This window comes from Castanea sativa, chromosome 3 (genome assembly GCF_040712315.1).
Source record: "Castanea sativa cultivar Marrone di Chiusa Pesio chromosome 3, ASM4071231v1".
NCBI classification, from domain to species: Eukaryota; Viridiplantae; Streptophyta; class Magnoliopsida; order Fagales; family Fagaceae; genus Castanea; species Castanea sativa.
In genome coordinates this window covers 1116256-1188344 of record NC_134015.1, presented here as the reverse complement: position 1 = coordinate 1188344, position 72089 = coordinate 1116256, and the positions used below count along the sequence as shown (strand labels likewise).

Sequence of the window (72089 nt, the reverse complement as noted above, 5' to 3'; positions counted from 1 at the left end):
GACACTCCTCAATCCAGATTTGCGGATCCCCTATTCCAACAAAAGCAGCTGCTAGCAACCTAGCAACTTTATTACAAGATTTGTTAATTAGTAATTACATAAAAAGAAATACAGTAAATATCATTGTAGCAGTCACGAATATTCTTCAGAATATCGCCATAAATGGTCAAGCTTGGTCTTGCATCACTAGCATTGGAATTTGAAGTGTTTACATTTTTCTTTTTTAAAAAGTCAAATATTATAGTTAACTTTCGCATAATCTTAAAATATAGTTACTATTTCATTATATATCCAATATTGTGTTTAACCGAAAAAAAAAGAAAAGTTAGCAACCTGATGGTAGGGAGGATTCATGGAGAATTGAAGTACTGTTTAGATACACATTAGGTTGGCATCTCTCTCTCAGAATATATAGTTTAACTGGTTTCAAGAGAATCACTTTTTAGCAACTTGGTCTTTTGAGAACGAGTTAGCTGGTTCTTTTGTATTAGGCTCTACCCCTCAACCATAGTTGGATAAATATTTAGTGTAGTTTGTTTAATTTTTGTTGTTTCAACAAATTCTTCTTATTCTCAACTAAAAAAAAAAAAAAAGTTTTGTAAATAAAAAATAAACATAAACTTTGACTAATTTTAATTTTTGTAGGGCTAGTTTTAATTAGGATTGAGAAGCAAATAATATTTTCTTCAACCCATTTTTTTTTATAAAAAAAAATTAAAAATACAATTATTCAAAAAAACTGGGGGCCTAGTCTCTTACATGGTGGGGCTTAATTGAAAGCCTTCTCCTCGCCACTTTGCTTCCATGTACATAAAATATGCACATTTTACCACAAAAAAAAAAAAAAAAAAAATTGCCCTTATTTAGTCCTACTCCAAATTAATAGATCAGTAGGTCTACGAGCACTGAAAGGAATTCGTTTAATCAAAACCTGCATCAAGTCAAGTGTGAGGAAAATCTCATCAATTAGTGATCTTATTACATTAGATGATTGCCTATCTATATTGAAGTATGTAAATCTCTAAACTCTTTCATTCTTGGGCTCAGGCCATAAGTCTTTTATCTTTGGGCCAAGGCTCTGAAGTCTTTGATTCTAGGGGTGAGGGCCTAAGTCTTTCATTTTTGGGCCGGTGCCTTTGACTTTCGTTAGATCTTTATTTTGGATTCTATTTTAGATAGATATCAAAAATTGCCTTCTTAAATAATGGTGATTCTTTTGAAGTACACATACAACCTCCTTTAGCTCATGTGCATTCCTCAGGTAGAGTTTGCCATGACTCAAGTAGGCTATTTGGTTTGTCCAATTCAGCTTTGTAATTGCTCATCTTAATTTAATTTTATCCCTAACTCTTATGTTGATGCTATAATCATTATTGGTGATGATGACATTGTAGGGATATAAGCTCTTCAGAAATTTCTCAATAAGAACTTTGAGATAATTGATTTGGAGACCTTGAACTATTTCCTTGAACTTGAGGCCACTTCCACTAATGATGGGTATCATCTCTCTTAGGCTAAATATGCATATGATCGATCCTCTTTCCAAAGCCATCTTGACTAATTGCAAGACAGTTTCTAGCACTCTAGAGGTTAATGTGAAGCACCTAAATGCTGTTTGATGGAGAACCACGCATATATGCCAGTTGGTTTGGCAATTTTATCCATCTCACCGTTGTTCTCTCTTACTATCACCAAACCAGAGATCAAGAAAAATAAATCTAAAGAAGGTTCCATTGAAGATTGGAGATCAATTGTTGAAGTCATAGAACCATCAAATTTAGTTGCTATGAAGAGAATCTTCGAGGTGGTCCTCGAAATAACATACGAAGTTCATGAGAAAAATCCATTTTGTCACTATCTTACTATGTGCTTTTCTTTATTGCTTTATTACTTTATTTGGTGACTTGTTAAATCTGTGGTAGTAACCTAAAATCTATTGATATTTGATAATCATAATTGTTAAATTGGGTTAATTTTTTTTATTTGATGGAAAAAAATAAGACTCGTGTGGTCATTGTCTTTGTCCACTTAAACTCTGTCATACATGGTGTGGGACCACTTACCCAATATTGGTGATTGTCACTATTGTCCTTGATTGAAGGCTAATAAAAAGACCCATACAAAGATTACAATATTTAAACGTTCAAGAATTTTATTTAGAATAAAAAATTATTTTCTCATTTATGGAAGAATTCTATAAAAATATATAAACATAATAAATTTGTTAAGAATACACGAGTTAGTGAAGTCTCATTGTGGATAAGAATGACAAAAGAAAGTGATTAATATAATATGGTTGGATCTAAATTCACAAACTTAAGTTTTTTGAGTCAAGGTATATCCCTTTATGTTATTTTCCCAAAAAAGTTAGTTGACATTTGGCCATCTAATCTCAAGTGAGAGTATGTTGAAGTTAGAAACAGATCCTACTTGCTAATAGAGAAAATTAGGGCCCGTTTGTTATTATTGTTCAAACAACAGTTTTCAGTATTTAAACAATATTATATGTATTTTTACATACTTTTTCACCCACCTCTATTTCCAGAAAATACAAACAACGTTATTAGAATAACATTACCAAACCGGCCAACCAAAATGCACTGTACTATTGACCAAAATTTTGAACTTACATTTTAGAGCAAGTTGCATGGGGATTCTTGCCTTTTATCCCTATTTTTCAAAATATTTGGCAATATGCCCCTATTTCCAAACTATTTAGGTTCGTGCTCCTGTTTTGAAACTCGATTGGTTTAAAATCGAATTGTGCACGATCAAACTTAAAAAAAAAAAATGCATGGAACTCGAGTTCGTTAAGCTCGAGTTCCATAGAAAACGCCGCTATAGGTCTTATAAAACACAATTATAGGTTTGGGTTGATCAAACTTAAAAATTTTTTTTTACATGGAACTCAAGTTCATAGAACTCGAGTTCTATATAAAATGCCGCTATAGGTCTTATAAAATGCAGCTATAGGTATGAAACTCGAGCTTCATGAACTCGAGTTCCATGCAAATTTTTTTTTTTTTTTTTATCACCCCATACTCGAATTTCTACCAATCGAGTTTTTTGATTGAAATTCGATTTTAATAAAATCGAGTTTCAAAACAGGGATACAAATCTAAATAGTTTCAAAAGAAGGACATATTGCCAAATATTTTTAAAAATAGGGATAAAAGGCTAGAATCCCCCAAGTTGCGCATGTAAGAAAACAAGAAGTTAGTTTGTCAAAAGTTGACTGACATTTTTGGTGACAGGTGTATACAATAGCTGCCTTACATTTTGCTTGAAAAATCAATTGAAGAAAGAGAACGTTGCCCAAAGGAGGCCCTTGTATATATATATTCGACTAGACTTAGACCTGATTAATTCTTCCAATAACAAAGTCTCCAAGATGCCGTACTCGCAGGAACAAAATTACTACATTTGGCATATTAATTATTAAGCACTATCCTCAAGTTATTCTAAACTAAACAATATAAGCATGTACTAAAAGAGTTTAAAATATCAATATTGTGCGTGGACTAATTATTTCAATTAGGCATCAATTCGGCAAATATATTACAATAGAGAGCTTGTTATTCTTTATCGAGCTTATACTCTGTTGGTCACTGGTCAGTCAACGCAGCGTGAAACACAAGGGTGCATGGGTCTTGCCGCACTCTAACAAACTTGAGTTTTTTCAACATATTTTTATTTATCATTAAAAAAATGTTGTTAAAAGCTTTAAGTTTCTACGACTGTACTAAATTGTTGAGTAAAAGTAAGAAAATTCACATACTTATTTTCACAGTTGGCATAACAGTTGAAATTAGTGTTTAAAAAAATATATTTAATTTTTTCTTTGGTCATGAAATACTTAGAATCCACTGGAGATACAAAGAATATTATTTTTAACACAAGATATAAAGAATATTATTTTTAACATGAGATTAAATAGAAGATTGTATATCATCATATAACTACTTGATAATGAAAGGAGGAGATTCATTCAAACAACATTGTATTCATCCTAAATTGTGCCCCTAAAAGCCAGAGCATGTTTTGTAGGGAATTAACACGAAATTTCCAAATTTGTGAGAAACAAAAAAAATAGAGAAAACATACGACAACGAAAAATAATCACATGCATAAGACAGTATTTACGTGGTTCGGCAATTTTCCTACGTCCACAGAGTTGCAGAGATTTCACTATTATCAGAGAAAAAAAATACAAAATGCGCAGCCGTATAGTTTTTCACTTTCACAAAAATAACAACAAGAAACCCTAATCACCAAAACAGTGATTTCTATATCCTGCGCATAGGATTCACAATGGACTACAAAATGGGCAAAAAATCTCTCATTAAAAACCACGCAACATTATTTCAGGTCGGGTCGGGTCAGGTCGTCAACTGGATCAAACACAATTAGGCTCCACAAAGCCTAACATGTTTATATTCACCATTTCGAAACAATGACTCCTTTCCATCTAGGAGAAAATGAACCTCATGAAAATAGTTCACAATAGATGAAGACCAAGCCAAAAAAATATTCTGTGAGGAGTAAGTAATGCTCCACACACAATATTTTTTTTTATCATAGTTGAGTTAACAAACTTTAATAAGTTTCCAAAAGGTCCACCATGATATAACAATTTGTCCCCATGAAAATTGCGAAAATTGTATTTTAAGACTTATTGTTCCTAAATTCACCGGCCCTCTCTAATGATAGTGTGCATCTTTTATTATTATTTATTTTAAGATTATTAGAAATTTTTTGATTAAAACGGAAATCCATTCCCCAAAAAACTAAGATTCAAAATATAGAATGGATTGGATAATAGGTGGACACTCCTCAATCCAGATTTGAGGATCCCCTATTCCAACAAAAGCAGCTGCTAGCAACCTAGCAACTTTATCCCAAGATTTGCTAATTAGTACTTACATAAAAAGAAATACAGTAAAAATCATTGCAGCAGTCACGAATATTCTTCAGAATATCGCCATAAATTGTCAAGTTGGTCTTGCATCACTAGCATTGGCATTTGAAATGTTTACATTTTTCTTTTTTAAAAAGTCAGATATTATAGTTAATTTTCTCATAATCTTAAAATATAGTTACTAATTACTATTTCATTATATCCAATACTGTTTTTAACCGAAAAATTAATTAGCAACCTGATGGTAGAAAGGATCCATGGAGAATTGAAGTACTGTTTACTGATACACATTAGGTTGGCATATCTCTCTCTCTTAGAATATATATTAGGTCCAAGAGAATCACTGTTTAGCAACCTGGTCTTTATCCAATGAGTTAGCAGGTTCTTTTGTTTTAGGCTCTGCCCCCCAACCTTAGTTGAATAATATTCAGTGAAGTTTGTTCAATTTCTGCTGTTTCAATTAAATCTTCTTATTCTCAACTACTAAAAAAAAAAAGTTTTGTAAATAAAAAATACACAAAAACTTTGACTAATTATAGTTTTTGAGGGGCTAGTTTTAATTAAGAGTGAGGAGCAAATATAATTTTCTTTGACCCTTTTTTTTTATATAAAAAAATTAAAACTAAAATTATTGAAAAAAATTGGGGGCCTAGTCTCTTACATGGTTCTGTTCCTGCCTTCCTGGCTGGTGGGGCTTAATTGAAAGCTTTCTCTTCGCCACTTTGCTTCCATGTACATAAGATATGCACTTTTTACAAAAATATCTGCCCCCTACTCCAAATTAATAGATCAGTAGGTCTACGAGCACTGAAAGGAATTCGGTTAATCAAAACCTGCATCAAGTCAAGTGTAGGAATTCGTTTTATCTATAATTCTATATTGAAGTATATAAATCTCTAAACCCTATCATTCTTGGGCTGAGGCCGTAAGTCTTTTATCTTAAGACTCTAAAGTCTTTTAGGCCCCGTTTGGTATGAGTTTAAATCTTCTGTCCTACTTTTTCTGTTCCACTCTATACTCCATCAATAAAAATTTGTCACGTATTCACCTAATTAATTAAATACTATCATTATTGACTTATTAATGCTACCGTTATTAATTAATAGTAGTATTTAATTAATTAGGTGAACATGTGGCAAGTTTTTATTGGTAGAGTATAGAGTGGAGCAGGAAAAGTGGGACAGAAAATTTGGACTCGTTTGGTATAGTAGTTTAACAACATATTTTCAGTTTTTAAATAACATTACATACATTTTTACACACTTTTTCATCCACACATATTTCCAAAAAATACAAACAACGTTATTAGAACAACGTTACCAAACGACTCCTCATTCTCGGGAGTAAGGCCCTAGGTCTTTCATTTTTGGGCCGGTGCCTTTGACATTTGTTAGATCTTTATTTTGGTTTCTATTTTAGATGGATGTCAAAAAGTGCCATCTTGAATGGTGATTCTTTTGAAGAAATCTATATGCAACCTCCTTTAGGTCATGTGCATTCCTCAGATAAGGTTGGTCTGTAGAGTTTGCCATGACTCAAGTAGGCTATTTGGGTTGTCATATTCAGATTTGTAATTGCTCAACGTGGTTTTTGTCCCTAGCTCTTATGATTCTACACTCTTCATCCTCAAAATGACTATCAATACACTCTTATATATTCTTCTTTTATGTTGATGATATAATTATGAGCTCTTCAGAAACTTCTCAATAAGAACTTTTTGATGAATGATTTGGGGACGTTGAACTATTTCCGTGGCCTTGAGGTCACTTCCACTCATGATGGGTATCATCTCTCTCTAGCTAAATATGCATATGATCTTCTTTCCAAAGCCATCTTATATAATTGCAAGACTGTTTCTACCACTCTAGAGGTTAATGTGAAGCGCCCAGATGCGCTCTCTATTGCCAGTTGGTTTGGCAATTTTATCCATCTCACTATTACCAGGACCAACATTTCCTATTTGTTCACTTAATTAGTCAACCAATTTTATCCACATCTCACCGTTGTTCTCTCTTATTATCACCAAACCAGAGATCAAGAAAAATCAATCTAAAGAAGGTTCCATTGAAGATTGGAGATCAATTGTTGGAGTCATAGAACCAACGAATTTAGTTGCTATGAAGGGAATCTTCGAGGCGGTCCTCGAAATAACATACGAAGTTCATGAGAAAAATCCATTTTGTCACTATCTTACTGTGTGCTTTTCTTTATTGCGTTATTACTTTATTTGGTGACTTGTTAAATCTGTGGTAGTAACCTAAAATCGATTGATAATCATAATTGGTTAAATTAGGTTAATTTTTTTATTTGATGGAAAAAAAATAAGACTTGTGTGGTCATTGTCTTTGTTCACTTAAACCTTGTTATACACGGTGTAAGACCACTTATTCAATATTGGTGACGGTCACTATTGTCCTTGATTGAAGGCTAATAAAAAGACCCATACAAAGATTACAATATTCAAACGTTCAAGAATTTTGTTCAAAATTTTGTTCTGTCTATTCCCTTCAAATCTACAAATAAAAAATTGTTTTCTCATTCATGGAAGAATTCTATAAAAATATAAAAATATAATAAATTTGTTAAGAATACACGTATTAGTGAAGTCTCATTGTAGATATATAAGAATAATAAAAGGAAGTGGTTAATATAATATAGTTGGACCCAAACTCACAAACTTAAGTCTTTTAAGTCAAGTAATATCCCTATATGTTATTTTCCCAACAAAGTTGGTTGGCATTTGGTCCTCTAATCTCAAGTGAGAGTATTTTGAAGTTGGAAGCAGATCCCATTGCTTGAATTCCAGCTGCTAATAGAGAAAAATAGGGCCCATTTGTTACCATTGTAAACAATAGTTTTCAGTATTTAAACAATATTATACGTATTTTCACATACTTTTTCATCTACACGTATTTACAAAAAATATAAACATTACTAGAACAACATTACTAAAGCTGCTCTTAATTAGCAAACCACAATGCACTGTACTATTGACCAAAATTTTGAACTTACATTTTAGAGCAAGTTGCGTACGTAAGAGAACAAGAAGTTAGTTTGTCAAAAGTTGACTGACATTTTTGGTCGCAGGTTGATATAATAGCTGTCTTACATTTTGCTTGAAAATCAACTGAAGAAAGAGAACGTTGCCCAAAAGAGGCCATTGTTTATATATATTCGACTAGACTTGGACCTGATTAATTCTTCCAATAACAAAGTCTCCAAGATGCCGTACTCGCAGGAACAAAATTACTATATTTGGCATATTAATTGTTAAACACTATCCTCAGCTCAAGTTCTTCTAAACTAGACTATATAAGCTTGTGATTAAAGATAGAGTTTAAAATATCAATATTGTGCGTGGACTCATTATTTCAATTAGGCATCAATTCGGCAAATATATTACAATAGAGAGCTTGTTATTCTTTATTGGGCTTATACTCTGTTGGTCACTGGTCAGTCTACCCAGCGTGAAACACAAGGATGCATTGGTCTTGCTGTACTATAACAAACTTGAGTTTTTTTAACATATTTTTATCTACTGTTATTAAAAAAAAATGTTATTAAAAACTTTAAGTTTCTACAATTGTACTAAACTAGTAAGTTGTCTGTGCGATGCACGGATAATTTTGTGATATTTTATGTAAAATAGTTTTAAATAATGTTGTACACAAATTATATATATATATATATATATATATATATATATATATATATATATATATATATAAAGTAAACTAAATTAGAATAAAGAAATATATACATTTTGAGATATTAAAAATCGGTTTGGTAGCTTCACTGTATATTTGTAGCCATCTTAAGGTAAGATTATTATTTTTTTAAATCATGAAACCAAAAATAAATGCAAAAGAGTAACGGGACCATGAAATAAACTAATTTGTGTTCTGTTCACATATTTCATATTATGAAATAAAAGTATACCTAATGTGGGGAGTAAAAGGACCTGAGCAGGCATTTGGGTCTTTGGGCTCTAATAAGGAGGGCCAATCTGTTCATAATTAAAAGCCTGCAAATCGGCCCATACGCTGAGGGTCCGAAGATACATCCGAGGATGGGATTTTCCTCGGATAGACCCAGGAAGACTCGGAGATTCGCTAGAAAGATCAAGAAAGAGTTCCAGAAAGACTGTTGGTTAAAAGGGGGATCCCTGTACCCTTTAGAGGCACCAGAGTTAGAGAAATATCTTAGGAAAAGGCTGCTACCTCCACATTAAAGATCTTGCACCTTCCACCCTGGCCGCATTAATAGGGAAGTGACCCTTGAACAGTAGATAGGAGCCTTCTGGTTACTATTTAAAACACTTGAAGAAGGTGGTGTCAGAGGGGAAAAAGAAGATTTGGGCAACATGTGGATAAAGGACCAAGAGAATAAGTATTTAAGGGGAGTAGAGGCCAAAGAAGAGGGGGGATCGATCAGTTACCAAGAAAGAAACTAAGAATTGTAACCTTCAAGAAAGAAAGAAAGAGAAATAATACAGAAACCGTCCTCGGCTAATGTCCGAGGAAGCTTCTTCGCAATAATATTTTACTATTTGCAAGTGCTTTTACATCTTAGCCTGTTTATTAAGTTTCCAGTGTCCCTAACTAGATTTCAGATCCACACTCTATAAATTTCATTGTTTAAGGCTCATTGGGCCTGAGCCCATAGTTGTCTTTGGGTCCAGGTACAATTGTGCACTTACACCTAACTCTTTAACTATCTTCCACTCATCGATAGTGCAACATTAAGACATGGTATAGGCAAGTATGTATGCATGTTTCTTATAGATGATTTAAAATTAAACCATGGTAGAATATGACTTTACATTGCGCACCAAATATTCTCTCTACTTATATACCCAAAACAAAAAATAACTAACCAAATTACCTAACCTAAATCATATTTAAGCACCTAATTTAAAAAGAAAAAAAGAATACCCATAGGGGTTTTGGTGTCTTAATGGTGTTGGGAGGTCAGTATAACGGAGGTGGTGACCCCTCAGATTCCCCTTTCTCTCTCTTTCAAATGTTTTGTTAGTCTTAGGTCTTTTATTTTGATAATATATAGTGAAATAGTGCATTTTATTTAACAATTTACAACATTTTTGTGTCTCTCTATCTCTCTCTAGAGTCTTATCCCGTTAGTTATTATTATTAGCCCTTACTTATTTATTTTTTGTTTTTTTTTTAAAAATACTAAAATAGTGGGTATGCTAAAAGACATGAAAAACAGTGAAAGGTGTGGTGTAAGCTTAGGCAATTAGTGAGATATTAATGAGATAACAGTAAAATAAGATAATGTGAACTTTTGGGTAACAATAAAAATAAACTTCATGAAAGAGGTAAAAAAACGCTAAATGCAAAATTAGAGTGCTACTTGATAGGATTTCACGCACTCTCGTATGAGATCTCTGAAGGATAGACATTTTGTAACAAATTTTATTCTACAACATTCCTCCAATTTTTTTTTTTACTCATACCTTGAACTTAATAATTATAATGGTTATGTGTGTGCAATTTATAATTGTTGTTTCACTGCATATTTATAGCCTTCTCAAAGTAAGATTAATTTTTCACCCTAAAAACAAAGGTAAGATTAATTTTTTTTTTAAGTCATGAAACAAAAAAAAAAAAAAAAAAATGCAAAAGAGTAACAGGACCGTGAAAATCAAATAATTTGTGTTGTGTTCACATATTTAATACTATGAAATAAAAGTATGTCCAACTCTCTCACTGTCTTCCACTCATTGATAGTGCGACATTAAAACATGGTGTGGGCAAGTGTGTATGCGCGTATCTTATAAATGATTTAAAACCATGGTAGAATATGGCTTTACATTGCGTACCAAATATTCTCACTACTTATATACCCAAAACAAAAACTATTCAACCAAATTACCCAAACCTAAATCATATTTAATCCCCTAATTTAAAAAGAAAAAAAAAATACCCGTAGCGGTTTCGGCGTCTTGATGGTGGTGGGGGGCCAATATGATGGAGACGACGTCCCCTTAGATTTCTCTTTCTCTCTCTTTCAAATGTTTTGTCAGTTTCAGGTCTTTTATAGTGAAACAATATGTTTTGATTTTGTAGTGAAACCATGCGTTTTATTTAACAATCCACAACATTTTTATGTCTCTCTATCTCTCTCCAATGCCTTATTTGGTTAGTTATTACTATTAGTCCTTAATTATTATTATTTTTTTCTTTTTTAAAAATATTAAAATGGTGGGTATGTTAAAAGACATGAAAAATAGAGAAATGTGTGATGTAAGCTTAGGCAATTAATGAGAGACTAATGAGATAACAGTAAAATAAGTTAATGTAAACTTTTGGGTAACAGTAAAAAAAATTAATGAAAGAGGTAAAAAAAAAATGCTATATGCAAAATTAAAGCGTTACTTGACAAGACCTCACGCACTCCCGCATGAGATCTTTGCTTATATATATATATATATATATTGATGATTATTCCTTTATAATTTCTAATCACTAATCAACATGAGTCTCAAAAAACTTTGTGATATGACTTTATCATACGTACAAAATAACTATAGATTTTTTTATCTTTATTTTTTTAAAAAAAGGATATTGCTATTGTGTTCATCCTTATAAGAATTTAAGCATAGATTAAATTTTCATTATTTTTGACAATTTTTCTTTAATTCCTTTATAATTTATATATTGTGTTGGTTTAAATGGATTTTTTCTCAAGCTTTCAAAGAATGGACTTTAGATAAGATGTTCAACTTTTATACACCAAGCATTGACTATAAGTTTTGTACATGGAACAAATAGAGATAAGAAATTAAGAATATTGTCCATTTTGGTCGGCCATGATTGATTTGTCTAGACATCAATTTTCTCTCTTGCCAAAAGACTAACTTATTTTAGGTGGAAGTTTCCTTGATTATTACTTGTATACAAAATTCCAGGATCATTAAATTAGAATAGGTCCCTTTCTAACCTAACCAATTGGAATAGGATGAAATTTCTTCCCATCCACACTAAACGTTGTGTACACTTCAAATTTTTTTTGCATCTCATAATGATACGTTGTTGATAGGTGTCCTCCAAGTCCAACATGATTGAGAGTTGTAATTGAGACTATGGCCCAGAAGTTTTACTATTCAATACTTTGCGAGAAAAATTAAACACTCATTTGATGTAATAGGAGACTATGTAATTTGACATTGTATACACTGAGGTTTGTTCTTGATGTTGTGAAATTTCTGTAGGTACTGAAAACTTTAGTTTGATTAGTTGGCAAGTCATGTTCTTTAATCGGGAAAAGTCTACAATGGAAAACTTTTGATTTCCTACAATAAATGTTTTGGAGAGAAAATTGTTAGTCCCCTCATCCCATTGGGACCATCCTATTTATACAGAGAAAAAATGGTCCAATAATATTCTTAAATGTGACTTCGTTACATGGAATTTTTGTGCAAATGTGCCTAGATTTTTTTTTAAAAAATTTAATTATAATTTTAAACTCTAATTTGGTGATTTTTATATGATTTTTGTGGTTTGATTTTGATTCAATAAAGACATATTAGCCAAAAGAAACGAAGGTAGAGCTATTAAAAAAATTTGTACTTTCAGATTAGCAATTACATATGGCTAATGCTTGCCTTGTCATTTGTGGTTGTGGTATGAATAAGCAGCATATTGTTTGGGTGACTAATTGAGGCAAAACAATTAACCATATTAAAAACGATTAGCAACTTTTTCTTTCTCCTTTACCATTTGTGGTATGTATATGCCTTTTTCACATATGCTCAACTAAAGTTCCCATTAGGATTTCTCTTGATTATGATAAACATATTAATTTTTTTTAAAGAAGTTTTTTATTTATTAAATGATATATATATATATATATATATATATATATATATATATATATATATATTTGTTGAGGGCCATGTAGCTGAATTGGAACCTCCCCATACATAAATTGTTTGGGGTTTAAGAGAGAAAATGTTCAAATTGCAGGAGTTTGGAAAAAAAAGGTTCAAATTGCGGGTTAACAGCATATTGTAATTATTTCTAAAAAAAAAAATATAGAGATATATATTGTTTTCCTTGAGCTAAAGCAATTTCGATGGAAGTGTGAAGTGGATGGTTTTTTTTTTTTTTTTTTTTAGTCCTTGAGTATTTTGGATTGTTTCAAATGAGTAATATCTCCTCTCAGGCTCCTAAATTTTTTGGTTTATTGATTTTGCTATCTATAACTTTGATTCTTCTTTACCTAATAAAGTTTGGAATTTTCTGTAAGTAAATTTTTTTCTTCAAGAAAATGAATAGAAATCTCCCTTTATGTTCATGCTTATGTTGATGTTCATATTTGTATCTTTTGCAATACTCAATAAGTTGTTTACTCATTTTGTGAATTATCAATTGTAGTTAAGAACGAAAGTATAAACACAATACTATTCAATTAAACTAAAGTAAAAAATTAAATCTATTAGATTAAAAAAATGGACATGAAAATGAAAATTTCACAAAAAAAATCTTAAATAGAATTAAAATAATTTTTACTCAATATTGTTTGTCAAGCAATCATGTACTAACTAACAACATTCCAATCACTACGTGTATAATGGGGTAATGAAATGGTTGTTTAGTTTATTTAAGAAATGTAATCTAGCTAATAAAAAAAAAAAAACAATAATTTTCATGTGTAGTCAAGAATTATACATTTACGTATATCTTATGCATTTTATGAGTTTTATTTTTATATAAATATATTTCATAAAATTAACAAAATTTATCATAAAACTCTTCATTGTATTTTTTAAAATCACTACATAAAAATAAAAGAAGTTTTTTTCCTAAAAAAAAGTTCTCCAGTCATAATATTTACCAAAAAAGATCATACAAAAACAAAAAAAAAATCATGCAATGCACATGCCAATAACCAGTGTATATATATAATTAAAGCCAAAACTGAGAGAAAATCCAATTAGATTCTAAATTAGATTCCAATTGTTGTCTAATTTTGTGTCATGTGTCCAATTTAAGGTTTAAAAAAAAAACATTTATTCCAAATACCGATGCACTCACCATTCCAAATACATTGCGATATACTAACTTTTTTATTTTATGAGATAGTTTTTTTTATGAGATAGTAGCTCCTAAAAAAGGGTCATATATGGGACTGTGATTTCATGAACAACATGTAATTTTAAATAGACTGATGGTTGGTTGCTACACACACACACACACACACACACACACACACACACACACACGTATAGCCAAAACTAAGAGAAAATTTAATTAAATTCTAAATTAGAGTCTAATTTTGCACCACGTGTCTCATCTAATTTTTAAATTTGTGTATCAAGTGAATTATTAGATGTAAAAATCAAAGAGTCTAAATTCAATTAGATTCTAAATTGAATTTTAATTGGAGTTCAATTTTATGCCATGTATCCTATCTAATATTTTAATTTTTGTAGCAAGTGAATTATTTCGTACAAAAACCGAAGAGTCTAGATCCAATTGGATTCTAAATCATATATATATATATATATATATATATATATATATATATATATATATATATATATTATAATTGTGATTGTTTTCAAATATACATGTGCATATGCATATGGTTACACACTACTTTTATTAAAATTATGTATCAATTTTTAAACACAAAATAGAATAATAATTAGGAAATTGATTTCTTATCTTGTTGACATGACACTAATTATATTCATTACCATGTTAGTTTACAAGATTTTTATAATATAATTGGTAATAACTTTAACTTCTTAAAAAAATGATAATGTAAAAAATTGACATTTGTTTTTTTTTTTTTTTTTTAATTTTCATTGTAAAATTAGGTAAATAGTATGTTTTTTAGATGATGTTCATGAGCACTTTAACTAAAAAGTCAAGACTTAGACCCCATTTGGTTGCAAAGAAAGCAAAGGAAAAGAAAAGAAAAGAAATTTTCAATTTCTATTAATAAAATGACATCTCATTTACTTATGGAGATGCAATTAATATATTTTCAAATATTTTATTTTATTTTCTAATTAAGGACATGTGATACTTCAAAGGATAGTTTAGATGTCATAAAAATATTATTTTGATATTAATGTTGGATGCATCAATTCTTTTCATGTGTACCGCTTAATAATAAAATTATTTTGACACAATACCAAAAGTTTAGAAACAAAATCGACACATTTAAGATGTTAAAAACCATTTTGATACACAGAACAAGTGTTAAAGACTAAAACGGTAATTAAAGATGTTTTTGACATATTTTTATTAAAGATTAAATTTTATAAGGATGTGGTTTAAAACCCAAGTTTTACACCCTCCAATTCCAACATGCATGTCACATCATCTTATCACATATTAAAGAATAAGAACAACCACACTCAATCAATTATAATGCTCATCTGAAAATTCAACCAAATTGGGAGTTTATTAAGATGTTATTAATTGTGGTATGATGTACTGAGTTTTAAGTAAAAAACTGATATAATATCTCTTATTAGATGGTTTAAAACATGAATTTTACGCCCCATTCTTACCAAATTCAAACTCTTGTTATTAATATCTTCAAAATACTTTTTTTTATTAGCTGAATTTGGAAACTAATATCCTGTTTGGTTGTAAGGGAGATGAAAAGGAAAGGAGGGAGGAAAAAGTAAGGGAAGGGGAAGGGAAGAAGAGAGGGTTGTACATAGAAGGATTACATTAAGCAATTTCTTCAAAAGAAATGTCTTTTTTGAAAAAATAATGGGACCGTCTGAAGGATTGTACTAAGAAAATTTCTAAAACACAGACGTTTTTCAAAATTATGAGTTGTGAGAAAAGTATGAAACTTCATCAAAAAAGAAAAAAAGTATGAAATATTGGTGAATCGATCAAATTGTGTATTCTCACTTTTTAATTGAAAAATGAAAAGTGAAGATGCTTGGGACTATCACAGCACCTATTAATACGGAAAAACTTAATGAAAGAGGTAAAAAAAAAAAAGGCTAAATGCAAAGTTAGAGAACCACTTGGCAAAACTTCATACACTCCCGCATGAGGTCTCTGCTTATATATATATATATTGATTGTTGAGTAAAAGTAAGAAAATTCACATATTTATTTCCATAGTTGGCATAACAGTTGAAATTAGTGTTTTAAAAAAATATATTTAATTTTTTCTTTGGTCATGAAATACTTAGAATGCACTGGAGATATTAAGAATATTATTTTTAACACAAGATATAAAGAATATTATTGAAACCTTTTATTTATTTATTTATTTATTATTCCTTATTGAGACTTCTGAATTATTGTTTACAGCTGATGGACCACTTTTTATTTTATTTTATTTAAATTACAGACACCAATTTAAAAACTTTTAAAAAAACTTATATTTGAGATGTGATCGATAGGTCAAGAGATCCAAATATTGATGGCGCAGACATTTATAAAACTAATAAACTAATCTTAGAGTTAGTCTAAAATTTGTTTAGATTTCTCAAGTATATGAACTCTATATTGAGTTTATTATAATAAACACTTGAATATTAAAAGATGTTGCCTATTCAAGTGCTCAATGTAATAGCTAAACACTGGAATATAAAACAAGTAAACTTATTTTATTTTATTTTTCTATTTTTACTTTCTTTTTATAACTTCTCAACCCTAAAAAAAGATTGATAAATAGGAACACTTTATTGCTCTTTATTCAATGAACTTTCTGTTATGAGTATACATATAAAAGATGCATAAAAAATACCTATAAATGTAAAAAAAAATAAAGGATGAGAAGATGACCACGGGCCATCATGATCATGTGTGCTCATATGCACAAGCATCTCACATAACCCCATATTTATATTTATATTGTGTTTATGTTTATATAAATATGAATAACAAAGATATAGTTGTCAAGAGCTTTTCAATGTAGATGTAAACCATATTATATTGTTGTTTCCGTTTTTCTCTTTTCAATTAGTCTTTCACTCAATAGCCTTAACAATATAAATTCCTAGGAAAAACAAGTAAATATGTCATAAAAATTCAGAAATTAAAAAAAAAAAGTCAAAGTATTCCAATGACCAGGGACGGAGCTAAGACTTAGAGCTAGGGGAGGCAAAAGTATAAAATTTTTTTTTTTGAAACACCAAGTAAGCATTCATTTAGAAGAGAAATACTATGTCCACAATATTTTCACTACATTTTCACAATAAATCGTAAGTGATAGGTTATTATTGGTTGTTATGAGTGAGCAAAAAAGTAATTTAAGTTGTGGATTCAAATTAGAACTAATAATAATTTACCGCATGTGATTTGTTGTGAAAATGTTGTAGACGTAGCACTTCTCAATTTAGAAAGTTAAGGTTTTTTTTTTTTTTTTTTACATTTTTTTTTGGTGTCTTGTGTGTTGTCAAATGTGTGTGGGTGTTCACTTGGACTAGTTAGAATTGGCTTAGGAATTTTTTATTTGATTTTATTTTTTGTTTGTGACTTGCATGGGTTTGTTTTGGGGTGTTGTTTGGGGTTAAGTTTGTTATTGGTAAATTTTGTTGTTAAGCTTTTAAATTTATTTCAAATTTTAGATCAATAAAATTTGTTATAGCCTTTAAAAAGATCAATAATATTGTTGAGAGGGCAAAGTGCAAATTTATTGAAATAAATTGCTAAAATTAATACACACACACTATAAAAAATTTGAAAAAATTTAGAGGGGGCCCATTGCCTCCCTTAGTCCAATTATAGTTCCGTCACTACCAATGACAAGTATGATATCCTATGCTATCAATATAATATTTTCTAGTTTCATGTGAGACTCGTGTGGTCATTGTCTTTGTCAAACATGGCGTGGGATAACCTGCCCAATAATGATGCTTGTTACTATTATCCTTGATTCAACGCTAATAAAAAACCCCATATATAAACCTATTATACAAAGATTACAATATTCAAACGTTTAAGAATTTTATTAAGAATTTTGTTACGTCTGTACCCTTTAAATCTACAAATAAAAAACTGTTTTCTTATTCATGAAAATTTCTATAAAAATATAATAAATTTGTTAAGAATATACGAGTAAGTGAGGTCTTTCATTGAATAAATAATGATAAGAGTAAGTGATTAATATAATATATTTGAACCAAAACTCATAAGTTTAAGTCTTTTAGATCAAACAGTGTCTTTATATATTATATTAACTATTTAATTAGAAGCCACCCAAGATGTTATGTCCCATCAAAATCTGTTTACGTTTTGCCCCCAATCCCAAGTGAGAGCATTTTGAAGTTAGAAGTAGATCCCACCTGCCCGAATCCCAGCTGCTAATAGGAAAAATTAATTAGCAAACCACAATGGGCTATACTATTGACCAATATATTGAAAATTATTTTAGAGCAAGTTGCTTATTTAACAAAAGTTGACTGACATTTTTGGTAACAGGTGTTTGTAATGGCTGTCATATGTGAAATTGACGAATGTAAAATGCATGTGTTAGACCATGAGATGTACCATTTGATTTTAAAATCAATTAATTGGTGATAAGTAATGGAGGCATACTCAGGTCATTTATGACATTCAATATCGTGATTTGCGGGCCTGTTATTAGAATAGTCGAAGGGAACGGAATTGTGATCCACCAATAACATATATCCACGTTAGAGGATAGTCAGAAGTTCAAATGAAACTTTACAATGTATTGTGTTTACTTTGAAATTTATCCCAAAAGAAAGAGAATTTGGATAAAAAAACTTAACCATTATTCAACAACTGACCGAGAAGATCATTCAGGGAAGGGCTTAAAATGATTATTATATTATTAGTGGTCAAATAATGTCACTAGCACCTTGAAAATAATGTTACTAACAACTCCCATTTTCTGTGTCTTGAGCAATTAATATAATGGTCCTAAAATTGAAAAAAAAAAAAAAAACAAAAAACCCCCCCAAGACCTAGACTTTATCTTGATTAACTCTTCCAATAGCAAAATTCTCTAGATGCCGTACTCGCAGGAACAAATTACAATATTTGGTAATATTAAACAAAGTCTTCCAATAGCAGGTAGGATATCCTATGCTATCAATATCTATATAGTGTTTCATTAATTTTTCTCACTTGTCTAGCATGACGTGCCAAGTCTTGGTCTGCAAACTGAAAGGTTTCGTTATTTGCCATTTGCCTAGCAAGGAAAACAACGACTTCTGGTTTTGACTTGTGAGCATTTGCTATCTTCAATTATAAATATATATATATATATATATATATACGGTATGAATGAATAACATTTAACAAGTAGATTGATCTCGATCGTGCAATACCTCTTGCATTTCTCATGGACACCTCATTTTTCTTCCTTTTTCTATGTCTGTCACAAACTCTTCCTCTATCTTCCTCTAATACTTTTGACACACTCAGAGGCACTTCTCTATCTGTTGAGAACCCAAATGACATATTGGTTTCAGCAAATGGTGAATACTCAGCAGGTTTTCTCTCAGTTGGTGACAACGCTTTCTGCTTTGCTATATGGTTCAACAAATCCACAGTTTCCACCGTTGTTTGGATGGCAAACCGAGATGGTCCTGTTGATGGAAGAGGTTCACAACTCTCAGTTTTGAACGAAGGAAAACTTATCCTGACCAACTCAGTTGGTATCACCGTTTGGACCACTATAGCACCAGCCCTGACCTCATCCGAGGCCACCAATTTTCAACTACAGCTCCTGAACACAGGCAATCTCGTTCTTCATAATTCCAAAAGAGTTGTCATCTGGCAAAGCTTTAATTCACCAACAGATACTCTTCTTCCCCACCAAAAACTCACCATGGTTTCAAGCCTTATCTCAAGAAGAAGCCAAGATGACTATTCCTCTGGCTACTACAAGCTCTTTTTTGACAATGATAATGTGCTCCGCCTGCTCTTTCAAAGTCCAACAATGACAAGTCTGTACTGGCCGGACCCTTGGGTTGAAGACCCCGGACAAGTTGGAAGGTCTAAGTACAATACAAGTAGACAAGCACTACTAGATGACTCAGGCTATTTCTGGTCATCTGATGAATTCAAATTCTTTGCAGCAGATTTTGGTGCAGTAACTCACAGACGATTAACGCTTGATCCTGATGGCAATCTTCGATTATACAGTTTGCAAAAGATGAATGGGAGTTGGGATTGGGTTGTCACATGGCAAGCCTTCTCTCAACCTTGCCACATTCATGGAATCTGTGGACCCAATAGTCTGTGTACTTATGATCATGTTTCTGGCAGGAGATGCTCTTGCTTGCAGGGCTTCAAGATGAAAGATCACACTGATTGGTCTTACGGGTGTGAACCGGAATTCAGTCTCTCTTGCAACCGTACAGATGAGGCAAGCTTTGTCCAATTTGAACATCTTGAATACTATGGCTCAGATCTATACTACTATCCTAATGTTACCTTGCAGCAATGTCAAGATATATGCATGAATCGGTGTAAATGCAAAGGTTTTCAATTTAAATTTAGCAGCAACGGTACTGTGGGTGCATATAATTGTTACCCCAAGTTTCTGCTACTAAATGGTCACCAATCACCAAATTTTGAAGGAGATTTTTATTTAATAGTACCCAGAATTGGTCTTTCCTATAACAAGACTCCTGGTGAAGAATTGAGGTTAGAATGTTCTGACAAAAATTCCAAGCAACAAAGAATAACATACGAAAATAAGACGGTAAAGCTTTTGCTTTGGTTTGCCACTGCTGTGGGAGGTATTGAGGTGACCTGTCTTGTCCTGGTTTGGCTTTTCTTGTCAAGAAGTAGAAAAGATTCAAACTCAGCAGCACAAGGTTACCTCCTGACTAATAGAATTCAACGATTCACCTTTGATGAGCTAAGGAAGGCAACGCGAGGATTTAAAGAAGTGATTGGACAAGGAGCAGGAGGGATAGTATACAAAGGTGTACTGCCTGATCAGCGGGTTGCAGCAATCAAGCGACTCAATGAAGCCAACCAAGGAGAAGCTGAATTTCTAGCAGAAGTGAACACCATTGGGATGTTGAACCACATGTACTTAATTGAGATGTGGGGATATTGTGTAGAGAGAAATCATAAGCTTCTGGTGTATGAGTACATGGAGCATGGATCTTTAGCTGAAAATCTTAGTTCTAGTACACTTGATTGGAACAAGAGGTTTGAAATTGCTGTGGGAACTGCAAAAGGCCTAGCTTATCTGCATGAAGAGTGCTTGGAGTGGGTTTTGCATTGTGATGTAAAACCTCAAAACATACTTTTAGATGCTAACTATCAACCAAAGGTAGCAGATTTTGGCCTGTCTAAACTACTTAGTAGAAGTGCAGTTGATCATTTAAGCTTCTCCAAGATGAGGGGGACTAGAGGTTATATGGCTCCTGAATGGGTCTACAATCTTCCCATTACTTCTAAAGTGGATGTGTACAGTTATGGGGTTGTGCTATTAGAAATGGTAACTGGAAAGAGCCCAAAGGGCTTGCATAACTCTGACAGTGGAGAGACAAGAGACCATAAGAGGTGGGTCACATTAGTAAGAGAGACTATTGACATTGAGAATGCTACAATGTCATGGATTGAGGAAATTATAGATCCCATGATGGCTGGTAAATATGATAAGGCTAAGATGGAACTTCTGATCAAAGTTGCTTTGCAATGTGTGGCAGAAGACAAGGATGATAGACCCACCATGAATCGGGTTGTAGAAATGCTTTTAAGCCTTGAGGAATGATGTTGTTGGAAGAGTAATTTGAAAGATCTTATGTGTTTTTACTTTTATGAATAACAAATGTTTCTGAGCCGTAATAAAGGGATTTAATATTTATTCATCCTTCTACTTGCAAATCTTGAAAGGTTACACGATAGCCTTACACCATGGGTGAGATACATTATTAACAGCAATATTGTTATATTTGTTTTGAAATCTGTAGAAGTATACCAGGAAGTAATGCAACGTTAGATGCATTAAAAAAATATATTTGTATTTTATATTTACTGCATGTTGTAAGCATTAAAAGGTTTTCTTCAAAATCTAAATTTAAAATATACCAGAGGAGTCTATAAAATCATTTGTGATAAACAAGTTGCAATATTTACTATTAAAAATGGTGAGCTCGGTATAAGAGGTCAACATATTAGTCGTCAATATTACTATTATTTGATATGGTACTAAAAATAAAATTTTCATTGCTTACGTGTCATCAAAGGAGATGGTAGCTGGTTTGTTGACAAGAGAAATTTTAAAAAGACGTTTCCTTGGGCCATGTCAAGCTATCAACGTTCTTAAATGCACTTGTTCCTGTTGTATGTAAAATAATAATAAAATTAAATTACTGAGAAAGTAACTTGTGACATATTTTATGTAAATTGGTTAATCTTTTGACAAAATGCACTTTACTTGTAATTAGGTAGATTTAGGATATGTTTAGTACTTCAAGAAACAAGAGTTCAAGTCAAGTGTTAAAATCATGAAGGTCTGACTACAAAACAAGTGAAGAAAAAGTTGTTCATTAAAGCACGACATCAATCTCGATAGAAAGGACTTCTATCAAGATTTAAAGTGGAAGCTCGATACATACCGAATCTGTCAAGACTATGGGATTCAGAATATAGTTAGAAACGTTTTATTCTACAAAGACTATTTGTTTATGAGTTTGTATAATCCTTATTGGACTAGAAAAGCCCAAGGTTTATGTAAACTTATATAGAATAAGAGAGCCCTTTAAGCTCTTATTTAAAGGAGGTAGTGGAAAAAGAAAAACCTAACCCTAGAGAGCTTCATAAGGTTTTTTTTTTTTTTTTTTTTTTTAAAACTCTAGCCTCCTTCTACAGAAGAAATAATTCTTGCTGCGTTTCTTGTACGCCTTTGGGTTCTGTAATCAAGCAAAATCTCTCACACCATCATTGAAGATCTTATTGGTGTTTCTATATGAAGTTGTTGCAAATCAATTACATCAATCAAAGGGTTGTTGTGAAGTTAGTCACATACTGAGATTCGTGCAAAGGAATTAGTCACGTACTGGGATCTGTGCATTATTGGTTAGTCACGTATTAGGATTTGTTCATTGAACGGAATGATTGCTGCTACAATACAAGTCCAATTGTGTATTGGGGTAAAGATTCAATTGTAGATTGGTATTTCGGGATAAGATAGAGGGTTTGGTAAGATTCCTTATACTTGTAACCGTTTGTGATTGATAATAGTGAATTCTTGAAAGTGGTGACCTTAAATTCACCCTGTGCAGTTTTGCTTGAGAGGTTTTTCTCATTCGTAAACAAATCACTTGTGTCAAATTTATTTTTCGCTGCACTTGGTATAATTGGTGATTTGTTTGTGCTACCATGCTATTGCATGTAATTGAAATTAATTAATTAACTTGGGTAATTAATTATTTTGCAAGGGGTCAACACATTTTTGCCCTATCATAACTAAAAAAAAACTTTAAGAATTGATGAAGCAAAATATCGTCAGTTGAGGAGGGTTCGTCCAGATGAACGTCAGCTGGTGGTAGTTCGTCCAGGTGATGACTGGATCGCTCCTGCGTTTTTGGATGAGATAGAAGTTTCTTTAGTCGGTCACCAATGCGGTGCCTGCCACAACACCTCCGATGCCAAAGTTAGCACAAAAGAAAAAGAGTTTTATAAAGGAATCACTTCGCCTCTCATACAATTGTGTTGATGTCTCTTACCTTATGTTGGTGGTGCAAAGGCTTTATATACCTTTTTTTGTGAGTCTAGCCGTTGTGGCATTAATTCTTGGCTTAATGGCGCTCCTAGCCGAGTAACGGGTCTTTAATACGCTTCCAACGGTCTACCCAGCTGGTGTCGTAACCGCTCGAGGTATTACTGCCGGCATTGAATGATTTTGGTATCATCGTCAGTGACGTGGCAATGTTTTGTTCGTCATGGGGGAGTAGAGGTCGTTTGCAACATTATATCCGTCCGTGAACCCTTCTCGTCGTCCCCATCAGATGCCCCCGAATTCTGTGGTCGACGTGACATGTCACGTCGTCCACAGAATGCGAATCGTTTGAGTTGCAGGCGACTTTTGGGATTTCGTGCCGTAATAAAGGCGTAGTGGCGGCGCTATACTGGTTGTGGCCACGTGGCGCTTACTGGTGGGTGCAATTACTGTTTCTTTTGTGCGACCCTTGGGTTTCCCGCCAATTTACGATTTTTCTGGGCTTCGTTTAAAAACTCCCTTTTTTCTTTTTCTTTTTTGTTTTTCACCTCCTCAAATTCCCTGTTTGTGCTCTGACCCTTCCTATCTCTTTGATTTTTTCTGTAAACCGGTGCGCATCTCCATTTTTCCAACTTCTTCTGTAAGCTGGTGCAAGGCAGGGTTCTCTACCTTCTCCATCCGAGGTATGTCCTTCTCTTCCCCTTTCGATCTTTCCTTTCTTTCCCCCTTTTTTTTTTGTAATGAATTTCTGATTACCCCCTTTTTCTCCCTCTTTTTTTTTTTTTTATTTTTTTCTTTCTTTCTTTTTTAAGCTTCTTTGGTCTTTCTATGATTGATAGTTCTGAGGTTTGGACCATTTGTCCTTCAATTTCTTCCCTTTTTGCGCGCTTAGGAGGGTTTGTAGGCATTTTTCCGAGCCTTGAGGGTTTTGTTTCTAAGGGTAACGGTTTGGGAGTAGTGGTGGCCGATTTGTTGCCATTGCTTTGTCTATCCGTCAATTGGTTGGGGAATTTGTTAAGGGAGTGGGTAGAGATGTCCGAGGTGAGGACTAGTGAGCTCGAGACTGGGTTGTCGTCTAGTGACGACCCAGTGGGGGGAGACACAGCCGTCTCTTCCTTTCGGGAGTTCAGGGCTTTCCATGCCCTTAGAGAGGTATGTGGGCTGGATTCCGAGACTCTGGGTCGATTTAGGGATAGATTTCAGTTCCCGGAGCGAGTTAGGGTTCGTTTGCCCACCAAGGAGGATCGAGCCTGTCATTCCTTTCCTGGGGAGGTTTGTTTTTATGAGTCTTCCTTCATCTTCGGGTTGAGGCTCCCGGTCCATCCTTTTTTCATGGAGTTGTTAGACCGTTACGGTATTGCTCCGGGGCAGCTCATGCCCAACTCCTGGAGAATACTGGTTAGTTGTATGGGAATATGGCTGGCCGTTACGGATGGTGGAGAGCTTAGGGTGGACGAGCTCACCTATTTGTACCGTCTAAAGGAGTCCAAAGAGTTCGGGTACTATGAGCTAGTCCCATGGGAAAAGAGGACCAGGATCGTCCAAAATCTACCCTCGTCTTTCAGGTACTGGAAGTCCCGGTTCTTCTTTGTGTCGGGGGACGATTTTGAAACCCCCTCTGGAGGGGTTTGGGGTGAACTCCCGAGGCTATCTCGTTAGTGGAGGACCCCTACCTTAGGTGCGTCATTACTTATTCCCGTCAACCGAGTTTCGTTGAGTTTGCTTTTTCTAGTTTTTAACTTCTCTGTCCATTGTTTTGCGCAATTAAAAGGCGCCCTAAGCTCAAGAGTAGGTATAAGGAACATGTAGAGAAGGCGATTGAGTACGCGCAGACGATTGAGGATTGGGACGACCTGGTGGATCCGCGAACTCTCGCGTTCTATTGCCTCGGCCCAGAACCTTCTGCTTTTGTCTTGCGCAACCTCAGGATTGAGGGCAAAAAAAGTAATGTCCGCACCGTATATTTCTTTCACATGTATATTTCTTTCACATGTATGTTTCTTTCTTGCAGAGATGACTAGGAAAAATTGCAATATTAATGTTGGGTTGGGGGAGATAATAGGAAACACAATTAATGTTAGGGCGATCATAATTAATGTTGAGTTGGGGAGATGATAGGAAAGACCGATTAATACTTGTGGCATAAGTTGTGGCACTAGACTTATTCCTAGGTAGATAATAGAAATACCAATTAATGTTGGGGAAATAATAGGAAAGACAAATTTTCTATGCAAGAGACACCTTCTGTCACTTCTTAATAGAAATTTTATCAGTTGAGTTAACTAGAATCTACAAATATTATAAAGTTTTATTCTTCATATATAACAAAATCAATGGCTGGTCATTCATTAACCTGACCATATCTTTTTAAAATATTTGAAATATCTTTTTAAAATATTTGAAATAGCTAAGATTTTATGTGATGCTTGGATCTTCTTTATTCAGCTGTATCTTTTGATTGGTAATGGTAAGTCTTGAGGAAAGTTTGGATTATATTATCTTATACAATAATAGATAACTGTACTGTTGTTTTCCATGAATCCCGTGCATCTCCACTAGTGAATAATTATTTTTTAAGGAAAAAAAGTTTCATTCACGGAAAAGCAAGAAAAGGACAATAGTATATGTTAACGTATAGCATGCGGCACGGGTTATGAAGGCATCCTAGTATTCCCAGTACGTTAGGGCAAAAAGAAAGAAACAATACAATGACTACATGATTAGAAATTAGAAACAAAAACGCTACGCTATCATGAGCATGGTCCATACTCAGATTTTGGCTGCTTCTTCATTTCGATGAGGTGGTTATTTTGTTTTCCGATCGAGTTTAATTTGAGTTTGATCACTTGCTGCGTCTTGATGATGGGGCCTGAGATTTTGAGGGGAAGGATCATCCGCTAGATTCTAGATGCCAAAATTCAGTAATAAGCATATATACGGAATCAATTTGACATATAGTACAAAGAGAAAAACTTATGCATCCTTTTTCTTACAAAATGATATGATGAACTATTCCATCGAATTAACGGATGATATATAGGACTTTCTGTTTCATGTGTCATAATGAAAAAACTAAAAACACTATTTTGAATTGAATTTTTTTTTTTTTAAGCAATAGTATTATTCTATAGAGAAAAAGAAATACAATGTTCAAATCCCACATAGAGAAAAAGGAAAAAAAAAAAAAAAACCTTTCAAAGATATTATAAGCTTATAATATCTTTGAAATTAAACTTAATTTCTTATAGCTTCAAGCTAAGTTGAAACACCAAAATAGAAAAATTAAATGGCCAATAAATTATTTTTATGAGTCAAATAATCTGATTAAGTATTAGAATGAAATCGTTGATTTAAGAAAAATAAAATTGCACAAAATATGGATCTAAAAAAGACAAATACAATTGCAGCTAAGGATGCAAATTTTCCAGCCCTTGTTGATTTACACATAGATGTGACAAACATCAAAATTTCATTCTTAATTATTTGAATAGAAAACAAATGTGATAGATTAGCAACAATAACAAACAACCAAAACATCGAATTCCATTTTCTACACAAAAAGTTCACTTATTAATTGGAGAATTTTATGTACTACACTTAAAGAATTGTATCTAAGTTTTACACTAAGAGTTCATAAAAGTTTTTTTTTTCTCCTTCAACACTAGTAAAAAAAAACACAAACTAAACCAAAATTTATCACTAGCCCCCTTGAAAATTTAGATTTTAGAATTGGCTGAACAAATTTTTTAACTAATCCAATAAAAGTCAAACCCAATCAAGTGAAATTGATATAAATACCCAAAAATGATAAATTTGGTATGATAAAAAAACCTCATCTGGTCCATTTCCTCTGCCCATGGCTTTCCCAAATGCTAACAAAATCCTAATTCTTCCTTTAATTGATAAGCCAAGAATGTATTGACCCCTTGTGATGAATTAACCAATTAATTCAGCCAAGTTAATTAATTAATCCAATTAATATGCAATATGCGTGGTAGCACAAACAAATCACTAACTAAATTAATATGCAGCGAAAAATAAAGTTGACACGGTAATTTGTTTATGAATGGAGAAAACGTCTAAGGCAAAAACCCCACTGGGTGATTTTATGGTCATCACTCACGAGAATTCATTATTATCACAACAAGCGGTTAAAAGTAAAAGAATCCCAGTACCTTATACCAACCTACAGTTGAACCCTTACTCCAATACATAATTGAATTTGTTCTGTAGTGACAATCTTTCATTTTCAATGCAAGGCTCCCAGTACGTGACTAACCTATTGATGCATGAATCCATATACGTGACTAACCACCAACTTGAGAAGGATGTTGGCTGCAAAGTTCTTCAGTTCATTATATGATGAAGATCACGAAACTTATTGGTTACAAAACCCTACGACGTACAAACGCAACAGCTTCAAAAGGACGATGAACTAGGGCATGTGTCTCCGGTCACAATATGCTTGTGAAAAACTTTTTCATTAAGTTGTATCAGCTTGACGGTCCTTAAAATAATCCTTATGTATGTTTAGGGTTGTAAGAAAATAAAGCCTAAACAAATATACATGGATTGGTGTGAAATCAGATATGAAAAACTGATTTTCATAAATCTTGATAGATAGGTTATCTATCGAGCAACTGTCAAGCATCGGGCTAAACTGCCTTTTAAACCTTGATAGATGCTATTTGTCGAGCTAGCTATCAAACTTTAAAATCCAGCACTTCTTCACTTAATTCTTGGACAGATTTGCATGGCTTTAATACTTGGACTTGAACTCTTGTTCCTTGAAGTATTAAACACATCCTAGATCTACCCAATTACAAATAAAGTGTGTTTTGTCAAAGGATTAGTTAATTCTAAATGACATATGCTCCTAACATGATTCACATATGTCCTAACAATCTCCCCCTTTGGTAATTTATGACAAAACCACAACAAACAAATGAACATATGAGAGAAGTCATAAATCACTTAACTCATACTCACTTGTTGAATACAATAAAATCTATCATAACACAAACTCTTGAAAAACTTTGCAAGAAGAGAGTTCATGGCAAGAAAGATTTAAACAACTTGTATTTCTGAAACACTTTAAACAAAACTCATTACGGCATCTTAGTGTGAAACAAAAATAAAAGATTGCATACAATAAATAAGAAGCATGTGAATAAAGAGAGAAAAGAAACAACACATGAAGAGAAAGGTGAAAGAATGTAATAACAACCTCAATATATATATATATATATATATATATATATATATATATATATATATATATATCAAAATGAATACAAGATTTGCTTTCACAAAGTAAGAACAATGTATCTAAAAAAGATAGAAAAGAAAAGATACAATAAGTCCTTACTACATCCCTCGTAATAATAAATAAATAAAATTCCCCCTAACAAAAATATTTCCTATAACTAAGTCTCTCTCTAAATACATGACTACTCTCATACCCAAAACTACTTCCCTTTTTTGTCACGAATGACAAAGGGTAAGTCACTGAGAAGCAGTCATCCCATCATGACTAAAAGAGCTAGAAGCCTCATCTCCATCAATAGCACCACTAGGGTCACCACCATCGTCCTCATTCTCAGAAGCCTCTAGAGAAGGAAAGGGAGACACGATGAAGTCACCAAGGCGAGCCTGTTGTCTAGCAATACGACCGACATGGGTGTTCACCTGATACATCTGAGTAGTGAGAGTATCAAGGCGAGCATCCATGTGCTGATGCTACGCCATGACAGCCTCGAGGGTTACACCACCCGCAAAAGAAGAAGGAGCAGATGTAGATGGAGCGGAAGAAGCTGGAGGAGTCATCGTCCCAGTCCATGGCCACTTTGGTCAAAGTTGGGCCTCGCTCCATCTAACGGTAGCAATGTCTATGGCACACATCACGGAGAACTAAGGAAACTTGGGATAGGAGACAGACACATGACGAAGAATTTGCATGATAGCAGAAGGAAAAATGAGCGCATCATGGGTTGTTGTATCCTTATAGACATCTATAAGGGATAGTATGAAATGAGAGGGAAAATCAATAGTGAGTCCCTCAAGTAGGGATAACAAAAATCGAGCACGAGGCTCAGTAATAGAATTATAGTGAGACAAGGGATGTAAGGTAAATGTCATCACCATATTCAGAAACCTCAAACTTTTAGTAAAGGCCGAGTAAGGGGTGTTTTGATGCTCACCCCAAGATGATGATGTCCTATAGAATCGGGACATGAGTTTGTCTTTAGACATAGTCTTAAGACGATCACAAACGGGATAGTCAGGATGCGCTACCTTCGGAATGTGTAGCACCTCAAATATAAGACCCGGAGTGACTACAATGCGTGTACCTCGAACACGAGTGATAAAATGAGGTACAAAATAGTCGAATCCGTGCATATGGAGTAAAACTCATATATGATCATGAAGGGACAAGTGACTGGGATGTCACACAGTGACTCCCAACTCCTACTGTAGATGACAGTGGGAAGGTCAGTATCGAAAAATTCCAAATAAAACGACTTGGCATTCCGAATGAATGCCGCATTGGGAAAAATTCTCCAAAAAGTATGTACGGGCCTTCTCATCACGGAATCGAACGTGAGAGGGTGTAGGATCAGTAGAGGGAGAAGAAGAAGCTACCTCAGAACGAAGAGGATTCCGTCTACGCTTAGGTGCCATAGAGCAAGCTATTCAAATAAAGAGAAAGAGAGACAAATAGAAAAGTACCAAGCACTGATTAATATCAACAGATAGAGAATAGAAGGTACGTATGCATGAAAAATGCATGAGCATGTGACATGTAACAGTAAAAACACCATGGCTCAGCCCAATCCAATCCTACCAGCATACATGATTTCAACATATTAAACACACATCTATAATACATGAACCATTGTGAAAATGCAAATGTGATGCAATGCATGAACATTTAAGATCATTGAAACAAAACCCAACCCAAAATTTTTGCAAAAACCTCATTGATTTTGAGAAACCCCAAAATCTTTCAAAAACCCCAAAAGTTAGGTCACAAAAGATGAAATGAATGATAAATGAGAGAAAGAAGATCATACCAGAGGAAGAATTCACCCTTGAGGCCGAAGATTGAGTGAGGAAGAGGTTTAGAGTGAGAGAAGGGTGTTTGGGGAGGTGAGGAGTCAGAAAGAATCAAGAGAGATCGAGAAAATGAATGAAATTTGCATAGAAGCTATATATAGAAAACCACAATTCTCAATGGATTGAAAGGTATTAAGAGGTGTCAAGATTTAATTTTCGACAGATGGAGCTATCGAGAAGCTATCGAGAGGTGTCTACAGCAAAGTGACCTTGATGGATCGAGAAACTATCTAGCAACTATCGACGAGATAGAAACTTTCTCGATAGATCGAGAGGCTGCCGAGAAGCTATCGAGACAAATTCTCAAAACCCTCGTTGGATCAAAATTGCAATAACAACTATCGAGAAAGGAAGATCAAGAGGCTTGATAGATAGCCTAGCTGTCGAGAGGTATCCAGCAGCTGTCGAAATGCTCAAAAACAATTTTTCAAAGAAGAGAAAAAGACAGATATAAATGCAATCAAGCATGCTACTCAACTAAAGATCCAAAAAAAATTTTAAGCTTTCAAAATCATCTCTCAACATGAAAAATGTTAAGCATATAGATCCAAAACACACACACACACACACACACACACACAAAACAAGTCTAACCAATTTTATATTTAAAAAACAAGTCAAGATAGTTTAGTGAGCATACATTAACACATGTATTCCTTGTACTTGCACATGTATCAAAAATAGCAAAAAATATTGTGCGTTATGTGTGAAAAACATCGCAAGATTGCATAAGTGTCTTCATGTTATGACGATTAGAAATATGAGAGAATCACTTTAACTCACACACAATCATAACTGCTTGATGGGACTATCACCTTCGAGGTACATCCTATAACTCTCACATCTCCTAGAAGACACGCTTGTAATCATATATAAAGCATTTTGATTCTTTTTGCTTTTATTTTTCTTTGCATATTTTTCTTTTAAGTAAACCATGCATGGGCAAATAAGAGAGAGAAAAGAAATACCCAATGATGTTAAGCTTTTGACATTGCACTTTTGCTATGCGGAAGCATACAGATGTCTTTGACATTGCACTTTTGCTATGCGGAAGCATATAGATGTCATTGACATTGCACTTTTGTTATGCCGAAGCATACAGATGTCATTTCATGATTGGCGGGTAATAGTGGTGAGATGGTTATTTATGCCTTTCTCTTACGATTTTCTAGTCCTTCTCATCAAAAAGAGTGATACGAGTGTTAAGTATAAGAGATTACTTAATCTTACTCATCACAAATACGAGCCATAAAGCTCACTTGCTTAGTTGTGCATAGAGATGCTCATTTAAGCAACAGGAGATACAAAGTTTAGAAAACTTTGTTTTAATGACCATCCAAGGTACACAAGTACCAATGTACACAAAACACATATTGTTTTTGTATTTTTTTGATTTTTCAAATTTTTTTTTTAATTTTTATGAAAAAAAAGCAAAACTGAAAACAAACAACCAAAAACATGTTATACAAAGTAAAGCATAAAACTAGATGCAAATGCATGAGGAAGGAGGAGGAGAAAAAAAGATCAATCCATGGAGATAACACCAATGTTTTTGCGAAAGAATTCAAACCGTTTGCTATCAAGAGGTTTGGTGAACAAATCAACCCTTCTAATCATCAGTATGAATGAACTCAAGAGTGAGAGTACCATCTTCGACAAGCTTCTGATTGAAGTGATGTCGAATCTCTACGTGTTTAGTTTTAGAATGTTGAATCGGGTTCTTAGAGATGTTGATGGCGCTAGTATTGTCATAGTAGATGGTAAGATGCTCTTGACGAATACCATAATCAAGGAGGAGTTTTTGCACCCATAGAAGTTGCGTGGAACAGCTACCGGCAGCGATGTATTCAGCCTCTACAGTGGATAATGAGATGAAATTCTGCTTTTTTTCTCATCTAGGAGACAAGATTATTTCCCACATAAAAAAAAACCCCCAAAGTACTCTTTCTATTATCGGCATTCCCAGCCCAGTCTGCATCAGAATACCTACCTAAGAAATCATTTGTGTCCTTGCTATACCACACACCAAAGTTGGTAGCGGTTTTGACATACTTTTTGATTCTTTTCAAAGCAATCATATGAGACTCTTTGGGATTAGCCTGATATCTAGCACACACTTTCACACTGTATCTAATGTCAGGTCTACTAGTAGTAAGGTAAAGAAGACTGCCTATCATGCTTCTATAGAGAGATAAATCAACACTCTTACCCAACAAATCAACAATGAGTTTAACATTTGGGCTCATAGGGGTTCTAACAGAACTAGCATATTCCAAACCAAACTTTTCCACAAGATTTTTAGCATATTTAGATTGAGATATGAATATACTTGACTCTTGCTGACGGCTATGCAACCCAAGGAAGTGATTCAACTCTCCAATCATGCTCATCTCAAACTCGGCTTGCATGAGTTTGGAGAAACTATGAGCAAGTTCATCCTTTGTCAACCCGAAGATGATATCATCAACATATACTTGAGCAACTATCAACTTGCCATCTTCCTTTTTATGAAGAGATTTTGATCAGCTTTCCCTCTTGTGAACCCATATGACATCAAGTATTGTGTGAGCCAATCATACCAAGCTCTAGGGGCTTGCTTTAAACCATAGAGTGCCTTCTTTCGGTACAACACATGATCCGAAAAGTGTGGATCAATGAATCCTCTTGGTTGAGCCACATAGACATCTTCTTTAAGGAACCCATTCAAGAAAGCGGTCTTGACATCCATTTGGTAAAACTTGAACTTCAAGTGACATGCCAGGGCTAGGAGAATCCTGATGGACTCCATACGGGCTACTGGATCAAATGTCTCATCATAGTCCACTCCTTTCATTTGAGAGTATCCTTGAGCCACAAGATGAGCCTTGTTGCGGATCAAATTACCCTCCTCATCAGTCTTATTGCAGAATATCTACTTTGTGCCAATGATGTGCTCACCTTTTAGTCTAGGTACTAGAGTCCAGACATCATTCCTTTGAAATGGAAGCAATTCATCATGCATAGCTTCAACCCAGCTTTCATCCTGAAGAGCTTCCTCAACCTTGGTGGGTTTAACTTGCGACAAATAACAAGAATAAGACACAAAGTTTACAAAACATTTATCAACTGTACGCTTCCTTAGTGTAAGTTCATTCATGTTTCCCACAATAACTTCAGGAGGATGATTCAACTTAATCCTAAAGGAAGGTCCTTTCTCTTCATGAGATTCAGAATCAGGTGAGGTAGGCATGTTTGTTGAACCTTCTACAACACTTGGAGTGCCAAGAGTACTTGGAGATGCGAGCTCTTGATCAACAAGTTCTTGAACATCCTTGGGCTCGGGAGGAAGAATTTCTTTGGAGATCTCCTCACTAATTTTCTTAGAACTGGACTCTAAAACTTCATCGATAGCAACATTTTCAGTTTCCATCACCTTCTTGGTTCTTTTGTTGTATACCTGATAAGCCTGGCTTGTAGAGGAGTATCCCATAAATATTCCTTTATCGCTTCGAGAGTCAAATTTTCCCACATTCTTTCTATCCTTGAGAATGAAATATGTACTTCTAAAGATTCTTAAATACTTAACATTTGGCTTCCTTCCCTTCCATAACTCATAGGGAGTCTTCTTGGTACTGGGTATGAAATACACCCTGTTAACTGTATGACACGCAGTGTTGACGGCTTCTCCCCTCATCTTTGTTGTGCAGCATGGCACTAGCCATCTCTTGAATGACCCTGTTCTTTCTTTCTACTACATCATTTTGCTGAGGAGTGTTAGGACATATGTGATTTGATGTTAGGAACAAATGTCAATATTTTATGTAATTAGCTAATCCTTTGACAAAACGCACTTTACTTGTATTTGAGTAGATCTAGGATGTGTTTAATACTTCAAGAAACAAGGTTTTAAGTTTAAGTGTTAAAGCCATGCAAGTCTGTCCAAGAAACAAGTGAAGAAGTGCTGATTCATTAAATCTCGATAGCTCCTCGATAGCTCTCAACAGCTAGGCTGTCTATTGAGACTTTTCAGCTTTTCTTTATCACAATCTCGATAGCTCTCGATAGCTACTTCGATTTATCAAGAAACCTTCTGGATGCTCGATAGCTTCTCGATAGCTCTCAATAGCTCGCAACAGATCTGATTTTCAGCCCATGTTTATGTATTTTTGTAGGGTTTCTTTTCTCACAACCCTAGACATATATAAGGCTTATTTGAAAGGTCGTCACATAAGAGAATATAAGAAGAATACATGCAAAAGGTGACCGAGACCTTATTCTCTCTGAAAGAAGCTACTGCGTCTTTACGCCTTAGGGTTTTGTAACCAAGTGCTTTTTAATCTTCATTGTTGATGAAATAAAGAACTTTGCAGCCAACATTCTTCTTCCTCAAGTTGGTGAGTGAGTCACGTATTGGGATTCGTGCAAAGAAGTTAGTCACGTAAGGTTCTGTGATGAGAGGGCCAAATCAGACTTCTTTGAGAACTTTTCACAACGAGACATTCATTCGGAACGCTAAATCATTTTGTCTGATTTTTCTGACACTGATTTACCCACTGTCATTCACAGTAGGGGTTGGGAGTCACTTTATGGAATTTCAGTCACGTGTCCTTCCGTGATCATTCAAGAGTTCTACTCCAACATGCACGAATTTGATACTTCTATACCCCAATTTGTCACCCGTGTTCGGGGTATACGCATGGTAGTTACTCCGGGTATTGTATCTGAGGTACTACATGTTCCTAGGGTACCGCATCCTGACTATCTTGGTTATGAGTGTCTAAGGATAGTGTCCAAAGACGACCTCTCGTCTCGTTTCGGTGAGACACCTTCTTTTTGGGGTGATCGTCAGTTCACCCGTTGCTCGACCGTTGCTAAAAGTCTGAGGTTCCTTAACATGGTTATGACTTTTGTTCTACACCCTTTATCCCATTATAACACTATCACAGAGCCTTGTGCTTGTTTTTTGCTTTCCCTCATTGAGGATTTTACCATAGATTTCCCCTCTCACTTCATTCTCTCCCTCATAGATGACTATAGGGATACGGTGACTCGGGATAAGCTCATCTTCCCTTAGGCTATCACGTGACTCCTTTGCCATTTTTTTGTCTCCTATCCTAAGTCTCCCCACTTCACTTTCATGTGTGCCATTAATGCCGCTACCGTTAAGCGGAGTTTTGCACAACTTTGCTTGAGGCAGACTCAGATTGAGACGGCTGCTCCTTTAGCTTCTACCGCTCTATCCACCTTCCCTTCTTCGTCTTCAGCGGGTGGAGTGACTCTTGAGGCTATCATGGCACAGCTTGTGCACATGAATACTCGCCTTGACACACTTAGTGATGAGTTGTGTCAGGTGAACATTCGTGTTGGTTGTATCGCACGACGACAGGCTGTCATGGGTGGTTTCATGGTTGCCTCTTCTCCATCTCCACCGGCATCCGAGGATGAGAGTGACGATGGATTCGGTAGTGATGATGTTGATGAGGATGATGATGATGATGGCTCACCTAGTGATGATGAGATGTTTACTTGATGTACTTACCCCTTTGTCACTCGTGATAAAAAGGGGGAGTGGTTTTGAGATGAGAGTAGTCATACTCATAGGGGGAGGGTTAATTAGGAGATAGGGGGAGTGTGTTATTGAGTGTTCATATTTTGAGGGATGTAGTAAGGGTTTTGATGTATCTTTTTCTTTTCTTTCTACTTTAGATACATTGTTCTTATACATGGGTCTTGTGACCATTTGACATACATTGTAATTATATTTGGTTTATATATATTTTGATTTATGTTCTTTTACCTATCTTTATATGTGTTATTTCTTTTCTCTCTTTATACACATGTTTCTTATTTATTGTATACAATCTTTTAATTCTGTTTCACACAAAGATGCCTTGATGAGTTTTGTTTAAGTGTTTCAGAAATACAAGTTGTCAAAGTCTTTCTTGCCATGAACTCTCTTCTTGCAAAGTTTTTAAGAGTTTGTGTTAGGATAGATTTTATTGTACTTAACAAGTGAATATGAATTGAGTGATTTATGACTTCTCTCATATGTTCATTTGTTTGTTGTGGTTTTGTTACCGATTTTCAAAGGGGGAGATTGTTAGGACATATGTGATTTGATGTTAGGAATATATGTTAATATTTTATTTAATTGGCTAATCCTTTGACAAAATGCACTTTACTTGCATTTGGATAGATCTAGGATGTGTTTAATACTTCAAGAAACAAGGTCTAAAGTTCAAGTGTTAAAGCCATGAAAGTCTGTTAAAAGAACAAGTGAAGAAGTGCTGATTCATTAAATCTTGATAGCTCCTCGATAGCTCTTGACAGCTAGGCTATCTATCGAGGCTTTTCAGTTTTTCTTTATCGCAATCTCGATAGCTACTTTGATCGATCGAGAAATCTTCTAGATGCTCGATAGCTTCTCGATAGCTCGCAATAGATCTGATTTTCGGCCCATGCTTATGTATTTGTGTAGGGTTTCTTTTCTCACAACTCTAGACATATATAGGGCTTATTTTAAAGGCCGTCACATAAGAGAAAACAAGGAGAATACATGCAAAAGGTGACCGATGCCTTATTCTCTCTGAAAGAAGCTACTGCGTCTTTTCGCCTTAAGGTTTTGTAACCAAGTGCTGATTGATCTTTATTGTTGATAAAGAGAAGAACTTTGCAGCCAACATTCTTCTTCCTCAAGTTGGTGAGTGAGTCACGTACTAGGATTTGTGCAAAGAAGTTAGTCACGTATTGGGATCCGTACATTAAAGGGTGGCGTTCATATATTGAAGAGTTTAGAGGTTCTGAAGTGGTAGAAGGTTTCTACTGTAATTTCATCTACATGGATTGTAGAGTCTAGGGACAAATGTTTTGTACTAGATTTGAAACTTCTCTTTACTATAGTGAATTGTTTTTTGTGAAAGTTTCCCCCTAGGTTTTTTACTGTGAAACTAGTTTGTTTCATTCGTTTTCGTAGGTCATCATATCTTGTCTTATTCACTTTTCCGCTACACTTATTTTTGACATGATATTGATATTTGTTTTTTTAATGAGTTTTATTTATAATAAATCTAATTAACAGCTTGGGTTTAAAACTTGTTAATTTTATCAACCGGGGTCTAAATTTCCCAACAAGGAGTAATAGTAGTAGACAATTCTTGAGATATATCTGATCTAGTGCAAAAGGACTCCATGTAAGAGTTCTCGAATTCTTTACCCTGATCACTTCGAATTCGATCAATTTTTAAGCTCTTCTCATTTTGCAATCTTGTGCACAAGGTTTCAATGTGGTCAAGAGCATCTGACTTGGATCTTAGAAGAATAACCTAAGTGTATCTAGTGAAGTCATCTACCATAACCATGATGTATCTCTTTCCACCAAGGGACTCGGTTCTAGCTGGACCCATGAGATCTAGATGTAGTAGCTCCAATGGTCTAGATATAGCGGATGTCTGAGTGCTCGAATGTTTGGCTTTTGTTTGTTTCCCAAGGTGACACGGTCCACACACCACATTGTTCACTATGTTGAGCTTTGGTATCCCCAAAACTGATTCATGCTTAGATACAATTGAAAGACGTTTGTAGCTAGCATGTCCCATCCTTTGGTGCCATAGATCTTCATTTGGCAGACGAGTGCTATTGCATACAATATCAGCATTAGGGACCAAACCATAACAATTGTTTAGAGTGTGAACACTACTTATGAGTTCCTTTCCAGACTCATTCACCACAAGGCATTTCCTTTTTGAGGACAGCACTATAAAGTCTTGATCATGTATCTGACTTATGCTCAACGGGTACACTTTCAGATCTTCTACATATAGCACATTTGCAATGCCTGGCAGTCCAGGTAGAGAGATGGTTCCCTTTCCTTTAATCTATGATTTTCTCCCATTATTGAAAGTGACATTACTACCTTTCTTAGACTCGAAAACCTTAAAGAGAGATTGGTTTCCAGTCATGTGTCTTGAGCAGCCACTATCAAGGTACCATAAACATATGTTCATAACCTTAAATGCAGACTTCATCATTAAGCACACCTCATGCTTAGATGACAAATCAGTAGGAATGGTGTTTTCCCTCATCTGCCATTTATGAACAAGACTTTTAACTTTCACTCTTCTCAGACGAACTCCTCTGCACATTTTCATTCTAAGCCAGTCTAGTTTGTTCTTTGTTATGCAAAGATTTTTTCCAATAATCATCATGATGGATTTCAAATAACTTTTAGACTTGCATTTTCTGATACACTTAATCAAGTAAAGATTAGAAAAACAAGATGTATTTAAAACAAAGATCTTTTTATGCAGGTTGCAGCCATGACAACAGGAGTCAATGGATCACACAACAAAGATTTATCATAATCAGAGTGTGTCTGCTTTGATACCACTTGATAAGCCAAGAATGTATTGACCCTTTATGATGAATTAACCAATTAATTTAGCTAAGTTAATTAATTAATCCAATTAATATGCAATACACGTGGTAGCACAAACAAATCACCAACTAAGTTAATATGCTGTGGAAAATAAAGTTGACATGGTGATTTGTTTACGAATAAGGAGAACCTCCAAGGCAAAAACCCCACCGGGTGATTTTAAGGTCACCACTCCCGAGAATCCGCTATTATCACAACAAGCGGTTAAAAGTAAAAGAATCTCAGTACCTTATACCAACCTACAGTTGAACCCTTACTCCAATACATAATTGGACTTGTTCTGTAGTGATAATCTCTCCTTTTCAATGCATGAACCAATCGATGCACGGATCCAAGTATGTGGCTAACCACTAACTTGAGAAAGATGTTGGCTGCAAAGTTCTTCAGTTCATCACACAATAAAGATCACAAAACTCCTTGATTACAAAACCCTACGACATACAAACGCAGCAGCTTCAAGAGGAAGATGAACTAGAGCATATGTCTCCGGTCACAATATGCTTGTGAAAAACTTTTTCATTAAGTTGCATTAGATGTGACGGTCCTTAAAATAATCCTTATATATGTTTAGGGTTGCGAGAAAAGAAAGCCTAAACAAATTACACGGATTGGTGTGAAAACAGATTTGAAAAACTGATTTTCGTAAATCTCGATAGATAAGTTATCTATTGAGTAGCTGCCGAGCATCGGGCTAAATTGCCTTTCAAACCTCGATAGATGCTATCTGTCGAGTTTTAAAATCTAGTAATTCTTCACTTGATTCTTGGATAGATTTGCATCGCTTTAACACTTAGACTTGAACTCTTGTTCCTTGAAGTATTAAACACATCCTAGATCTATCTAATTACAAGTAAATTGCATTTTGTCAAAGGATTAGTCAATTCTAAATGACATATATTCTTAACATGATTCACATATATCTTAACGTTAATAATTTTGTTACATTTAACTTGGTCCCCTTGAGAAACTTCATGGCTCCGCCACTAACAATGACATTTTTAAAAATTATGCATAAGCATATAAAAAAGTTATATCATAAAACTCATACATTTTGAATAATGTGGGACACTGGGAGAGATGATCAGAGACTTTCTATTTTATTATATTTTTTTAATAAAATAAAAGTGTCCTTATAATACCAATATCTAACATCTTCCTTTGACGTGGGACAAAACCCGCAAGAGGCCCTTAAATCTTTTATTTTTATTTATAACTAGTAAGTTGCCCGTGCGATGCACGGATAATTTTATGATATTTTATGTAAAACACTTTTGAATAATGTTGTACATAATTATAAAGAAAAAGTAAACTAAATTAGAGTAAAGAAACATATACATTTTGAGATATTAAAAATTGGTTTAGTAGCTTCATTGCATATTTGTAGCCTTCTTAAGGTAAGATTATTATTATTTTTAAATCATGAATCAAAAAAAAAAAAATGCAAAAGAGTAATGGGACCATGAAATAAACTCATTTGTGTTGTATTTACATATTTCATACTATGAAATAAAAGTATACCCAACTCTCTGACTATCTTTCACTTATCGATAGTGTGACATTAAGACATGGTGTGAGCAAGTGTGTATGCATATGTCTTATAGATGATTTAAAATTAAATTATGGTAGAATATGACTTTACATTACGCACCTAATATTCTCTCTACTTATATACCCAAAACAAAAACTAACTAACCAAATTACCTAACCTAAATCATATTTAAGCCCCTAATTTAAAAAGAAAAAAGACTACTCGTAGGGGTTTCGGTGTCTTGATGGTGGTGGGAGGTCAGTATAACGGAGGTAGTGACCCCTCAGATTTCTCTTTCTCTCTCTTTCAAATGTTTTGCTAGGCTTAGGTCTTTTAATTTGGTAATATATAGTGAAATAGTGCATTTTATTTAACAATTCACAATATTTTTGTGTCTCTTTGTCTCTCTTTAAAGTCTTATCTCGTTAGCTATTACTATTAGCCTGCCCTTATTTATTTATTCATTATTTTTAAAACACTAAAATAGTGGATATGCTAAAAGACATGAAGAATAGTGAAAGGTGTGATATAAGCTTAGGTAATTAATGAGATATTAATGATATAACAGTAAAATTAGATAATGTGAACTCTTGGGTAACAATAAAAAAAAATTAATGAAAGAGGTAAAAAAAGGATAAATGCAAAATTAGAGTGCCACTTGGCAGAACCTCATGCATTCTTGCATGAGGTCTCTGAGTGCATGAGGTCTCTGAGAGAAAGACATTTTGTAACAACTTTTATTCTACAATATTTCTCCAAAATTTTTTTTTACTCATTCCATGAATCGAATAATTATAATGGTTATGTGTGCGCAATTTATAACTGTTGTTTCACTACATATTTATAGCCTTCTCAAGGTGAGATTAATTTTTCACCCTAAAAAAAAAAGGTAAGATTAAGTTTTTTTAAAATCATGAACCAAAAAATAAATGCAAAAGACTAACAGGACCATGAAAATTAAATAATTTGTGTTGTGTTCACATATTTAATACTATGAAATAAAAATATGTCCAACTCTCTCACTATCTTCCACTCATTGATAGTAAAACATTAAAACATGGTGTGGGTAAGTGTTTATGCACGTGTCTTATAGATAATTTCAAACCGTGGTAGAATATGGCTTTACATTGCGTACCAAATATTCTCTCTACTTATATACCCAAAACAAAACTATCCAACCAAATTACCCAAACCTAAATCATATTTAATCTCCTAATTTAAAAAGAAATAAAAATACCCGTACAGGTTTAAGGTCTTGATGGTGGTGGGGGGCCAATATTAAGAAGGCGACGGTCCCCTCAGATTTTTCTCTCTCTCTTTCAAATGTTTTGTCAATCTCAAGTCTTTTATAGTGAAACAATGTGTTTTGATTTTATAGTGAAACAATACATTTTATTTAACAATCGACAACATTTTTATGTCTCTCTATCTCTCTCCAAGGCCTTATCTGGTAAGTTATTACTATTAGTCCTTAACTATTATTTTTTTATTTTTTTAAAAAATATTAAAACGGTGGGGATGCTAAAAGACATGAGAAAGAGAGAAATGCATGATGTAAGTTTAGGCAATTAATGAGGGACTAATGAGATAACAGTAAAATAAGTTAATGTAAACTTTTGGGTAATAGTAAAAAACACTTAATGAAAGAGGTAAAAAATAATGCTAAATGTAAAATTAGAGCGTTACTTGGCAAGACCTCACGCACTCCCACATAAGATCTCTACTTATATATATATATATATATATATATATTCATGATTATTCCTTTATAATTTCTAATCACTAATCAACATGAGTCTCAAAAAACTTTGTGATAGGACTTTATCATACGTACAAAATAAGTATAGATTTTTTTTTTATCTTTATTTAAAAAAAAAAAAAGATATTACTATTGTGTTCATCCTTATAAGAATTTAAGCATAGATTAAATTTTCATTATTTTTGACAATTTTTCTTTGATTCCTTTATAATTTATATATTGTGTTAGTTTAAATAAGTTTAAATGAATTTTTTCTCAAGCTTTCAGAGGATGGACTTTAGATAAGATGTTCAACTTTTATACGTCAAGCATTGACTATAAGTCTTGTACATGAAACAAATAGAGATAAGAAATTAAGAATATGATCCATTTTGGTCGGCCTTAGCTTGATTTGTCTAGACATCAATTTTCTCTCTTGTTAAAAGTCCGACTTATTTTAGGTGGAAGTTTCCTTGATTATTACTTGTATACAAAATTCCAGAAACATTAAATTGGAATAGGTCCCTTACTAACCTAACCAGTTGGAATTGGATGAAATTTCTTCCCATTCACATTAAACGTTGTGTACACTCCAAATTTTTTCTGCATCTCATAATGATACGTTGTTGATAGGTATCATCCAAGTCCAACATGATTGAGAGTTGTAATTGAGACTAAGGCCTAGAAGCTTTACTATTCAATACTTTGAGAGAAAAATTAAACACTCATTTGATGTAACAAGAGACTATGAAATTTGACATTGTATACATTGGTATTTGTTCTCGATGTTGTGAAATTGCTGTAGGTACTAAAAACTCTAGTTTGATTAGTTGGCAATTCATGTTCTTTAATCGTGAAAAGTCTACAATGGAAAACTTTTGTATTCCTACAACAAATGTTTTGAAGAGAAAATTGTTAGCCCCCTCATCCCATTGGGACCCTTTTATTTATACAAAGGAAAAATGGTCCAATATTCCTAAGTGTAACTTAGTTACATGGAATTTTTGTGTAAATGTGCCTAAATTTCTTTTTAAAATTTAGTTATAATTTTAAACTCCAATTTGGTGATTTTTATATGATTTCATGTGTTTTTAAATAATCTAAATGCTATTTTAGTTTGTGCAAATTATAGAACATAGAATCGGTAATTTAGCAACATAGGCATAGGAGAAGGCATGTAGTGGTTTAGGAAGAGTAGACATTTAGTTATAAGGGAAGATGAGTAGGCATAAACGTAAGAAAACCTTAGGATGGAGGAATAAGGAAAACAAAGAGTTTTTGATGATTAACACCCCTCAATCTTATCCATTAATCTTATTTATTACTAATTAAAATCTGTTGAGTTATTAAATAACTGATGTGGCATCTAATAAGTGTAATAAATTAAAAATGATGTATTTTATTTCAAAAAAAAATTAATTATCTTTTCATATAGAGTGCCACTTGGCAAAATTTCGTGCTCTCTCATGTGAGGTTTATGCTTTTATATATATATATATATATATATATATATATATATATATATATATTGATTAGAATTTTCCGGGGAATTGTTTAATATATAACAAAAGTTTAAAAATAAAAATAAAAAGTTACTTATGCGAGGGCGGAATATGGATGGATATCGGGTTGGGTAAATCGGCACTAGCAAAGTCTAGTCAAAGTAGTAAATATTAAGGTCAATTTTGGCCTTGTTTAGTGGGATATCGGGGACACGTCCTCTTTATGAATTGTTTATTAGCTAGCCTTATATTTTAAATCGAACTATTTTTTAAGAAATAAACACACCCACACAACGGTAAGGATTTTAAATCAAACACATATTCTATGCACATTGGCTTGTCCTGGAGATTTGAAATAGAACTTGAGGGATTTTTTATTTTGTTTTTCATTTTTGAGACCATTGATTAATATTTTTGATGCAGTGCATTTATTAAAATGTTGAGACTAGTATTCGATCGTTGTGGGAGGATGTTTCCAATAAAAGTGTCCACAATAATAACAAAAGAATAGAATGGGACATAAAAAGAAATGACTTGTTTGGATTGAGAGAGAGTGGAGGAGAATAGAGTAGAGTTAACTGAAAATAGGTTAATTTTGAGCCAATTTTCATATACTCTACTCTATTCCTCTCAATTCAAAGGAACATGAAATTAAGAAACAAGCCACTTGTGTTAACCAAAAACAAAAATAGTGACAGAGAAATAATAAAATTTTGAAAGTGCACACAAACCCAAGATTATGAATTAATTCGAAGTATAATATTGCATGTTTGCGCAAAATGCATAAAGATTCGAAATGCTTAGAATGTATAGACTTGTTGTAATACATGGGAATTTAGAGTGACCTGAATATATATATATATATATATATATATATATATATATATATATATATATATATATATATATAATATGACAAGTGTTTGCATGCATCCTTTCATAAGAGTCACAACCTTTGGAGTTTGGACAATTGTATATTTCTTTATAAAGGATTCTAACCCTTCATCAATTAATACAATCATGATGTGAAAAACCATCATATTGAGGGTATATGATGAAGTACATAACGCTATTCTATAGTCCGGCTTATAATTGCTTGGAAACACTGTTTAATACGTCTGCTGGCCTCTTACTTCTGCTGTAACAGGTCTTTTTGATTTGGGGCATGGCCCTCCTGTTTTTGTAAACTCTGTTTCTATAAGTTGGCGAGTCCTGCTCTGTTCTTATATTAGGCATTTGCTATGTTTTATAAAAATTTGCATTTCATCAAATAAGCAATATTGTAAATTTTCAGTGTTAATTTACACAACTAATCCATAAGATTTTTCTTTAATCTTGAGCATTGTAGGATATGTTATTGACTTGTTGGACTCAATTGTAGCGAACATTGACTCCAACATATATATATATATATATATATATATATATATATATATATATATATATATATATATATATATATTGTGACATCTTGAGATATATTGTAGAATTAGCTTAAAATATCCAATATTCTTATAATACTGTGTTCCCAATTCATTGTTAGTTGGGTTAAGAAGTTTTAAGTGTACAAAATAAACGGGAAAAAGGTATTGACGGATTGTTCACGGAATAAAGAGAAAAAATGAAATAGAAAATATAAAGAGGAAAAAAGGGAAGAGCATGTAGTTAGAGCAATCATAAATATAATGCGTTAAGCACAAGTTTTATTATATAGTAAGTTCGCTACATGACATAAGCATAACACCACTATAAAAGTAAGTGTATATTTATATCTTCAAGATGCATGCTCAATTTCTATGTCCCTCTTCTCACCTTTTTTTGTACCCGTTGCCTCATTCCAAAGGTCTTCATCAACCAATCCCGCTTTCTTGTTGCCACAATGTTGCCAATTATCACTCCAACGATCAGTCCAAATCCGTACCCAATCAAAACTATTTTCCAACCAAATTCAAAGGGAGACCCAGTAGAATCATGACTTTCTTCAGAAACTGTTGCTAAAGGTGGTGAAGAATCAGAATTCCAACATTTCTTTGATAATGGATTCCCACACAAACCTAAATTTCCCCCAAACGAACTGTTTTCAAATGTGTCAAATTGTTTCCCATGTGGTATAGAACCATTGAGATTGTTATGAGAAACATTGAACCATTCGAGAAAAGTAAGTTGTGTTAACTGTTGTGGAATCTCCCCTGATAGCCTATTTTGAGAAAGGTCTAATGATTCTAGATTTGTAAGATTCCCTAGAGATGGTGGGATGTACCCAGTGAAAATGTTATTGGAAAGATTGAGCATATTAAGGCACTTTAAATCTCCAATAGATTTTGGAATCTCTCCAACAAACTTGTTACTTGACATATCAATGGCTCTAAAAAATTCTTGGACCTTGTCGTAAACTCTATCTTGGCCTTTGTTTGTTATTTGCATTGACCAATAGTATGTCCCACCAGATGCAGATATTGCTGTATGAATATATGTCAAGTGGTCTTCATTTTCTGATTTTAAGGCATTCCAATTTTCAAATGAATTTATTGGCAACTTTCCAATAAAACTATTGTATGAGAGATCAAGTATTCGCAAGTTGGGGAACTCATAATTGGCTTCAGGACTCTCAAACATTTGACCATGGAATTTATTGGAGCGCAACATGAGAACCTTTAAATGTGGAAGGTTTCCCAACCAAGAAGGAAAAGTGTCCTTGAATTGGTTATTACTAACATCAATGGCCTCTAGCTTCGAACAATTGGCCAATGATCTTGGTAACAATCCTCGGAATCTGTTTTCACTCAAACGAATCACCCTCACTTCACTTCCTTGGAAGACATCATGCAAGCATTGGGGTAGTGAACTAGAGAATCTATTATTCGACACATCAAGGATACGAAGAGAAGTGTTGCAAATCGACACAATACCACTAAGGTAATTATCAGAAATATCAAGAAGATGAAGATTCTTTAGGCTAATGATGGAGATTGGAAACTGGCCTTGAAACTGATTGCTCTCAAGAACCAAGATATTTAATTGAGTGAGGTTCATAAGTCCAAAAGGAATTGGACCAGTTAATTGATTGAAGCCCAACATAAGGATAGTCAATTGTGTCAAGTTTACAAGGCCGAAAGGGATTGGACCAATCAATTGATTAAAACCTAAGCTAAGGATATTCAACTGTGTCAAGTTTGCAAGCTCATAAGGGATTGAACCAGTCAATTCATTGTAGCACAAGCTAAGGATAGTCAATTGTATCATGTTTTCAAGCCCAAAAGGGATTTGACCAGTTAATTGATTCGAGCCCAAGCTAAGGATAGTCAATTTTGTTAGGTTTGCAAGCTCAGAAGGGACTGGACCAACTAATTGATTGGAACCCAAGTTAAGGAAACTCAGTTGTGTTAGGTTTGCAAGACTAAAAGGGATATGCCCAGTTAATCGATTAGAGCCCAAGTTAAGGATAGTCAATTGTGACAAATTTGCAAGCATAAAAGGGATTGGACCAATTAATCGATTTGAGCGCACGCTAAGAATAGTCAATCGTGTCATGTTTGCAAGCCCAAAAGGGATTGAACCATGTAATTGATTTGAGTCCAAGCTAAGGATAGTCAATTGTGTCATGCTTTCAAGCCTAAAAGGGATTGGACCAGTTAATCGATTGGAGTTCAAGTTAAGGATAGCTAATTGTGTCAAGTTTGCAAGCCTAATAGGGATTGAACCAGTTAATCGATTGGAGATCAAGCTAAGGATGGTCAATTGTGCTAGGTTTGCAAGCCCAATAGGGATTGAACTATTTAATTGATTGGATCCTATGCTAAGGATAGTCAATTTTGTCATGTTTGCAAGCCCAACTGGGATTGGACCAATCAATTGATTACCATAGAGGTCTAGAAATGTAAGGTGGATGAGATTTCCAATTGAAGCTGGGATGTTACCCACCAAAGTATTATTTGAAAGCTTAAGGTAAATGAGATTTGTGAGATTACCGATTGAAGAAGGAATGGACCCTGATAAGTTGCAACTTGACACATCCAGAACAATCAGGGAGCCAAGGTTTCCCATTGTAGCTGGTAGCTCACTGGAGAAATTCGTGCATGCGAGGCTCATTTCCTCAAGGGGACTACTCCAAGATTGAAAGTTAGGCCATGAGACAGAGAGATCTTTGTTGAACTTTATGCCAAGAACTCGTATATTTGGAAGTTTAAATATGCCTACTGGAAATTCCCCATACATTCCACAATCATTGAGATAAAGGAACCTTAAAGTAGACATGTTTCTAAAGATCTTAGGCACCGTCGAGAATATGTTCACCCCACTCAGATCAAGTTTTTCTAAGCGGGTTAAATTTCCAACAAGGCTTGCTAGGCTCAACTCTTTGAATTGCAAGAAGTATTTGCCTGAAGACAAATCATAATTGCAGCACAGATCCAAGGATGACAATGAGGACAGCTTTGAAATTTCAAATGGGACTGGACCAGAAAACATAGAAGAAGAGAGATTGAGATATGTCAGTCTTGAGAGATTGCCTAGCTGGGATGGTATTTGAGAATAGTTAAAGTGATTGTAAGCAAGGTTAAGGCTTTGTAGGTGAACAAGACGGAAGAGAGTGCTGTTGGAGTTGATTGAACCATATAGACAACTGTTACTAAGGTCGAGGCCAATCACATGACCTGTGTCCTCATCACAGTCAACACCATCCCATGAGCAACAATCACAGTTTTCACCTTCTAGTCTCCAAGATCTGACCCTAGGAAATGCAACAGGATCAGAGGAAGCAGAGTTGTTTATGATAAAGCTTTCCTTGAATTGCAACAAGGCTGAGCTCTCATAATCATGGCATAGTGGCTGCTTGGAAGGAGACGAGTGTATAAGATAAAACAAAGGGAGTATGTAAAGAAAGCGCATCAACAGGGAGCAACAAAACGAAGGCCCCATGATGGATGTCCTAATAATTAAGTTTAGCACTCTATTAAGCTGCGTAGGGTAATGCAAATTGCAATGCAACCATGCGAGAACTTATAGACACAACATAAATGAAGTACTCAACTATTTTGTGTTACTGCGAGCCACTCTTACGTCTTTATGTCAAGGTAAGTCACCCCCCTCTCTAACGTCTTTAAGTCAAAACATGTTGCATTAGTCTTTATACAATGATGGACTCATGACAAGCATAATCAGTGGCAGGATTTCAGCTTAGGGAAACAAGATTGAAAGAAAAAATTGGAAGTAGGAGTAATTCATAAAATATTAATGGATACTAGCTTCATCACAAGTTATTGAGTTTAATGTCATAATTTTCCAATTTGAATTTGTCTATTGTTAATGAGGTTATATGGGAAGGTACTTTTAAAGAAGCTCAAATTTAGGATTTTGAAAATTAGTAAAGTGCTAGGTTTAGTGTGTGCTAATTTTTAGGAAAACATTTATCAAATGTGTGTGAGATTTCTCTATTTGAGAGGTGCTACGTCCACAACATTTTTACAATATTTTTAAAGATGCTATGTCCACAACATTTTTACAACAAATCATAGGTGACTAGTTGTTATTGGTTCAAATTTGAACCTAACACTAAGATTACTTTTTTGCCATAATAATAACAACCATTAACAATCTATCACTTAAGATTTGTTGCAAAAATATTATGAAAATGTTGTGGACATATCATTTTTCTATTTAAATAAAGAGTGTATGCTCATTTTTAGAAAAAAAAAAAAATTCTTCTACAGTTTATTGTTTTTGAAACTCATTGAATTATAATTTTAACTCTATTTTTTATTTTATTTTTTATGAATAATGATTATCTAATTAGATTAGAGGTATTTTTGACATTTTTTTAAAGTCCTAACTAACTTTCTGAGTCTTCTTAATATATAGATATTAATATAAATAAATGAATAACTATATGATAAAGAGAAATAAAAATAATCAATTCATAACTAATAATAAGAAATTCAAAAGATTAATCTAATTTCCTAAATTTTAAACTATTAACTTGATTGCCAAAATAAATTTAAAAAAGTCAAAATAAAAAAAGCATAGCAATATACTACACTGCCTTGATTGCTTTTGAAAAATGTTAGAGATGAGTTAGAGATATATTAGCCCAATGTAATAGCCCAAACTCAAACCTTCTATGTGTGTAAGCCAAATCTCCTACTTATATTAAAAGTCTGTTAGTCTAGAATTTCATCTACAATATATACATATCTTACAGTTCATTATAACATAGGATTTGTACTATATTATCATATATTAAAGATATAACACTAGAAACCACCACATACCCTTGGTGTGGTGGTCACTCCACAAGTATAAGTGTTTGTGAAGTGTGGGGGACAAGGGTCGGGATTCAAGTTTCTAGGAGGGAGCTTCACACACATATACACTTAGATTAGGCTACAGTAGAATTCTATCTTGTATTAAAAAAAAAAAAAAAAAAGATATAACACTAGAAGGATTGGACTTGGGCTAATATATCTCTAACACATGTTTAACAAAAAAATAATATAGAATTAAACTTTCTTTCTATAGCTGTTTTTCTAATTATTAAAAGCTTGAGTTGATAGCAAAAACTCAGAATTTGAGGCTATGCAAAAGTCAAGAGATTAAAGAAAAAATAATTAGTAGAAGGATAGGGATGTATGAGGCGGTGCCATAAGAAAATAAGACATAAGCAATTTGACTAAGATGAATAAATCATTAGTCTTATTTATTTATTTTTTTAGAAAGAATCATTAGTCTTACTTCATGGGTATTTTTTGCCCCTCCTTTGGGGTTGTGAAGAAATTAGTTGACGCCTGACTCGGCGTCATCAATGCTTTTCTTTTTTCTTTTTCTTTGTCGTTGAGCAAGAGCGACAATTTCTTTGTCGTTGTGAATACAAACAATTGGCCAATATTCGGGAATCGTGTGAATTCAGTTTTATAGGTGAAGTGGTAAAATAGTTTCAATATATTCCTCTTAAAACATTGTACCATTTTATTCTTCACATTTAACAAAATTTATCACAAGCCATTCATGAATATATATATATATATATATATATATATATATATATATGACCATATTCAAAAAAAAAAAAAATTAGGAATGATTTTATGTTATGTTTGGATCCTCTCTATTTGATGTTATGGGTTTGATTGGTGAGTTTTGATAAAAATTTGGATTATTATGTGTAGATCATTGTGATATTATTTTCCATTAATTTACCGTGCATCACGCAAAAGTTTGGGACAAGTGTGAAACTGTGAAGTGACAATAGTGAGGCAAGACAAAGCGGAAAGCAAGAAAATGATGCGATTAATTATTAGATCCAATTAATGGAAGAAGGGGGCCTTTTGTGTTGAATAATCTTTTGTACCACTTTTTACGTTTCACTTTAAGTTCCACTAATCACAATTTGCTATGTATTTGTTTAAATTTTCTTACAAAATAGTCAAAGTTAAAAAAAAAAAAAAACATGACAATTTGGAATTGGTGGAACATAAAGTAGAACACAAAAAATGATACAAAAGATCTATATATATTCGTGTTACACCACGTGTCATAATGACAAAAAAACTTTTTTTTTTTTTTGAAATTTTTACAGGTATTTTTCACAAGAAAGCATTTTTCCTTGTGTAACAACTAATAAGCATGGTTTTAAAAACCTGACGGAGGTAAAATTGGATTTGCCTCCAATTCCCGATTTAACACAGCTTTTGACCGGTTTTAGTCGGTTTTGACAAGTTTTAATCGATTTTTAAGGTTTTTTCTAGAGTGGACTAGTGGTCAATACTGGGTTCAACCGGTCGGACTGGCCGGTCCAATCTAGTTTTTAAAATCATGATAATAAGTTCTGCAAAGTTGCTAGTTCATGTGTTATCTTTAATTTTTATATGAGTGCGGAAGTATGGGATTGATTGAATTTTACATCCCAAAGTTTTAAAAATTAATTTGATTTAACACTCTGAAGTTTGGTTTCGTTAGCAATTCACCCTTACAGTTAGTTTCTGCTTATTAAGTGACGCATCATCATTTTTATGTGTTTTATTTTTGCCAAACCAGCCCCAAAACTACGTCGTTTCAGTGATGACTAAGTGAAGAGCTGGCATAATCAAAACTATATCATTTCAGGCCTAAATTTAAAACAAAAACGGTATCTTTGATTTTAGAGTTTGACCTGAAAATGTGTAGTTTTGATGCTAATTTGGCAAAAATAAAACACATCAGCAGAATGATATAATCCAATCAACCCTAAATTTCAAAATTTCAAGGATGTAATTTGAAATTTGCCCATTTTATATTATGCATATAACTTTTATTTTTAATCTGTAACAGTCAAAAATCAATTAAGGAAATGAAGATTACAATGTTCGTGGTTTGCCGCAATATAGAGCTAATACTTATACAAATGCAATCTGAAAAAAATATCCGACTAACTCATCCAAAAAATAAAAATAAATAATAACCGACAAATAAAAAAATAAAAAATAAATATGGAACCTAAATTACAATTCTCAAATTTTTACCCTAACCTCACTCTTCCTCCACTCAATTTTTACCCTAATGCCTCCATCACTGCTGCTGCTATTCTTTTCTTCAGATCAGATTTGGGTGTTGCTATTGCTGCTCTTTTCCTCAAATCAGATCCGGTGTTGCTGCTGTTGCTTAGCCTGCTCCTCCTCACACACGAGTCTGGTAAGTCTAAGAAATTTCTCTCCTCTCTCAAGTTCATATTTTTGTTTTTTTTTTTTTTTCTTGTTTTAATTTTATCCCTAACTCTTATGTTGATGCTGTAATCATTATTGGTGATGATGACATTGTAGGGATATAAGCTCTTCAGAAATTTCTCAATAAGAACTTTGAGATAATTATTAATGCTATCGTTATTAATTAATAGTAGTATTTAATTAATGCTACCGTTATTAATTTATATATATATATATATATATATATATATTGACTTATTAATGCTACCGTTATTAATTAATAGTAGTATTTAATTAATTAGGTGAACATGTGGCAAGTTTTTATTGGTAGAGTATAGAGTGGAGCAGGAAAAGTGGAACAGAAAATTTGGACTCGTTTGGTATAGTAGTTTAACAACATATTTTCAGTTTTTAAATAACATTACATACATTTTTACACACTTTTTCATCCACACATATTTCCAAAAAATACAAACAACATTACCAAACGACTCCTCATTCTCGGGAGTAAGGCCCTAGGTCTTTCATTTTTGGGCCGGTGCCTTTGACATTTGTTAGATCTTTATTTTGGTTTCTATTTTAGATGGATGTCAAAAAGTGCCATCTTGAATGGTGATTCTTTTGAAGAAATCTATATGCAACCTCCTTTAGGTCATGTGCATTCCTCAGATAAGGTCGGTCTGTAGAGTTTGCCATGACTCAAGTAGGCTATTTGGGTTGTCATATTCAGATTTGTAATTGCTCAACATGGTTTTTGTCCCTAGCTCTTATGATTCTACACTCTTCATCCGCAAAATGACTATCAATACACTCTTATATATTCTTCTTTTATGTTGATGATATAAGTATGAGCTCTTCAGAAACTTCTCAATAAGAACTTTTTGATGAATGATTTGGGGACCTTGAACTATTTCCTTGGGCTTGAGGTCACTTCCACTCATGATGGGTATCATCTCTCTCTAGCTAAATATACATATGATCTTCTTTCCAAAGCCATCTTCACTAATTGCAAGACTGTTTCTACCACTCTAGAGGTTAATGTGAAGCGCCCAGATGCGCTCTCTATTGCCAGTTGGTTTGGCAATTTTATCCATCTCACTATTACCAGGACCAACATTTCCTATTTGTTCACTTAATTAGTCAACCAATTTTATCCACATCTCACCGTTGTTCTCTCTTATTATCACCAAACCAGAGATCAAGAAAAATCAATCTAAAGAAGGTTCCATTGAAGATTGGAGATCAATTGTTGGAGTCATAGAACCAACGAATTTAGTTGCTATGAAGGGAATCTTCGAGGCGGTCCTCGAAATAACATACGAAGTTCATGAGAAAAATCCATTTTGTCACTACCTTACTATGTGCTTTTCTTTATTGCGTTATTACTTTATTTGGTGACTCGTTAAATCTGTGGTAGTAACCTAAAATCGATTGATAATCATAATTGGTTAAATTAGGTTAATTTTTTTATTTGATGGAAAAAAATAAGACTTGTGTGGTCATTGTCTTTGTTCACTTAAACCTTGTTATACACGGTGTAAGACCACTTATCCAATATTGGTGACGGTCACTATTGTCCTTGATTGAAGGCTAATAAAAAGACCCATACAAAGATTACAATATTCAAACGTTCAAAAATTTTGTTCAAAATTTTGTTCTGTCTATTCCCTTCAAATCTACAAATAAAATTTTTTTTTCTCATTCATGGAAGAATTCTATAAAAATATATAAATATAATAAATTTGTTAGGAATACACGTATTAGTGAAGTCTCATTGTAGATAAGAATAATAAAAGGAAGTGGGGACCCAAACTCACAAACTTAAGTCTTTTAAGTCAAGTAATATCCCTATATGTTATTTTCCCAACAAAGTTGGTTGGCATTTGGTCCTCTAATCTCAAGTGAGAGTATTTTGAAGTTGGAAGCAGATCCCATTGCTTGAATTCCAGCTGCTAATAGAGAAAAATAGGGCCCATTTGTTACCATTGTAAACAATAGTTTTTAGTATTTAAACAATATTATACGTATTTTCAAATACTTTTTTATCCACACGTATTTACAAAAAATATAAACAACATTACTAGAACAACATTACTAAAGCTGCTCTTAATTAGCAAACCACAATGCACTGTACTATTGACCAAAATTTTGAACTTACATTTTAGAGCAAGTTGCGTACGTAAGAGAACAAGAAGTTAGTTTGTCAAAAGTTGACTGACATTTTTGGTCGCAGGTTGATATAATAGCTGTCTTACATTTTGCTTGAAAATCAACTGAAGAAAGAGAACGTTGCCCAAAAGAGGCCATTGTTTATATATATTCGACTAGACTTGGACCTGATTAATTCTTCCAATAACAAAGTCTCCAAGATGCCGTACTCGCAGGAACAAAATTACTATATTTGGCATATTAATTGTTAAACACTATCCTCAGCTCAAGTTCTTCTAAACTAGACTATATAAGCTTGTGATTAAAGATAGAGTTTAAAATATCAATATTGTGCGTGGACTCATTATTTCAATTAGGCATCAATTCGGCAAATATATTACAATAGAGAGCTTGTTATTCTTTATTGGGCTTATACTCTGTTGGTCACTGGTCAGTCTACCCAGCGTGAAACACAAGGATGCATTGGTCTTGCTGTACTATAACAAACTTGAGTTTTTTCAACATATTTTTATCTACTGTTATTAAAAAAAAAATGTTATTAAAAACTTTAAGTTTCTACAATTGTACTAAACTAGTAAGTTGCCTGTGCGATGCACGGATAATTTTGTGATATTTTATGTAAAACAGTTTTAAATAATGTTGTACACAAAGTATATGTATATATATATATATATATATATATATATATATATATATATATATATATATAAAGTAAACTAAATTAGAATAAAGAAACATATACATTTTGAGATATTAAAAATTGGTTTGGTAGCTTCACTGTATATTTGTAGCCATCTTAAGGTAAGATTATTATTTTTTAAAATCATGAAACCAAAAATAAATGCAAAAGAGTAACGGGACCATGAAATAAACTAATTTGTGTTCTGTTCACATATTTCATACTATGAAATAAAAGTATACCTAATGTGGGGAGTAAAAGGACCTGAGCAGGCATTTGGGCCTTTGGGCTCTAACAAGGAGGGCCAATATGTTCATAATTAAAAGCTTGTTAATACTGCAAATCGGCCTATACGCCGAGGGTCCGAAGATACATCCGAGGATGAGATTCTCCTCGGATAGACCCAGGAAGACTCGGAGATTCGCTAGAAAGATCAAGACAGAGTTCCAGAAAGACAGTTGGTTAAAAGGGGGATCCCTGTACCCTTTAGAGGCACCGGAGTTAGAGAAATATCTTAGGAAAAGGCTGCCACCTCCACATTAAAGATCTTGCACCTTCCTCCCTAGCCGCATTAATGGGGAAGTGACTCTTGAACAGTAGATAGGAGCCTTCTGGTTACTATTTAAAACACTTGAAGAAGGTGGTGTCAGAGGGGAAAAAGAAGATTTGGGCAACACGTGGATAAAGCACCAAGAGAATAAGTATTTAAGGGGAGTAGAGGCCAAAGAAGAGGGGGGATCGATCAGTTACCAAGAAAGAAACTAAGAATTGTAACCTTCAAGAAAAAAAGAAAGAGAAATAATACAGAAACCGTCCTCGGCTAATGTCCGAGGAAGCTTCTTCGCAATAATCTTTTACTATTTGCAAGTGCTTTTACATCTTAGCCTGTTTATTAAGTTTCCAGTGTCCCTAATTAGATTTCAGATCCACATTCTATAAATTTCATTGTTTAAGGCTTATTGGGCCTGAGCCCATAGTTGTCTTTGGGTCCAGGTGCAATTGTGCACTTACACCTAACTCTTTAACTATCTTCCACTCATCGATAGTGCAACATTAAGACATGGTATAGGCAAGTATGTATGCATGTTTTTTATAGATGATTTAAAATTAAATCATGGTAGAATATGACTTTACATTGCGCACCAAATATTCTCTCTACTTATATACCCAAAACAAAAACTAACTAACCAAATTACCTAACCTAAATCATATTTAAGCCCCTAATTTAAAAAGAAAAAAAGAATACCCATAGGGGTTTTGGTGTCTTGATGGTGTTGAGAGGTCAGTATAACGGAGGTGGTGACCCCTCAGATTCCCCTTTTTCTCTCTTTCAAATGTTTTGTTAGTCTTAGGTCTTTTATTTTGGTAATATATAGTGAAACAGTGCATTTTATTTAACAATTTACAACATTTTTGTGTCTCTCTATCTCTCTCTAGAGTCTTATCTCGTTAGTTATTATTATTAGCCCTTACTTATTTATTTTTTGTTTTTTTTAAAAAAAAAATACTAAAATAGTGGGTATGCTAAAAGACATGAAAAATAGTGAAATGTGTGGTGTAAGCTTAGGCAATTAGTGAGATATTAATGAGATAACAGTAAAATAAGATAATGTGAACTTTTGGGTAACAATAAAAAAAAACTTCATGAAAGAGGTAAAAAAAGGCTAAATGCAAAATTAGAGTGCTACTTGGCAGGATTTCACGCACTCTCGTATGAGATCTCTGAAGGATAGACATTTTGTAACAAATTTTATTCTACAATATTCCTCCAAATTTTTTTTTTACTCATTCCTTGAACTTAATAATTATAATGGTTATGTGTGTGCAATTTATAATTGTTGTTTCACTGCATATTTATAGCATTCTCAAAGTAAGATTAATTTTTCACCCTAAAAACAAAGGTAAGATTAATTTTTTTTTTTAAGTCATGAAACCAAAAAAAAAAAAAAAAATGCAAAAGAGTAACAGGACTGTGAAAATCAAATAATTTGTGTTGTGTTCACATATTTAATACTATGAAATAAAAGTATGTCCAACTCTCTCACTGTCTTCCACTCATTGATAGTGCGATATTAAAACATGGTGTGGGCAAGTGTGTATGCGCGTGTCTTATAAATGATTTAAAACCATGGTAGAATATGGCTTTACATTGCGTACCAAATATTCTCACTACTTATATACCCAAAACAAAAACTATCCAACCAAATTACCCAAACCTAAATCATATTTAATCTCCTAATTTAAAAAGAAATAAAAATACCCGTACAGGTTTAAGGTCTGGATGGTGGTGGGGGGCCAATATTACGAAGGCGACGTCCCCTCAAATTTTTCTCTCTCTCTTTCAAATGTTTTGTTAGTCTCAAGTCTTTTATAGTGAAACAATGTATTTTGATTTTATAGTGAAACAATACGTTTTATTTAACAATCGACAACATTTTTATGTCTCTCTATCTCTCTCCAAGGCCTTATCTGGTAAGTTATTACTATTAGTCCTTAACTATTATTTTTTTACTTTTTAAAAAAATATTAAAATGGTGGGATGCTAAAAGACATGAGAAAGAGAGAAATGCATGATGTAAGTTTAGGCAATTAATGAGGGACTAATGAGATAACAGTAAAATAAATTAATGTAAACTTTTGGGTAATAGTAAAAAACACTTAATGAAAGAGGTAAAAAATAATGCTAAATGTAAAATTAGAGCGTTACTTGGCAAGACCTCACGCACTCTCACATGAGATCTCTACTTATATATATATATATATATATATATATATATATATATTCATGATTATTCCTTTATAATTTCTAATCACTAATCAACATGAGTCTCAAAAAACTTTGTGATAGGACTTTAACATACGTACAAAATAAGTATAGATTTTTTTTATATCTTTATTTTTTTTTAAAAAGGATATTGCTATTGTGTTCATCCTTATAAGAATTTAAGCATAGATTAAATTTTCATTATTTTTGACAATTTTTCTTTGATTCCTTTATAATTTATATATTGTGTTAGTTTAAATGAATTTTTTCTCAAGCTTTCAGAGGATGGACTTTAGATAAGATGTTCAACTTTTATACGCCAAGCATTGACTATAAGTCTTGTACATGGAACAAATAGAGATAAGAAATTAAGAATATGGTCCATTTTGGTCGGCCTTAGCTTGATTTGTCTAGACATCAATTTTCTCTCTTGTCAAAAGTCCGACTTATTTTAGGTGGAAGTTTCCTTGATTATTACTTGTATACAAAATTCCAGAAACATTAAATTGGAATAGGTCCCTTACTAACCTAATCAATTGGAATTGGATGAAATTTCTTCCCATTCACACTAAACGTTGTGTACACTCCAAATTTTTTCTGCATCTCATAATGATACGTTGTTGATAGGTATCATTCAAGTCCAACATGATTGAGAGTTGTAATTGAGACTAAGGCCTAGAAGCTTTACTATTCAATACTTTGCGAGAAAAATTAAACACTCATTTGATGTAACAGGAGACTATGAAATTTGACATTGTATACACTGGGATTTGTTCTCGATGTTGTGAAATTGCTGTAGGTACTAAAAACTCTAGTTTGATTAGTTGGCAATTCATGTTCTTTAATCGTGAAAAGTCTACAATGGAAAACTTTTGTGTTCCTACAACAAATGTTTTGAAGAGAAAATTGTTAGCCCCCTCATCCCATTGGGACCCTTCTATTTATACAAAGGAAAAATAGTCCAATATTCCTAAGTGTGACTTAGTTACATGGAATTTTTGTGAAAATGTGCCTAAATTTCTTTTTAAAATTTAGTTATAATTTTAAACTCTAATTTGGTGATTTTTATATAATTTCATGTGTTTTTAAATAATCTAAATGCTATTTCAGTTTGTGCAAATTATAGAACATAGAATCGGTAATTTAGCAACATAGGCATAGGAGAAGGCATGTAGTGGTTTCGGAAGAGTAGGCATTTAGTTATAAGGGAAGAGGAGTAGGCATAAACATAAGAAAACCTTAGGATGGAGGAATAAGGAAAACAAAGAGTTTTTGATGATTAACATCCTTCTATCTTATCCATTAATCTTATTTATTACTAATTAAAATCTGTTGAGTTATTAAATAACTGATGTGGCATCTAATAAGTGTAATAAATTAAAAATGATGTATTTTATTTCAAAAAAAAAATTAATTATCTTTTCATATAGAGTGCCACTTGGCAAAATTTCGTACTCTCTCACGTGAGGTTTCTGCTTTTATATATATACATATATATATATATATATATATATATATATATATATATTGATTAGAATTTCCCGGAGAATTGTTTAATATATAACAAAAGTTTAAAAATAAAAATACAAAGTTATTTATGCGAGGGCGGAATATGGATGGATATCGGGTTGGGTAAATCGGCACTAGCAAAGTCAATTTTGGCCTTGTTTAGTGGGATATTGGGGACACGTCCTCTTTATGAATTGTTTATTAGCTAGCCTTATATTTTAATGAATTGTTTATTAGCTAGCCTTATATTTTAAATCGAACTATTTTTTAAGAAATAAACACACCCACACAACGGTAAGGATTTTAAATCAAACATATATTCTATGCACATTGGCTTGTCCTGGATATTTGGAATAGAACTTGAGGGATTTTTTATTTTGTTTTTCATTTTTGAGACCATTGATTAATATTTTTGATGCAGTGCATTTATTAAAATGTTGAGACTAGTATTCGATCGTTGTGGGAGGATGTTTCCAATAAAAGTGTCCACAATAATAACAAAAGAATAGAATGGGACATAAAAAGAAATGACTTGTTTGGATTGAGAGAGAGTGGAGGGGAATAGAGTAGAGTTAACTGAAAATGGGTTAATTTTGAGCCAATTTTAATATACTCTACTCTACTCCTCTCAATTCAAAGGAACATGAAATTAAGAAACTAGCCACTTGTGTTAACCAAAAACAAAAATAGTGGCCAGAGAAATAATAAAATTTTGAAAGTGCACACAAACCCAAGATTATGAATTAATTTGAAGTATAATAACATAGGATTTGTACTATATTCTCATATATTAAAGATATAACACTAGAAACCACCACATACTCTTGGTGCGATGATTACTCCACAAGTATAAGTGTTTGTGAAGTGTGGGGGACAAGGGCCGGAATTCAAGTCTCTAAGAGGGAGCTTCACACACATATACACTTAGATTAGGCTACAATAGAATTCTATCTTGTATAAAAAAATAAAAAAAAAGATATAACACTAGAAGGATTGGACTTGGGCTAATATATCTCTAACACATGTTTAACAAAAAAATAATATAGAATTAAACTTTCTTTCTATAGCTGTTTTTCTAATTATTAAAAGCTTGAGTCGATAGCAAAAACTCAGAATTTGAAGCTATGCAAAAGTCAAGAGATTAAAGAAAAAATAATTAGTAGAAGGATAGGGATGTATGAGGTGGTGCCATAAGAAAATAAGACATAAGCAATTTGACTAAGATGAATAAATCATTAGTCTTTTTTTTTTTTTTTTTTTAGAAAGAATCATTAGTCTTACTTCATGGGTATTTTTTGCCCCTCCTTTGGGGTTGTGAAGAAATTAGTTGACGCCTGACTCGGCGTCATCAATGCTTTCCTTTTTTCTTTTTCTTTGTCGTTGAGCAAGAGCGACAATTTCTTTGTCGTTGTGAATACAAACAATTGGCCAATATTCGGGAATCGTGTGAATTCAGTTTTATAGGTGAAGTGGTAAAATAGTTTCAATATATTCCTCTTAAAACATTGTACCATTTTATTCTTCACATTTAACAAAATTTATGTTATGTTTGGATCCTCTCTATTTGGTGTTATGGGTTTGATTGGTGGGTTTTGATAAAAATTTGGATTACCGTGCATCACGCAAAAGTTTGGGACAAGTGTGAAACTGTGAAGTGACAATAGTGAGGCAAGACAAAGCGAAAAGCAAGAAAATGATGCGATTAATTATTAGATCCAATTAATGGAAGAAGGGGGTCTTTGTGTTGAATAATCTTTTGTACCACTTTTTACGTTTCACTTTAAGTTCCACTAATCACAATTTGCTATGTATTTGTTTAAATTTTCTTATAAAATAGTCAAAGTTAAAAAAAAAAAAAAATGACAATTTGGAATTGGTGGAACATAAAGTAGAACACAAAAAATGATACAAAAGATCTATATATATTCGTGTTACACCACGTGTCATAATGACAAAAAAACTTTTTTTTTTTTTTGAAATTTTTACAGGTATTTTTCACAAGAAAAGCATTTTTCCTTGTGTAACAACTAATAAGCATGGTTTTAAAAACCTGACCGAGGCAAAATCGAATTTGCCTCCAATTCCCGATTTAACACAGTTTTTGACCGGTTTTAGTCGGTTTTGACAAGTTTTAACCGATTTTTAAGGTTTTTTCTAGAGTGGACTAGTGGTCAATACTGGGTTCAACCGGTCGGACTGACCGGTCCAATCTAGTTTTTAAAACCATGATAATAAGTTCTGCAAAGTTGCTAGTTCATGTGTTATCTTTAATTTTTATATGAGTACGGAAGTATGGGATTGATTGAATTTTACATCCCAAAGTTTTAAAAATTAATTTGATTTAACACTCTGAAGTTTGGTTCCGTTAGCAATTCACCCTTACAGTTAGTTTCTGCTTATTAAGTGATGCATCATCATTTTTATGTGTTTTATTTTTGCCAAACCAGCCCCAAAACTACGTCGTTTCAGTGATGACTAAGTGAAGAGCTAGCATAATCAAAACTATATCATTTCAGGCCTAAATTTAAAACAAAAACGGTATCTTTAATTTTAGAGTTTGACCTGAAAATGTGTAGTTTTGATGCTGATTTGGCAAAAATAAAACACATCAGTAGAATGATATAATCCAATCAACCCTAAATTTCAAAATTTCAAGGATGTAATTTGAAATTTACCCATTTTATATTATGCATATAACTTTTATTTTTAATCTGTAACAGTCAAAAATCAATTAAGGAAATGAAGATTACAATGTTCGTGGTTTGCCGCAATATAGAGCTAATACTCATACGAATGCAATCTGAAAAAAATATCCGACTAACTCATCCAAAAAATAAAAATAAATAATAACTGACAAATAACAAAATAAAAAATAAATATGGAACCTAAATTACAATTCTAAAATTTTTACCCTAACCTCACTCTTCCTCCACTCAATTTTTACCCTAATGCCTCCATCACTGCTGCTGCTATTCTTTTCTTCAGATCAGATTTGGGTGTTGCTATTGCTGCTCTTTTCCTCAAATCAGATCCGGTGTTGCTGCCGTTGCTTAGCCTGCTCCTCCTCACACACGAGTCTGGTAAGTCTAAGAAATTTCTCTCCTCTCTCAAGTTCATATTTTTGTTTTTTTTTTTTCTTGCTCTGCCTTAGCCGGTCCTCTGCAATCTGCCCTCTGCGTTTTTTTATGAACTGTTGACTGTTGTGCTTGTGATTGTGGCTTTTTAGATTTTATGGACTGGTCACTGGTGTGTTGTGTCATGTGTGGACCGTAGAGTAGTTTGTGGTTGTGGCTTTGTATTGAGTAACGTGTAATTATAACTTTTTGTGTCATTGTGTGGACCAGTCATGTGTTTGAGCGTTTCCACTATTTATATCTTTTTTTTTTTTTTTTTTGGTTTTATCTATAAAGAAGCAAACTGGGACCACTAGGACATGAGTGCTGAATTGATAGAACTGTGAGAGTGAATTTGAATTTGTGAGACTAGTCGAGTCATAAGAGACTTTTTTGTGAGATCAATTGACCAAAGTCTTTGGTCATTGTTTTCATATTTTGGTTTTATTAAAAATTTTGTTTTTGTCACTTTGTGTGATGTGGTTAATATTAGTAATATATATAAACTAGTGCTTGTCTGTTTGTGATTATTTTGGTTTTAGATTTTTTTATTTTGGTTGAGAAGTTCTTTTTTTTTAGTTGGTGTATAGAATTACGAAATATGGAAATAATGAAACTTTTTTTTTTGATTTGTAGATCGTGATTAAGTCCACTACAATATTAATTTTTTTTTTTTTTTAAAAATCTAAATAATTCTGAAGTCATAGCTGATGATGCATTGATGTTCCAGTTTTTGAAAATCTCCAAACAGAAGTTCCGCACTGATGGAAGGATGCGCCAACGAAGCTCTTGCACTGATGATTGCGGAATGAAGGTAGTGGCAAAGGCAGTCAGAAGGATGCATCGACGAAGCTCTCGCGCTAATGGAAGGATGCGCCGACGAAGCTCTCACACTAATGGCCGCAAGACAAAGGCAGTGAGAAGGTTGCGTAGATGAAGCACTCGCACCAATGGTCGCGAGACAAGGGGCAGTGGAATGGATGCGCTGAGGAAGCTTACAAACTCGGAGTCTAGAGGTGACAAGAGGACTGTTGTTGCTCGAATCCGTCGGACGCCGAGACAAGAAGGACAGGAGGCTAACTCGCTTGAAATTGATGCTTGGCTCACGCAGTGCCAACTTCTATGACCTGCACAGAGTAAATCAAGTCGTTCAGCACAAAATAATAATAATAAAGAAAATACAAAGACAAGCACAAGAAAGAATGGAAAAAGAGGAAGAATGCCTGCTACGGTTGAAGAAAAAAAAATGGCGCTCAATTGCCTCTAACCCATAAAACGTCACCTCCTTTTATAGAGGTGTCACTCGCAAGAAGCCCTAGTGATTTGCAAGAGCGCAGCTAAAGAAAAGACATGCTTGTTGAGCAAGACAATTGCGGCACCGACTTGCCTAACAAAGCTAAGGTGGGTTTGCACTCCAAAGAGGATGTCCCTTGTGTGTGATCGGGCCCGTGAAAGTGAAACCCCAGTGTAAAAAAAGAAAAGAAAAAGAGAGAATGGGTGCAACCAAAAGACATCTTGGATGGCAAAGCTGTAATATATAACATTGGGATGAAAGAAGCCCATATTTCACTTGGATGAAAGCCTTGTGTACCCGTAAAACCAAGTCCATTATAAAAAATAAATAAATAAATAAATAAATAAATAAATAAAATGAAAGAATACTTCAAGCCTCGTCTTCCTTGCATTAGAAAGATGCAAAGCCAAATCTTGAAGTGAGGGCATTTGTAGACATCAAAACTTTATGATGTATTCACAATCGTCCGATTGTTCATGATAAATGATCAAATTAATCCCCAATTGATGACGTGGAAGATCAGCGAATGAAATCAAGCCATGTGGCAACATCAAATGCAGAAAGCCATATGGCAGCATCAGAAGAAAAGACCTATATGGAAAGTTCTTATTAGATAAAATATCAAATTAAATTCATAATTCAACTCTCAATAAATGCTGAGAGGAGATTCCAAATTAAATACTATTGAGTTGCCTATATATAGAGGCTTCTCTTATGAATAAAGGACAGACACTTAGAGAGAAAACCCTACTAACACTCTGTCAAAATAGAAAGTCATCTCGAAGTCCACAAGCATTCCATTGTTCATCAAGGTTGATTCCTACTTCTTCAAATCAAAGTAGGGATTCTCCTTCAATCGAGTTCAAGATTAAGCCAAATCAAATCAAGCATGTTCAAATATTCATTCAACTTGGAGACATCAAAGCTCGATTCAAGATCAAGCCTCATAGCCCCTTCGGATCGTAAAGTTACTTGGATACCGAATCAGAGGAGTTTTATTGTATTCTTTCATTGTAAAGAGTCATACAAAGGATTGTACTCACATATATACAAATCAATACAATTGATAATTTGTTACACTATTTCGTGATCGTGTGATTCTTCTTTTACGAAAATTGTCTACAGATGGCTAAAATTTATATATAACTTCTTGATTCAATAGTTAGTAATCAGTATATTAGGATTTCTGTTTCTTAAAAAAAAAGAAAAGTATATTAGGCTTTCTAATTAATCTTAAATGCAACTGGATTGAATTCAATTATTTTTGAAAAACATATTATTATTAATTTAATTAAAATTTATTAAGTGGTGTAACATTTTTTAAAGTTATACCTAGAGGTGGCTTGATACATTTGAGAGCTTTATGAGAAAAACTGAATTGAGGCCTTTAATATAATTAAATATGATTTTTTTAAAATAAAAAATTAGATATTACTTAAAATCTATTTTCTTGTCTTAGGTGCAAGAAAATTGAGGCCTTTTATTTTTTTTAAAGCCTATAGACACAAAACATTTGACAAACTTATCACACTAGTTGATGTGGATACTTGATAGTGGCAAGTAAAAATGCGATGTTAGTGGTGGACCTAAATGAGAACTAATAAAAGTTTATTAACTTAACTGTTGTGAAATTTTTTGTGTATTACCCTTCTTTTTTTTTTTGAGAAATGTTACATTTACAAAATTTTTACAACAAATCCCAATTGTTAAGTTGTTACTAGTTCTAAATTGAAATCACTATTGAAATTACTTTTCTGCTCCACCAATTATAATTAGTAACAACTTAACACTTTAGGATCTCTTTTTTTCAGTAACAACTTGACACAAGCTCAATCTATCAAGATTTACGATTTCTAAATTTCTAAATTTGAAATTCGGCCCATGATGACTTGGATGATTAGAGTTTCTTTTCTTACAACCTTAGTTATATATAAGGCTTATTTTAAAAGTCATTATACACAGAAACAGAGATCTAGAACTCATATACTCTATGTGAAGCTACTGTTTTTGTACGCCTTAGGGTTTTATAATCAAGTGCTTCCTGATCTTCATTCTTGATGAAGTGAAGAACTTTGCAGCCAACAACAATCATTTAAGTTGCTGCAGTTTGTCACGTACTGAGATTCGTGCAAAGAAGTTAGTCACAGATTGGAGATTTGTGCAACAAAGGAAAGAAGACCACTACAATATCAAGTTCAATTGGGTATTGAAGCAAAAGTTCAACTGTAGGTTGGTATATTGGGATAGGCTAAGGTAGTGGTAAAATTCCTTAGGATCCATTCCTTCTTCAATAGGTAACCTCACAAATCTCATTTACCTTAGGATTTCAAATAATTGTTTGGTGGGTAACATCCAGTTAACCCACAAATCTCATTTATGTCTCTTTGGTTTCCGAAACTTCCTATCCAGTTCTTAAGTCTTGTTTGTTGTGTGTTGAATATTTGATCAAATCTTTGATTCTTATTAAATATTTTTGCCTTGAAAATAAGATTTGGCACTACTCATGTTTGGAGGGCTGTTGAGGCTATCTTTTTCTTTGACCCTTTTACACTTGTTCCAAGTTTTTTTTTCTTCTTAAAATATAATGATTAGATAATTTAGATTTATATGTAATGGATTGGGCCATTATAGAAGGATAAAAAATAATGATGAATTGGGTCTAATATACATAGAATTTAAACTACTATTCATTGGTCATATTCATTGGTCATTTTCAACCCTATGAATATGACCAATCAATATTTAAGTATAAGCATACGAAACTTAGACTTAGTTGATCATTGTTAACGTATGTATTGTGGGCTTAGCTCAATTAGGTTACTTACTTGTATTGCACTCATATTTGCTTGTATTGCACTCATATTTGCTTGTACAGCACTCATATACCTCCAATATAAAGGCACTCATGTATATTATTTCAATGAGAAATACAATACTATTGAATTCAATATTTCTAACATGGTATCAAAGCCGCTGCTCTGACCTTTTCTTAGCAGTTTTGTCTTTATTGGTGTAACTTCATTCTTAATATTGCTTCCGATGTCACAACAACTGCCACAGCCTTTCGCCGTTGAACCTTCGAGTCTTCCAGACATCGTCATTAGGTTCTAGACCTGTAGCAACCGCCGTTGAGGAGTTTGAACACTGCAAAGACCACTGCCTTTTCCGGTACCACCGTGAATATTGCTTTGATAAATTTTTCGAAGGTACCACGAAGATCGTCTTGCTTCGATCTACTTGTTCGTGGAAACCTCACAGAAACCGGAGCCTCCATGCGCCCTCGCGTCGTCCAAAGCTTTTGCACTGAAGCTTACGCGTCCACGTGCCGAAACTTTTCCTCACGCGTCGCCACACGCTGCACGTGCCAGACCTGCACCTGCTGACGTCAACCCTAGGTGACGTCATCACTGCCACGTCATCACTGACATCATCGTCCATCATGCTGCTGACGTCACCCGCCACGTCACCGTTGACCGACCGTTGACCAACCATTGATCGTTGACTTTTTTCTAGAGTTGACTTTTTGCAGCCCAGGTTCTCCTTACTTAGTTTTTCACGTAGATTTCATTTTTGCAGTCTGTTTTTGCATATTATGTCTCTAAATGGATAAAAATGATGTTTTTCTTCCTCGCCCCATCAATACTGTATTGGAGAGGACTAGGAATTACTTATCTTGGTCTTAAGCTATGCACAGTTTTCTTAAAGGTCGCATGCTCTGACATTATTGTATTGGTGCAATCACTATTCCTGTGAAGGGGCAAGTGAAGAAGATACTGCCTTCCTCAGTCGCATGATTGAATGGGATAGTCACAATCACATGATCCTCACATGGATTCGAAACACTTCCATTCCCTCCATCTCCAATTTGCTGGGCAGTTTTGATGATGCAAAATCAGCATGGGATATGTTGGCCAAAAGATACTCTACTACTCACGGATCCATGAAATATCAGTTAGTGGTGAATTGCATCAACTCAGGCAAGAATCGGGGCAGTCCATCAATGACTACTATGATCAACTTCGCTTCATTTGGGACCAAATTGACCTTTCTGATCCAACTTGGGCTTGCTTAAAAGATGCTCAACAATATGCTGCTATTAGAGATGAATTTCATCTCTATGAGTTCCTGATGTCACTTCACAAGGACTATGAGCCCATTCGAGGTCAGCTTCTTAATCGTTATCCTCATCCCTCTCTTGATACTGCTGTGAACCAATTAGTAAGAGAAGAAGCTCGCCTTGCAACTCTTCGAGCCCAGGATAAGTTTAATGTTCTGACCCTTACTCCTTCTGCTCCACCCACAGAGCAACCTCAGCACTCAGGTGATCCTTCTGGCTCCAGCAATCGTCGCAGACAGACCAATAAAAAGTTCTGTAACTATTGCAAGCGTCTTGGCCACACTATTGAGACTTGTTACCGTCGCAACAAATCTACTACTGCAGTTGCTAATACTGAGTCTACTACGCCAATGCCTCCCATTTCAACTGAGTCCTAGTCTTCTGGATCCACTATCAACCTCTCACCTACTGAACTATAGGAGATCATAGCTCAGGCTGTTCGTATGGCTGGTAATGCATCTCTTTCCACTGATCTCTCAGTTTTACCTGATAAGTCTTAAACTTGACTTTTTGATTCTGCCTGTTGCAATCACATGACACCTCACTCGTCCTTATTCTCCAAACTTAACCCTGCTCCACATCCCCTAAATATTCACATAGCTAATGGTTCCACCATGCATGGGAATAGTCTAGGTTTTGTTTCAACCTCCAACCTCTCTGTTCCTGGGGTCTACCATGTTCCTGACCTATCCTATAATTTGTGTTCTATGGGACAATTAGCTGAACTAGGTTATCGCCTTATTTTTTACTATTCTGGGTGTATTGTGCAGGATCCGAGGACGGGGTAAGAGCTTGGGACTAGCCCTAGAGTTGGGCGTATGTTTCCCGTGGACAACTTCATCTTCCACCTGTTGCTCTAGTGTCTGTTGCTGCTGCTGCCACTGCGGTGTCTTCCTTACCCTCTCTCTCACTTTGACACTCTCGTCTTGGTCATGCACCCTTTTCTCGGGTACAACAGTTAGCTTCTAAGGGTCTGTTAGGTTCTGTGTCCAAAGACAATTTTGATTGTACTTCATGCCAGTTAGGAAAACAGCCAGCTTTACCTTTTAATAATAGTGACTCTATTTCTAATAGTATTTTTGAGTTAATTCATTATGATGTTTGGGGACCTTCTCCTGCTGCTAGTATTGGTGGATCTCGATATTTTGTTATTTTTATCGATGATTATTCTCGTTACAGTTGGATATTTCCTATGAAATCTTGTTCTGAAATTTTGCCAATATACAGTAACTTTGCAAAAATGGTTGAAACCCAATTCTCCAAAAGAATCAAAATTTTTCATTCTGATAATGCTCTTGAATACACTCAATATGTTTTTCAAGCTCTGTTACACTCCTACGGCACTGTACATCATCTAACTTGTCTAGGTACCTCTCAGCAAAATGGTCGAGCTAAATGAAAACTTCGTCATATTCTTGACACTGTTCATACTCTTCTTCTTTCTGCCAAGTTTCCTCCCCCATTCTGGGGTGAAGCTGCTCTTCATGCTGTTCACACCATCAACCGCATTCCAAGCATTGTCATCCATAATCAAACTCCGTATGAACGCCTCTTTGGGTCACCCCTTGACTATCATCACCTTCGCTCCTTTGGATCTGCTTGTTTCGTTCTTTTTTAGCCTCATGAGCACAACAAACTTGAGCCTCGATCTAGACTTTGCTGTTTCCTTGGTTATGGCGAAACACAAAAGGGGTATCGGTGTTATGATCTTGTCTCTCATCGTTTTTCGTGTTTCTCGTAATGTTGTCTTCTGGGAACACAGCTTGTTTGTTGAACTCTCTCCTTTTCGTTCTTCCCTCACTACCTCATCTGTACTTGAAGTCTTTCCAGAGGAGTCTCATGTTCCTTCTCCAAATCCTCTTGATCCTCCTTTAGACTTCTCTATTCAAACTCTAGATCCTTTTGATGCCTATTTTGGACAGGTCGAAGATGAACAGATTGATGACGAGCTACCCCAAATTGAGCCTAGGCCCCTTGCTCCTGCTCCGCCTGAAGATCCTCCACAAGACCTTCCACCTCCACAAGACATTCCACCTCATCACTCAACCTGGGTAAGATCCATTTCTACATATTTTCTTGATTATCATTGTTACACTGCACTTGCTACACTCCACAAGCCTCAAACCTATCGTGAGGCCTCCACTGACCCTTTATGGCAGATTGCAATGAAAGAGAAACTTGATGCATTAACCAAAAACCATACTTGGGACCTAGTTACTCTCCCTCCTGAACAGTTTGTGGTTGGTTTCAAGTGGATCTACGAGATTAAGACTTGCTCCGATGGGTCCATTGAGCTCTAGTCTTGTTGCAAACGGTTTTACACAAGAGTATGGAATTGATTATGAAGAGACCTTTGCTCCAATTGCTCGCATCTCATTCGTTCGTGCCCTCCTGGCCGTTGTTGCTGCTAGAAAATGAGATCTTTTTCAGATGGATGTTAAAAATGCATTCCTTAATGGGGACTTGAGTGAAGAAGTTTACATGCAACCTCCTCCAGGTCTCTCTATTGACTCCAACAAGGTTTGCCGCCTTTGGCGTGCATTGTATGGTTTTAAACAAGCTCCTCGAGCCTGGTTTGCAAAATTTAGCTCTACCATCTTTCGCTTGGGTTACACTGCTAGTCCTTATGATGCTGCCTTATTTCTTCGTCGTCCTGATAAAGGCATCATTCTACTTCTCCTCTATATGGATGATATGATCATAACTGGTGATGACCTTAGTGGCATACAAGAACTCAAGGATTTTCTTAGTTAGCAATTTGAGATGAAAGATCTTGAACACCTTAGCTATTTCTTGGGTCTTGAAATCACTCGTTCCTCAGATGGTCTTTATATTACTTAAGCCAAGTATGCCTCTGGCCTTTTGTCTCGTGCTGGACTCACTGACTGCAAGACTGTTGACACTCCAGTTGAGCTTAATGTGCATTTGACTCCCTCGGAGGGGAAACCATTGTCTAATCCTTCTCTTTACAGAAGATTGGTTGGCAGCCTAGTCTATCTCACAGTTAATCGTCCAAACATTTCCTATGTTGTTCATCAGGTCAGCCAGTATTTGTCTGCTCCACGGTCGACTCACTATGCTGCTATTATGCGCATTCTTTGATACTTGAAGGGCACTCTCTTCCATGGCCTTTTCTACTCAACTTAGTCTCCTCTTGTACTCCGTGCATTCTCTGATGCTGATTAGGCAGGAGATCCCATTGATTGTAGGTCCACCACTGGCTATTGTTTTCTCCTTGGCTCTTCTTTGATTTCTTAGCGAAGTAAGAAACAAACCTTTATGGCCCGCTCCAGTACTGAAGCAGAATATCGTGCTCATACTAATACCACATCTGAGCTCCTTTGATTATGATGGCTTCTTAAGGACTTAAGTATGTTTACATCCTCTGCTACTTCTCTTTACTGTGATAATCAGAGTGCCGTTCACATTGCTCACAATGATGTCTTCCATGAAGGGACTAAACATATCGAGATTGATTATCATTTCATCCGTTATTATCTTGTTCATGGTGCTCTCAAGCTCTTCTCCGTCTCCTCCAAAGATCAACTTGCAGACATCTTCACCAAGTCCCATCCTAAGGGACGCCTTCGTGATTTAGTTGACAACCTCAAGCTGGTCTCCCATCCACCTTGAGGTTAAGGGGGGCTGTTAATGTATGTATTGTGGGCTTAGCCCAATTAGATTACTTACTTGTATAGCACACATTGTACTACTTGTACTGCACTCATATTTGCTTGTACAGCACTCATATGTCTCCTATATAAAGGCATTCATGTATATTATTTCAGTGAGAAATACAATACTATTGAATTCAGTATTTCTAACAATCATATTGTTAGTTGTGTTTTGAATATTTAATTTTAAATAGATGTTTACGTTTAGAAAAATGTAAGT

General features: G+C 34.0%; 2 protein-coding genes across 2 annotated transcripts; one reads left to right on the top strand and one right to left on the bottom strand.

Moving 5' to 3' along the window:
* The first annotated feature begins 19206 nt into the window (after positions 1-19206).
* On the top strand, positions 19207-21780 carry LOC142629436 (putative receptor protein kinase ZmPK1). The gene has a single exon (XM_075803427.1). It carries the CDS (start codon positions 19238-19240, stop codon positions 21629-21631), a length of 2394 nt encoding a protein of 797 aa, XP_075659542.1. The 5' UTR covers positions 19207-19237; the 3' UTR covers positions 21632-21780.
* Positions 21781-37998: 16218 nt separating this feature from the next.
* On the bottom strand, positions 37999-48795 carry LOC142627855 (uncharacterized). Its single transcript, XM_075801744.1, has 3 exons — positions 45691-48795; positions 38683-38757; positions 37999-38550 (listed from the first exon to the last, which is right to left on the bottom strand). The coding sequence occupies exons 1-3, from the start codon at positions 48793-48795 to the stop codon at positions 37999-38001; spliced, it is 3732 nt and encodes a 1243-aa protein (XP_075657859.1).
* Between the last annotated feature and the right edge of the window lie 23294 nt (positions 48796-72089).

Coding starts and splice junctions, on each gene's coding strand:
- LOC142629436 (XM_075803427.1), top strand. CDS start 19,238: ATGGACACCTCATTTTTCTTCCTTTTTCTATGTCTGTCACAAACTCTT.
- LOC142627855 (XM_075801744.1), bottom strand. CDS start 48,795: ATGGGGCCTTCGTTTTGTTGCTCCCTGTTGATGCGCTTTCTTTACATA. Junction 38,758..45,690: donor GGCAACGGGTACAAAAAAAG/GTGAGAAGAGGG, acceptor CATAAATGGCAG/ATGAGGGAAAACACCATTCC. Junction 38,551..38,682: donor TGATGAAGTCTGCATTTAAG/GTTATGAACATA, acceptor AGAAAATCATAG/ATTAAAGGAAAGGGAACCAT.